Below are 72,089 nucleotides of genomic sequence, written 5' to 3'. Positions count from 1 at the left end.
ATATAAATTAAATAAATAAATAAATAAAATACCTAGCATCACCTGAGGAGGGAAGAAAGGGCAGTTGTTTACATTTCCCTCTTTGACTTGCACAAGACATGATCTATATGTTAGTACATGCAGTGTCTGTTGGACCATGATTCTTATTGTACAATGGTTAATATTGGGGGGCATTCAGACATTTAAATGACACATATTACTCATTTTTAGTGCTTGGTACTTACCCAGTAGCCACACGTTGCCAAATTCTCTAGCAGCCATCCGCCGGGCAAGAGGTGACATGCCGAATATGAAGCTGTCATGGGTACTGCCTGGGAACACTGCATGCACATTAGTGAACCTCCCACTGGCATCACAGACAGCTTGCACATTGATGGAATACCATCTGTGTCTGTTGCAGAAGATGTGTGCAATGTAGCGGGGTAGCTGAAGGGCCACATGGGTACAATTTATTGCACTCGGCACACGTGGGAATTGTGCAAGGAGATAGAAATCTCTTACTGCCCTTTGTCTCATGGCCAGTGTATGTGGCATTTGTATGTGTTAGGGGGCCCTAGCAGTGATGCATCTCAGTACCTGATGTAGGCAACGCGACTGGCTCACCTGGGAAATGCTCACATGGTCACTGGAGACACTTTGGAAATACCCAGTGGCAAAGAAATGGAGAGCAGAAAGGATCTTGAGATATGCTGGTATTGCATGTGAGCAGCAGGTCACAGAGTCAAGTTCCTGCTCCCACTTACATACCATATCCAAGATGACTTCTAGAGGGAAACAGTACCTGGCCCTTACATCTTGGCTGGACATTCCAAATAGGTTGATCCTCTGTCTTTAGATCCTCTCTGCTCTACTCCTGCTCTTCAAGTAGTTTTGCCGCATGGCAAGGGACAATGCAACAAACACATTCAGTGACATGTTGAAAGGGTTTGTGTTTGTCTGCTCTGCATTTATACATGCTGCAGGGCTAGGATTGTCTGCAGTGTGTCAGCTGATCCATGGTGGGGGATGGTAGGCACTTGGACAGGTGTTTACCCTTGGCTAAAATGATAAATGGCCACAGATCGTATATTCTTGCCCAGAATCGGAAATTCCGGCCCGGAATCGGAAATTCCGGCGCAGAGCCAGAAATTGCGGGCCAGAATCGGAAAATCCGCTGCAGAGCCGTAAATTCCGGCCCGGGAGCAGACGTAAAGTTTGTAGTCGTAAGTCTATTCTGTGAATACCAAAAGTAGTAAGTTCATTCTGTGAATACCAAAAGTAGTAAGTTCATTCTGTGAATGCCAAAAGTAGTAAGTGCATTCTGTGAATACCAAAATAGTAGTAAGTTTAGGATTTAGTCTTGAGTTCATTCTCTGAATCGGGCCCAGGAGACACTTACCAATCCACCCACACACCCATACAGCATTTATGTATCCAGTACTAACAGGGCCACTTGCACACACAGATACACACTCCAACAGTCAATTACACAGCCAGTAAGCAATCCATTCAGCCACTTACATACACATTTACAGACCCATAGAGTTACTAAGTGAGACAATCATATAGCGACATTGTTACTTACACATCCAGTGACACACCCAAAAATGATCTGAAAGAGTCACTCAGATATGTAGTTAAGTACTGACTCTCCTTGTCTTTAAACATACCTTAGGTCTACTACTGCAGAGTGTGCATATGCAGTTTTACAGTCATGTCAATTTGGCATTGAAAACACCTTGCCAGGCCTTTAACTCCCCTTTTTCTACATATAAGTCATTCCTGAGGTAGGCGGTAGGTCGACCAAAAGGCAGAGTGCTTTGCTTTGAAGTAGGCAGGTATGGGAGCCAGCTGGCAGAACCAAAAAAGAAATATATTGCACTTAGATCCATCTACAAAAGACTAAATGGCCCTACATCTGCTCTAATCCTCCAGGTGGCCCAGGCAAAGGTTATCTCAACCCTAACATATGGGTGCGAGGCTCTGGAAGGGCGGGACAGTGGACAACTAGACAAAGCAGTCGCAAATATTTTCAGAACGATATTTCAGCTTCCCTCCTACACGTCACCAGCACAAATCAGACTGGAATTTGGCATCTGCAGACAGGCACTGGCCCATTCCTAATAAGCTGCCACAAGCTTAGGGTGTCTAAGGAAGGCAGTCTGGCACACAATTTATGGATTCACTTGAACACAAGCCGCAGGTTGGCGGGTTATTGTTACCTGTCCCGAGCCCCCAGTTCTCTTGGCTTGAGCCACCTTTGGGATTTACATGTTAGCCAATATGAATTCAAGAGGTTAGCAAAAATCAGTTCCAACCAACTTTCCTAATTAGGAGACAGGGTCAGCCTCTCTCAACGGAACCAGAGTTGGATGACTCTACGCACCTATCCACAATTGAAACCCCAGAACTACCTAACGATCACTTTTAGCGAACGTACTAAGCTTCAGTTTTTAAAGCTGAGAATGGGGTTGATCCCCCTATCCTGTCACTTTCCAAAATGGAAAACAGTCTGTGCCCAGGAAATGTGTCGGCCCTGCTGCCAACACAAGGAGGACATAATACATGTGATATGCTTGTGTCCTAATCTCTTTGAAGATAGAAGGGCCCTGTTATGAAGGGGTTGGATTGCAAAAGACATAGGATCGTGCAGAGGAGTGGTCCTGGCTTGCTTTGACCCCTTGAATACTACCCTGAACTATGCCTTTGGTCAGATTAATGGTTTGCTTCACTAAGAAGCTAGAAGAGGCGCTATGTGTGCACGATGGACAGGCAGGCAATCTGTCTCCTCGCCTCACTGAATCTATCGCCTCTGGTCACGGACCAACAGACATGCTTTAGGCCCATTATTGCTGCATGGCATTAGAAGAGCTTATTTATCTGTACTGTTTTTCCTATACAACATCTCCCCTCTCATTAGGAAGATGCCAAACCCTCCTCCTCAATCCAATATAATCCACAGTGTGTCATGGAAAGTGCATCAGGTAGTAGAGGCTTCTATGTCATAATGACTCTTTTTTTAATTCCCAACTGTTTAAACTTGAACTCACTGACTTTTTAGATTAGGTTTTTACAATGCTCTTAACTTCACCGCCAAAGCCACTACCCAAGGACATAACAATGTTTTGAAACTTTATTATCAAAGCTAAGCACCTAGCAATGAATCTCTGTGTTTGTATATTGTTGCTTGGGTTTAACAAATCGTGCAATAAAGTAATTTCTTTACTTATCAAAAAAATGTACTTAAAACTAATACATGTAGTTTAAGCAGGAGTAGAGCTGAAACGTTTAATACCTTTGGAATGGAATGAAACACTGGTATAATGAATTATGTACGCATTTAGTTGCTTGAGGTATGTAATGTAATAGTATATAATGTAAAGGAAAATATATACTGTATTTTGTTTTTAGATATCTACTTGTGTGGTAAGAGAATAATTTACAATGACAAGAGAGAAGAAAGAAACAGAAAACACAGTACTTGCTGCAAAAAACTGAGATGAAAAAAGGGGTGATGTACAGAATGTAGTGAGCAAAAACACACAACTACTGGTAAGAGAACTAAGGAGTTTCTTTAAAACAGTATTAAGAAAAATGAAAAATGTGGAAAATTATGTCAATAAAAAGGGACCTTTACCAACTCAGGAATGAAAAGCAGTCAGTTGTGTTCAAAGTAGAAAATGTTCTAAAAAAACACTCATCAGACAGCAAGGCATAAAAAATTCCAGGAGATAAGAAGAAGAATGTTTAGACGTGGGGTAATTCAGAATTTGGTAAGGAATTTAAAGCAGTTTCATTGAAGGAACAAAAAGAACACATAGAAAGTATAGTAGATAAGGCATTTTCCTTGAAGCGTAAAGTATTTTTCTTAATAGTAAACAGAATGAGAACACTGGAAAAAACAGTGTAGTCTATGAAGAGAAAAAGACAGAAAAAAAGACTGGCTAATAAACCGAATTTTTGCAAAAGCTTCAGGGGGCATAAGAGCCTACATCTAATACTGAGCCTTTCTGCTTCTGTGTATAAATGAGACTGCAGTAGTATTTGTAGTGTTTGCCATGAATCAATTGCTATATTAAGAGATTTTGTAAGAACATTTCAAAGTAAGAGTGTGAAACAGAAAATTGCAATCTTGCAAGGCTTATATCCATGCAAATTGAGAAAATTAACTAATTTAGAAGGACACTCATTCACATGTCTAACCAAGAAAGTGTGCAGAAGCACCTTTCGCCATTTTCAAATATTGGCTGTTCATCATTCAAAAATGCTAAATTTAGTTAGAAGACTTTACTATGTAAAAACTCTGGCATAGTATTTAGGGCAATTAAAAAAGCAAGTGTGCATGGTACAGTGTGAGGTTGAAAAAGTCTGTGATGGTATTCAATTCAGTTTCTTTGGTCCTGAAGTCTGGAGAAAATGACGAGTTAGTATGTCCAGGTGTAGATGAACAGAACAAAACACAGATATTAGAACTGATAAGTTTGCAGTAGAAATAAGCAAGTTTAATGCTGTTTCTACAGAGATACCAAACTTTGTTTGTATATGCTGTCGACGCACTCACTACAAAAGCCATATACAAAATGTAGATTTGTTCCTAAAAACTGAGCAAGAAAACATAAACAAATGGCTAGAATTTACTGTGTATTTATTTGTGAAGGAACAATTCGATTTATCAACATGGCAAATTATCTCTAAAAATATTGGTATGACAAGTTAGAAATCAACAAAATGCTAGTGAGAGCTATACATAAGTCAGAATTGCTTCAAATTCCAGAGGAGGAACTTTGTCACCTAAATGTTTATGAAACAATACTGATTCAATATATACATCCATTGCAGGCAATAGTTAGTATGGCGCCAGAGACCAGAAACGGGCCACTGACTAAACTACAGAAAGGACTTTAACGTAGAGTTGTGTGCTTACATTTAGATTTTAAATGTAATATTGAAACTGTGGGTATAGAGAGATATATAGATGAACTGCTTATTATTCTAGCGAATAGTGTGCCCACAAAGAACAAATAAATCTGTCAAGAACTAGTGGATGTGAATAAGGTGAAGAATGCTAAATTCTACCTGAAACAAGATAATATGTATTACAAAGTGGATATTCTCACAGATCGAAGTTGCATTGAGGAAGAAATGTTACTTTCAAGTGGACAATTTGAAAAAGTGGGTAGAACTAAAACTGAAGAAATATATGAGCACTACACCATCCATCCACTGCATTCGAAATAAGTTATGAGAGATGCCATTGAACTCTACCAGATTAAACAAGTTAAAGAAGCTCCAATGAGTTTCTGGGAGAAAAATTTAGAGGCTCGCTGTTTCACGAGACGAATAGGAGTGTGTCATGTTTGGATGTATCGCGCACACAGATTCTGACTCCTATATAAAAAATAAAGAGGGGACGAACATTGGAAGAAATTAATATATTTGACGCCCAAGTTCTTGACACTACTGAATTGGGGTTAATAATATAGACTACCTATACAGTCCCTGCCAGGAGAGAAGATTTTGATCTCTCACCTCCGCTTAGTAAAGTCTACCCCTCGGGGAAGAGACCTTTGTTATCTGAATTGGTGAACCGTTGGGAACTCTAAGAGCCCCACCAGCTCCTGATACTTATACAGTAAAGGAAAGTTTGACCCCAAGAAGCGCCTGGAGCTTTAGGAGCCCCGCTTACTTTGTACACGTTTACAATAGAAAGAACAGCTACCGAAATTGACTGAATTTCAACATTTAACAATCCTTGGAGGACCTTCAGATCCTGTCTGAACTAAACGTAGGGTCATTGTTTTTTGGAACTCTTTTGAGATTCTAAGAGGAAATATTCGCTGTTGTGGGGAGAGAGCTATTTTTATACATTGTCCTGAAGAAGGTGGTACATAATAATTCATAGGCCACCGAAACGCGTCGACGCATTACAAAGTGTTACATCCAAGGAACAACACGCGTGCCGTATTGATGATATGATTAATGGATACTTGCATGAAATTATTTTGAGTTCCATGTGGAGTAACGTAAATTAGGATGTTTTTATGATTATGCACTTTCTTGTTTGTTTGCTCTCCAGTTTTTAGGATTGTCTATGTCGATATATTTGTGTATTCTTTTAATTATGTGCACTGTATAATCCGTCTTTAACGAGGATTTTTTAACTACTGCTTGATTTATATTGAATGTACCATTTTTATTAAAAGCAGATTGTGTATTTTTATAATTTAGTGGTGTTTTTGTATTGTTTCACATAATTGACTATCGGGGTCCCAAGGTATGATGAATGGTATGGTGTCGTGAAAAAAATGAAAGCAAGATTGTAGGGTTGAGACCTATAAATATTACTGACTTGAGCATGGTGTAAAACTTTCCCAGGAGAAATGTTCTTCTTACCTACCTGTGGTACCCCTTTTCTTGGGTGTGGGGTCGCTCCCATTCTTCATTTTTTCATAGTTAGTATGGCGCCAGAGACCAGAAACGGGCCACCGACTAAACTACAGAAAGGTCTTAAACGTAGAGTTGTGTACTTACATTTAGATTTTAAATGTAATATTGAAACTGTGGGTATAGAGAGAGATATAGATGAACTGCTTATTATTCTAGTGAATAGTGTGCCCACAAAGAAGAAATAAATCTGTCAAGAACTAGTGGATGTGAATAAGGTGAAGAATGCTACATTCTACCTGAAACAAGATAATATTTATTACAAAGTGGATATTCTCACAGATCGAAGTTGCATGGAGGAAGAAATGTTACTTTCAAGTGGACAATTTGAAAAAGTGGGTAGAACTAAAACTGAAGAAATATATGAGCACTACACCATCCATCCACTGCATTCGAAATAAGTTATGGGAGATGCCATTGAACTCTACCAGATGAAAAAAGCTAAAGAAGCTCCAATACGTTTCTGGCAGAAAAATTTAGAGGCTCGCAGTTTTCTTCAACTATTTCCAAAAGGAGTAGGTGGACGCTATGATGACCGCCCAGTGCAAATACCAGCAGCTAAGTATAGATAGAACAAATTATAATCTGTGGACCCTAGTTTTTGTCTGACTATTCCATACATGTTCTATCCGCTATTTCAAAACTGATTTGTCCGGACTATCGTACGCTGTCAACCATATTGCGCCTCAAGCTCACCGACCCATCTAGCAGCTTCCTCCCTTCTACTTAACCAGGCTAACAAACAGCCCACCTTATCCCCCACCTCACACAGCTTCCCCTGTGTTGTCAGAAATTCTTGTTTAAAATATACAAAAAAGTGTTTCAAGTAATGTCTGAATTAATTGAAACCATAGGTAATTACTCGGGCTGCATCCCAGTCCATTGTTATTTTGAACACCATACCACCTCAGTTGGGTCTCCGCTACATGCAAACCAGTCTTGAGACTGTTCCAGTGGGAACAGTCCAGCTGAAACGGCAAAGTAAAATCCTCACTGAATCAGAACACAAGCAACCCAAAACTAATGTCACCCTAATTAGAGCACATGAGCCAGTCATAGCTTGGTTCCATTAACACAGTGTACACGGACCCTATGTCGGGGCATAACCATCCCATTTAGGGTGACACACTGAAGTATACAAAAGTGTTATGGATGGAATGCTTGAATTAATATTAGCCACTGGTATTTCCTCTGAGATCCATCATGTGTCTTGAGCTCACCCACACACCTAGCAACTTCCTGCCTCCTACTTAGCCAGGCAAAGAAACAGCCCAACAAACCACCCACCTCTTACAGTGTCCTTTGTATTGCCAGAAGTCTTTATTTGGAAATGTCATGATAAGCCCTACCCAGGTGCAGTCGGTGTCCTGTGATCTGATCTGTTTAGGCACAGACTGCTAGATTCATCATTTGCGAGTCCTTAATAGCGATTATTAGGGAATCGCTATTAAGGACTTGCAAAACGGGATTCATGTAGGAATCGCTAAATAAATTGCGATTCCTACACATTCCTTACTTGCAATTAGCAAATTGCTAATCGCAAATAAGGAATAACTCCCCATTCATTCCTATGGGCCAAAGGCCCATGGGAATGAATGGGGAGTTATTCCTTATTTGCGATCAGCAATTTGCTAATCGCAAATAAGGATGCGATTTCAAGGGTGCCAGGGGTGTCCAAAGGACACCCTGTAGCACCCCTGAAATGTAAATTTAGACTTATGTTGCGCACACACATGTCCAAAGGACATGTGTGTGTGTAACATACAACTGAGAAAAATGCACAAAAGTGCATTTTTCTCATTTTTCGCTATTTACCACGAAGTCAGACTTCGCGGTAAATAGCGGGAAAAAATAGCGAAATCGCAATTTTTTAATGGTTCATGAATAGCATTTAAGGAATCTCAAATTGAGATTCCTTAAATGCGATCGCAATTTGAAAAACCACAATTTTTTGCGATTTTTCAAATTGCGAGTTCATGACCCATTGTTGAATTCCAAATTCCATTTTTGCGGGCGCAAACAGCCGAATTCTGCGATTCGCACCGTTTGCGCCCGCAAAAATGCTTCATGAATCTAGCTGAGAGTTCCAAGGAGGCGAGGCAGGGATGGGCAGGAAGCAGAGGTTTTTCTTTTCCTCTGCTCAGGGTCTATCAGAGGGGCTAGCCACTCCGCACTCCCCTAGTCCAGAATCCCTCCCCACCCTGGTGTCTAATGGCATTGGGTCCTCTTCTCTAATAAGATTACTGCCTCTTGAACTTCCACGGCAGAGTTGCTGGTGTTCCTCCGCTCTATACTGGCTTCACTGTACTACAGACTGTATCTGTCACTTCAGTCATAGCCCATGGACCTCCACTAACTCTACTCCAGGTGGCAGGCGGGGACCAGGTTGCAGAGGCACCACTGCTCCACTCCTCCATACAGCCCAGGCAATGCCCCAGCTGAGGGGTCCTTAAAACACTCCTCAACCAGGGTGCCAAAGATCACCCCGCTCACGAGTCCCGGTTTATATAAAAAAACAGTATCTCAAGCTGTGTCTGGCCTGGGGACACCCTCTTCGCGCTGTGACTTTGAGGGTCAGCACTGTTGAGCCATGATCAGCTTGCCACTCTGTGTTGTGAAACAGGCTCAGGAAAGGCATCAGGGGTCCAGTTTTTCTGAAGGTCCTCAGCCAGCAATGGTCTCCCTTCACCAGGTCTGATTCCACCCAGGGGCATGCCCCATATGTCCCTGCTGCCAAAGGCCCAGGGCCAGCCTCCAACTTCCAGGCATTTGCACGGTGTCTGAGGCCAAGTGTTCCTTCACAGGTGCATCTTATCCTGCCTCATCTCCCTTCTACTGAAGGGGCACAGACGGCAGAGCCTAGCTCAGAGGGGTTCCCCCCCCTGTGGTGCCACTCCGCAGCCAGGCCCAGACCCTTTTGACTTGCACCCTATGCTTTAATTGCATCAGCAGTACAAGCCTGGGACCAAGCCGCATCTCCGGCTCCCCAGTTTGCCCCTGTTCACGATCTTGAACCTGCTGGAATGGCACTGGTGGTCAGGTTGGGATCGATGAGGAAGATCCCGTAGGATGAAAACAGATATTGGATTCTTGGTGGGAGTGCTAAAGAAACTTGACCGCCATCTTCGGCGGCTCGGTTACGCCCCTGGAGGATGTCATTGTATGCATATATCTTTTACAGGAATCAAGGAAGCCCAGTTTTTGTGCTGTCGCTCTTCTTTCCAAACACTACATTGTGCAATTTCTCATTCACGCAGTAGGCACTGTGTGAAAAAGCAAAAAGTAATGAACTGCATTTTGAATCAATTTTTGATCACTATAAAAGCACCTTTCAGATGGCCAGGGGGCAAGCAGAGGTTACTGGGTCTAATCGTGGAGGCCTTTTACTCCTGATGTCTAGGGCCCAACCTACTATGGATTCTGAGCAAATGGGCCAAGTATCTCTTACTTGACCCTTAATAGTAATGTGGTGAAGCAGTCCAAGGCTCCCTGAGGGTGGAGGTGTGGATACAGGGAAGTGAGCACAGGCTCATAACTCAAAATGCAAGCAGGAGCAGCAATAGATCATTGTCCAGCCAACCTTTTCACTTTTATGAAAAAGGGGATGCATTTAAATTCTACTGCTACCATTACAAAGGAAAAATACGATATTCACAAACAACTACACAAACCCCCAGAGGTCAGGCCTCCAGTCTTTTGTTTGTGATTCCCCGGGTCCCACTCACTCCTCGCTTCTATGGGCAGTGGTTACTCCCCATTCACTATAGGCAACATCCAGGGTAAGCTCCACTAGTTGGCTGAATCTCAAGATTCTACAATGACTCTATTTTAATGTCAACAGTGTTCCAGTTCCAGAGCGCTAACTAGCAGCAAGTTTCCTGGGGACGATTGGCCCAAACTCAGTCTTGTCCGCATGTCGCAGGATTGGAGTGACCGGAGTTCCTGAGCGCCCTCCTTCTGTGGGCACTGAATGGAGTGGTAGCAGTTGATTCAGGTGAGTCCGCTGTACATGAACCAAAATGGTTGCACTTAACGGTCATAGAGTCCTCACACGCGGTAATGCCTTCACAGTTACTGGGGTGCACATCCTTCATCCCACGCAGGTAAGCAGGGTCCCACAGCGGTGGACATCTCCAACCATGTCACATGTCTTGCTGATCCTGGTTATCCCCTCTGACATATTGGGTCACCATATCCTCAAGGTACCCAAGCTCCATGGTATATGTGGTCGCTGGCCAATTCTGTACATGGGCTATGCCCTTCACCGCAGTCTTCCCACAGTGGCTCCCCCTGGCATACAGGGTTGATGGCTTCCCACTACGCACGGGCTCTGACCTGATCAGTGCAGCGATGCACATGGCTCAGTTCAAGGAGGTCCTCCTGTGGCATATACGTGGGTCGCTGACTTGGTCCTGCATAGAAGTAATGACCCGATCGGTGCAGCAGCCATCTTCTCACACCTGACAAAGGGAGTCCAGGCGATAGGGCTCCACACTGGACCTTGCTCTCTCCAACGCTCTCCTATTCCTCGAAGGGTGCACTCGTTTTGACAAGCAGGCAGGTGCTGGTGATCCAGGTTTCAGTGCAGGTGGTCTTGGATTCCCTGGGTGATGCCCTTTCGCCCAACAGGGCGACTAGCAGGCCTTGACCCCCAATCCTGGTCAAAGGCAGAAGTCTTGCAGAGGTTCCTCTTCTCACGCATTCCATCCGGCTTCTTGGCAGATGACAATTTTTGGGGCTCAAACCTCCCTTTTTATGACCTCCCTGTTTACTAATACTGATCACTAGGCAGTACACTGCCAACACCGTACTCATGCTGCTTAACTGCAGCTTAACTCCTGGTGAAGGTAGTAGCCTACTGCCACAATGAGGGTAGCACTTTGTGTGCCCCTCCCTGTTCAACAAGAATGCAATCCATGAAACAGACCTATGTCATAGGTCATGGTGCACACACATGATCCGTGTTTGTCTATGACAGCAAAAATTAGCTTTAGGATCCAAACATCAGTATAGTTGGGCACTCAGGCAAGGGGTACATGTCCATCACCAAGTGGAAGAATTTTCCATTCCACCAATCACCTAAAAGGCTATTTGAGACAGACAAATCATATTGTTAATTTTAAATATCTATCTTGTTTCCATGTTCTTTTGTGATTGTGGAGAGTTTCTTGTTATAACTGAAATTATTTGTGTACATATGCTGTAAGGTAAAATGACTAAAACAAAAAGTAATAAAAAAAGATTATTAACACTATTAACCTTTGAAATTTCAGAACTTGGCTTTTCTGATATAAAGTTTCTGACCCAGGCTCTTGTTTGGTTGCATTTGGGCACTCCATGCCCCAGGACCCATCATGCTAGGAGGTGCCTGCACAGCTGACAGGGAGAGGAGCCCGTGACTGCTACATAGCACTGTTATTCATCCAGTTGTCAGGGCTCTTGTTTGGCAGCATTTGGGGACTCCATGCCCCAGGACCCATTGTACTAGGAGCTGCTTGTTCAGCTGAGAGGGGGAGGAGCCCCACTGCACTGCAAGTGCAATTGATCATCCCGCTGCTTGGGGCTCTTCTTTGTTAGCATTTGGGGACTCCATGCTCCAGGACCCATTGCCCTAGGAGACCCTCTGTGCTACATAACGATGTTGATCATTCCCCTACTCTGGGCTCTTGTTTGGTAGCATTGGGAACTCCATGCCTTGAGATCCATGCTACTCAAATCCTTCTCCAATGGTCCCCCTCAGGTCTTGGAAAACATGAGGATACCAAGCAAAGAGGGGGAATTGTCCAGTTTAGTTACAGCCAATTTACCTCCCACTTGTTGTCCTTGTGTGGTAGTAATGACTAATGTCCCTTCAGAGCCCCCGGGTTCAATCAGATCACCTGCCCAGTTAAGGAACAAAGTCCTTCACTGGCTCTAATCCAAGTTGTTTTCCCAGTTTCTAAAGCTGACCAGATTTTGCTGAAAAGAAGGGTTGTGTGGATTGGTCCAACTAAATTTTAAGTGGGACCTGGTTATCATTAACTTTAAACAACCTAGGTTTGCAGAAGAGTCCTTGGCTAGGTTTTCATCTCATACCCCAAATTCAGAAAATATATTACACTTCTTCCTCTGAGTTATTTTCATCTCAACCTGCGCCAAGTCCCACAAGTGTATAACGGTCCATTACTCAACCAGTTCACTCCTGCTGATTGCCCACCCTGCACCTTTTAATCAAAAAGGTTTTGAGTGATCTGCAGAAGATAGAGTGGCTTCCTACCGCTGAGGAATCTCCCTTATCAATCTGTTCGGATGATCCAACTATCCAGGCTACTTGCCCCCTTAGCCCCGATTTAGAGCTCATAGCTGTATCCAACATTTCTATTTCTATTAATCCCCTCTCACCATTCATGAATGTCCAAAGTAGTTAATCTAGTCTCCCTGTTTTATCTCCAACATCAATATACCCTGGCTAAGAAGGGATTTGCCATTTCATTTCATGGAACATTTTTGGGCTTCAAAATGAATAACTTCCCCAGATTGGTATGACATTACTTCCACTTTGGACTTCAGGACAATTGGCATGTGGAAATAACCTCTGTAGAAGTGGTTTCCTCCATTATTACTGCAGCCATCTATACCTGGCAGGGCTAGCTAAAGGTGGTCTGCAGATTCTGATTTCTAACTTGGTAATTGAAGGATGGTTATTGTTGCAACTTATTGTCAGTTTGTTTGGTTATCATTTAGAGGTGGATATGATTTGGTGGTAGTCAATGTTTACAAGAATGTGTTTGACTCCTCCAGTAGTGATGCCGTCTTTGCCCTTAATGCAGACTTGGATGCATTCTTGTTCCCAGTTCACTGTAATTGCTCCATTCTTTGAGTGGGCGATTTTAACACACCAAAATGTCCTTTTTCAGAGGAGCACATATGTGGTTTAACTGATTCAGTGGGTGTGGGGATCTCACATTTCCCACACAACGCTTATGGGAAACCACTAAAATCTTTCATTTTCAAATATGATCTTTTACTATTCGAGAGTGATAATGTAAAGGGTAACAAACAGACCTCTGTATTTGTTGGTAGAGGAGCCCATATAACCATTGACCATATTTTTTGATATCCTCCACTGCCAGTAACCTTGCTCTCAACTTTAGAGCCATCCCAACCACTGTGTGTGACCATAACCTGCTAGCTCTATCCATGGCCAGTCAGGCAGAAGTCCTAGAGAAAATCAACTTGTTGCAAATGTAATTCCAGTTAGGCCTAATGGTTTCCATATCAAATGGACGGGGGTCGACCCTCTCTGCATGTTGCAGAAGTTGCTAACTATAAGAGCAGGCAAGTTTAACTATTGTCTGCATTTTGAGGTGGACAAGGACAGGTTGTTGCAGGCTTTAAAAAAAATTACCAGGTCCCTTGATGTCCTTCTTATGCAATCCCTCAGACCATGATCTACAAAGAGACATGGTCGGTTTAATCATTCATGTACCCACTCATCTAAGCTCCTATGGATTCCCATGCATATTTCCCCTAGGGACTACCTTGTTATTAAGCATTTAAGGAAGAATTATAACCTGGTATTTGCTACCAGGAAAAGGGTGCTCAGGGAAGAGGCTTGGTTAAACTTGGCCCAGGAAGCTGAGACTTACCGCTGACCGGGTGGCACAGTTGACCCTAGAGAGTTGGTGGCTAACCCCCCACGTGGGCAGCAAACAAAGGGCACAGCAGCAACAGGACATGAAACGCAACAGCGAGAAGTCCAGTGCTTGACCAGGAAGTTGGCTTTCAAAGGACCCAATCAGGAAAGAAGGGCTTGGTCACAAGCATGGCCTAAAAGGCTACTGGGACAGGCAATCACCAGCTTTGTCGACAGAGAAAGTTATTGGAGGTCACCATCACCTTGAAGGCCAGCACAGGAAGAACATAATGTGTTACCTCTGGAGATGATCTAAGGGGCAGAAGAATGGCATGCTCTGCAACAAGTTAGGGTAACACCTGGCAGCCTACTGAACGAAGCCTGATGTCCGTGGGTGGTGACTAGCAAAGGATCAGGAGTTCAAACTTACCAGCACCTGCAACCAGAACGGGAGTGCTCGGGAGAAGATGGCAACAGGCTCTACAGGCAGGCTCCACCGGGGCATCTGGAGCCAACATAACAGTGTGTAGGGGGCAGCCCAGCCAGGGTGCAGGATGGTGTGAGCGGTTCCCCCTGCGGTACCTTAAGATGGTCAGCTGCTGCACTGTGGGTCGGTGTGGGCGGTGGTGCACCTGAAACGGTTGATGATGTCACGTGGAGGTAAGCTCAACAGAATGGGTGCAGCATAGCCTCGGATTAATGCTGCAGCACACCAAGCAGAATTGGGTGGGCGCGGGTAAGATGTGGGTAGAGCACAAGATTTTGGCAAGAAACTCCAGGGTTTGAATCCCCGCGAATCCAGCATGGCAGTGTTAGGCCTCAAAGCGGATAAAGTGGATTCCTCTGTAACCTGCCCCATTTGCTAGGATGGAGTGAATTGAGGTGTTGTAGAAGAGGCAAGGGGTGCTGGCGGGGAGGTGGTGAGCATGATCGGGACGTATCAGCAACTGGAGCCAGGATAGCAGCACGCCTAGGGAAAGGGCCGGAGGTCGGGTTCTTTGCAGGGGCACCGCGAGCCTTCACCGCGGTGCTGGTCGGAGGCAACACAGCCAGGGCATGAGTTGTATAACTGAGTGACCAGCCGGCCAAGTCGCGGACCATGGAGAGGGTCGGAGCGGGCGGTGGAGATTCGATATTGGTGCAAAGATGAGGTGAGCCCGGGTTTGAGTCAGGTAATGTTGAGACCATCATTCCCCTACCACAGATTTGCAATGTGTGGTTCACGTCTGAATGTAGAAGTTGCAGGCGTGCATCTGGAACCTTATATTTTGGTAGGAAGTAGTTGGCAAAGCGCTTTATGTCCGTCGCTGCTTTAAAGCCGAGAGCTCGATCCCAAAGTGAAAGGCTAACTAGGTGAAGAGATAAGATCACCTGCTGCTAATTGTTGAACCGGCTTCAACAGGAACCCCTCCCCACCCCCACCCCCCGTGTCAGAAATCTCCTACGATCAAGGTCTGGAAGCAGGAAGCTGTGGGCAGTGGTTTTTACCCCAGAGTGGCTAGGACATTCCTGGCTCAGTTCACAGAGAGTACCCCGAGGAAACCGGAAGCTTTCGTGTGATTGGGAGGCAGTTATTATTACCATTAAACCATTTCTTTCGCTCCTAGTCTGCCCTTTTACCTTCTTTGCTTACTTGTTCACACACACATTTCATTAGTAAAGTGTTCCCCTGTTGTTTACAGAAGTCTAAAAATCTATAAACCTTGGCTATGGAACCTGGTAGGCCGGGGTCACGATTCCGGCCTCTCCACCTGGGCTTGTTGTGTGGTCCTGAGTAAATGAACCCTGTGCCTCCGTTACCTAAGTCAACAGTACTTTGAATACAGACTTGTCACATGTGCTGTGCTGTGTAGAACACCCAAACAGGCGAAGTATAGTCGCTAACCATCAGGAGTGACTTTTAGCCAGATAACAACCTGTATAGCATCAGCCAGTATTAACCTACATTGCCGAGGGTTGCAGGGTTACAAGTAACTGCTCGAGAATAGCACCTAGTAAGTTTAGAAACAACTGGAGGTTATAAACTAAGATAATTCGGAGAAACAGAAGCGAGGGTATCTATCCTATTACTATTTTATATTCACTGTGCTCCAGACTCCCACAAGTAACTATGCTTCAATGCATGCGCCTTGAAGCATTTCTATATGAATGTGCATTTCAACTATGCTTCAACTGTGCTTTATTGGCTTAATCGTGGTGGTTAGACTTTGTTCCTTGAGATGAATGATTGGTAATGTATGCCCATGGATCCCTATAAGGTGTGTTGCTGTTGCCTTTGCGAAGCCTGTAGCAAAAGGGTATGCAGTTCCTAGAGTGGGAGGGGGAGGGAGAAAGACAGGTTTTTTTAATGATGCCCTCACACACCCCGAGAGGTGTCACGCTTCTTCATTGGGCTTTGCTCCTCATCGGTCCAGCGCTGCAATGCCTGACAGGCTCACCATAAACGGGGCTCTTTGCCGGAGATCTTTTTAGAAGAAGCCGTAAGGTGCGTGTGGGTAAGCGGACAGGGAAGGTGTGGTGCACATGAAGTGAAATATAAAATAAGTCTGCATCATTCTTATTCACAAGAATTTTAATGATTTTGGTAGATACAGCCTAAGTAAAATCGAATGGACGCCCTGTAGGAATATAATGTTCCTAACCGGCAGTCACAGTGTGTGGGGTCGCCATGTTTTGTGTATAAGGAGTCGTGTGGCACTTCTTCAGGACCTACGTGATAGTGTGGTGCACAACTAATTGCAGGCTCCTAATGTTTAGATGGTAGCCTGACGTGGGGCCCTGAACTGTGCGTTTGCAGACCTGTGGCATTGAAGAAGACAAAAAAAGGGAGAAAAACGGGTGTTATTTAAGACAATATGTAGAATGGAGTTGGGTACTGTTGAGGAAGTTGTATGACAGCATCCTTTTTAAAAAAAACTAGTATGGAGGTGTTTGAAGCCTGTGGGAGGGCCGTGCGGCGAAGTGAGTGGTCAACAGATGGAAACTGTGTTGAAAATTGGGAAGTGAAGTGGTTATGTCAGGTTCAACAGCAGTAGAACCCTCTATAACCGTTAACAGGGGAGCAATAGTGCAGTCACAACGTGGTGAGCTTACTTTACTCTCCTAGGGTCGTTATACATGCATGGCCAATTTTCCTAGTACCAGCCTGTCACTGGTAGGTCAGGGTGTGCTGGCGTGCCGGTGTAGATGACAGCATTGTGAGCCCCAATCGTGTTAAGGAGCCATGATCTAGTCATAGGTTAGCAGACATACTTGTAGCGAGAGATGAGGTCGGAACCTGTAGGGGAATGAGGCAGGGTCCGGTCAAAGTGAGGCGTGGTAGGCCAAGATGCGGCATGCATTACAGTGAAGTCTGCATATGTAAAAAACACTATCTAGAACGCTGTCTGTTAGCAGACATACAATTATAAAAAGGCTGTTGTCTGCCTGGTTAATGGGCACAATGCGGCAAGCACAGAAAAAGACAGCGAAGATGTGCGAGGTAGCATATACATGTGCAATTTGGCAAAACCAAGTTTGCCGTAAGGCGACTCACCCGCAGTACGAGAACTACAGGCTGACAGAGGTGTAAGAGAGCACGGTGTTGCTCCAAACCTTACAAAACACAAACAAGAGAAAGCCGGTTTTGAGACAGGCACACACATCGCAATATTCCTGAGGCTTACCAGAATTCTGAAGTCATCGTTTTTTGGGGATGCATACTCACGGCTGGGTGGATAGTAACTTGCTTGGTTCCTACCCTCGCTCTGTGTCCCCATAAAGAGCCTACGTTAATGAATGGGTCTTGTGTGGAGGGGTTCTTCAATTAAGAGAGTTAATTTATTTTGTTATTTTGGAATCCCTTTTCCAACAATGGTTCATGGTCCCAACATATACAAAGTGCCTAATCGGAAACTAGTAGAATTTGTGAGGGAGTCTTTAGGTTCTCCCACAAAGTTGGCAGCAGCCCTGTTAACGAAATGATCAATATATACAAGGCGAGAACTTTGTTGGTTGCCATGTATGGTGGAAGCCTCTGGGGCTATACAACCTGCTGGCCTTTTCAGGTTGAGGAGAACATTTTCATTAGGCATCTGCTGTGTACTCTGTGCCATCTTTTATTGTTCACAAGGAGGTTGGTCCAGCACACTTGTAGGACCTTCCTGTGTTGAAGCGTATATTACTTTGGCATGACGACAAGGAAGGCCAGCACGAGGATAGTGGAGCACAGAAGCAATATAAGATGCAAAAGGAACACCACAAAAATGACATCTCATTTTATTGAAAAGAACCATACACCTAACAACATGAAATGGGTAATTCTAGAACATCTAAATGGGCAGGACAACCTGGAACAACGCCTTCTGGAGAAGGAACAGCGCTGGGTGTACAAACTAAAGACTGATACCCATGGACTGAATGATACCATTCCATGGAGCCTTTTGGCTAGACAATCATAAGTCAACATTACCTTAAATCACTAACCTTTAATTCTCTTATAACAATTAGTCCCAACCTACCACACTGGGAATAGTATTAGTGACAACACCTCACATTAAACCATCATGGGCAATTAACTGTAACAATTACCATTTTTTGCAATTATTTAATGATGAAGAACTCACCAAACATTCTGTAAATAAATATATCTGTGTCCCACTGTGTTTATGTTGTTTGCTTTTCTGGTGTCTAGTGACTCTTATAGTCTAAAATACACAAGTATTTTTTCGCGAGTATTCAAAGATGGACGCTGGTTTGTCCCAAGCAGGGCGACCATTTTGGTGTTTTACCCGCGGTCTAGTCTCCCACTGGAAACTGGGCAGTAACTCGAAAAGCTTCATATCGAGCACCCGAGACGGAGACGGCACCCGCCGGTCTCGAGGTATTCCGATTAGGTGTAACAGATAGGAAGAGCTCCGTAACAAGTAAGACCCTCCCTGTTTTGAAAACCGCACGGACACAATGGGGCGCCCGTGTTTGAGACACACGGCACGCCCGGGCTGAACCAGTAAGATCCTCGCAAAACTAACTTTCGACCATTTAACCTTACAGATGGTTCAGTGGACTTCCTCAATTTCCCTCGTATGTCCCAGAGGCCCATTAGGGCCTTAAAAAACGTATGTTAACCCCTGTTGTACGTCTGTCTTTTATGTTGTCCATAGGCACTGCACTTTTTGGTGGCCATTGTGTATATTTGTATATATTTCTTTTCCGCACTCGAGCTCCTAAATTACAGGAAAACACGAGGGTTTTAGCGGTGCATGTAAAAACAGTGTTTTTAACATTTATTTCCCTCTAGGGACATCATGCTCATATTCACTAGCGCCACATAATTGAGAAAATAGGCACTTCTAACCAGGCCATTTTCAGTTTACAGTAAATCAAGACGAGACCTGGAATTTTTTCAGGAGTCTACACGCTAACATTGATCTTTTTCCTACAGATACGCCACTGAATCACAGAAGAGTCGTATATATAAATATTAGTACATGCTCATTGGTAGGCATATGATTCACTTTTTTGGAGTGGTACTCACAGGGCTCGACCCTGTGACGTCCTGAAGAAGAGCTGATGGGTGCAGCTCGAAACTAGTTGGCTTTCTACTAGGGTTCTGGTCTCATAATTGTACCAACTCACCTAGAGAACCACCCCGCTTTTAATATATCCACTAGGAGCACAAATAAAGTTTTTCTCCCGCCCACTAGTAGGATATTTTTAATTCACACCTCTCCACGCACTTCCATTTTTTCACATGACACCACACATAGTCCTCATTTAAAAAGTGCTCCTACGTAGTGGCGCAAGTCATAGCACGCCTCTACCCGCAGCGGGTTGGGAAGCCCCTATGATGAAGCATGTCACCGTGAGGAAACTCCGGTGAGTAAGGGGACTAAAGAAAAAGGATATTCCTCCCCTTTTTCGCTTTCCTTCGTGTGAGCCACATCCAATGCTGAAAGTGACTCTTCTTGATAGCTAGGTTTTATGATCTGATATTTCGGATTGTTTTATGGCGTATAATACTTTGGCATTCCATCTGGGCAAAAGCTGAAACAGCTTTTGCAACCTCAATCATTTTGACTGTCTAGCACTAGACCATGCTTTTAATAGCCTCTGGCTTTCTTACATCTATGAATTTTTTAAATCATTATTTGATTTACCTGTGCCACATGACCCACACAGCATGCTTGATTTGCATAAGAGTGAGGATATGGCCTTTTTTCCAAGTAGCAACATTAGGGGGTGGGCTACACACCATATTTCATCAAGTCTGTCCTCTATGTCCATATATCATAAAGCGTGCTCAATTGTAACATGCCCAACTTATAGGCACTTGTAAACATTAAGTCACTGTGAAGGGGCACAAAGTCGGTGCCCCAGACCATGGCACTGTCGCAAGTGCTAATGCATCCTTTTAACTTTTTATCTTCCACTTAAATCCTTTATATTTCATTATTTCATTACTTCAACCAACAGTTATCAAGATTCATCCACGGGCAAGGGAATGCCAATTTACTTAGGTTTCTCATATCCTTGATGGGCCATCCAAGCCTCTTCATTCAAAAATATGTACTGGAGGCGTGTTTCATCATAAGCAGTTTATTAAAAACCCAATGCATTTCGGGCCTCCAGGGGCCCTTTGTCAGGGGTAACTGTGAAATTAAATAAACACTTATTAACATACAATGCGCTACTTCATAGACTAAACAATTATCACATTATCACGGTTAACTTTATTAAAAGCAACAAACATGTAATTCATGGGCGGTACATAACCTTTCTAAAAAATATGATTTTACCCTTATATCAGTTGCCTGGTATATTCTAATTATCATTACATGCAATCACATAGTCGCCTGTAAGCTGAAGTGTTCTCATAGTATATCTTCCCATGTCTTCCCACCTCTCTTTCCCTTGATTTCTATACCAATCTTCAAGGATTCCTGCTGCTCTGTTATTAAGGTAAATAACCAAACAACTCAACCCCCCGTGATTGACAAAACCCGTGCATCCTGCCTTGTTCATTTCGTATCCCTGATACAAACAGTTGGTGTCGTTTGTTCATTCTTCCTATTATTTACTTAACAGTCTTATTCTACTGGTTACCGTACCTGAGTGAAAAGTTCGGCGCAACATGGTTAACAAAACGGCTAAAGACCCATAAATCATTCCCTCCCTCCGCTGCTCGGAGGAATGAACAAATGACACCAACTGTTTGTATCAGGGATACGAAATGAACAAGGCGGGATGCGCGGGTTTTGTTAATCACGGGGGTTTGAGTTGTTTAGTTATTTACCTTAATAACAGAGCAGCAGGAATCCTTTAAGAATGGTATAGAAATCAAGGGAAAGAGAGGTGGGAAGACATGGGATGATATACTATGAGAACACTTCAGCTTACAGGCGACTATGTGATTGCATGTAATGATAATTAGAATATACCAGGCAACTGATATAAGGGTAAAATCATATTTTTTAGAAAGGTTATATAACGCCCATGAATTACATGTTTGTTGCTTTTAACAAAGTTAACCGTGATAATGTGATAATTGTTTAGTCTATGAAGTAGCGCATTATGATGAAACACGCCTCCAGTACGTATTTTTGAATGAAGAGGCTCGGATGCCCCATCAAGGATATGAGAAACCTAAGTAAATTGGCATTCCCTTGCCCGTGGATGAATCTTGATAACTGTTGGTTGAAGTAATGAAATAATGAAATATAAAGGATTTAAGTGGAAGATAAAAAGTTAAAAGGATGCATTAGCACTTGCGACAGTGCCATGGTCTGGGGCACCGACTTCGTTCCCCTTCACAGTGACTTAATGTTTACACGTGCCTAGGAGCTGGGCATGTTACCATTGAGCACGCTTTATGATATATGGACATAAAGGACAAACTTGATGAAATATGGTGTGCAGCCCACCCCTAATGTTGTTTCAATGAACCGGCTCCATGGGGCTAGCACCCGCTAAAAGTTGGAGGAAAATGATTTCATAAAAGAGCGAATCTTTTAAAACCACAAGCAATGCGCAACATCTGTTCATTCGGCATGTTTATTTTTTTAGAAGCGTCAGAAGTTCTTTGAAATTGGACCATTTAACATACGATAACAAAGTTTCGGGCACGAGCGCTTTGAATTGACTAAATATTGTTTTGTATACGGATGTACGAGGATGTTTGTTTAAAGCACAGTCACCATGTTGTGTTTAAAGGTCACGGGAGGAGCATGGTAGTTTATGAAGTAACTTGGGAGTTGTAGTTCGAGAGAGAGTTCCGGTTGTTTGCAGTCTCACACCTGTTAATTAGGTCGCGTTAATGGGAAGTCTGAGGTGGGAGGAGGGTTAGAGGAGGTGTTTAAAAGCAAGGCACGCAGCGCATTAGGGGTTAGTCTTACTACGGTCAGGTTAAGAAGTCGATAGCTTTGAAGCAGGTATGTGACTTGGGAAAGTGTGGTGAGCAGCGGAGGGAGGGAATGATTTATGGGTCTTTAGCCGTTTTGTTAACCATATTGCGCCGAACTTTTCACTCAGGTACGGTAACCAGTAGAATAAGAATGTTAAGTAAATAATAGGAAGAATGAACAAACGACACCAACTGTTTGTATCAGGGATACGAAATGAACAAGGTGGGACGCGCGGGTTTTGTTAATCACGGGGGTTTGAGTTGTTTGGTTATTTACCTTAATAACAGAGCAGCAGGAATCCTTGAAGATTGGTATAGAAATCAAGGGAAAGAGAGGTGGGAAGACATGGGAAGATATACTATGAGAACACTTCAGCTTACAGGCGACTATGTGATTGCATGTAATGATAATTAGAATATACTAGCCAACTGATATAAGGGTAAAATCATATTTTTTAGAAAGGTTATATAACGCCCATGAATTACAAGTTTGTTGCTTTTAACAAAGTTAACCGTGATAATGTGATAATTGTTTAGTCTATGAAGTAGCGCATTGTATGTTAATAAGTGTTTAATTAATTTCACAGTTACCCCTGACGAAGGGCCCCTGGAGGCCCGAAATGCATTGGGTTTTTAATAAACTGCTTATGATGAAACACGCCTCCAGTACGTATTTTTGAATGAAGAGGCTCGGATGGCCCATCAAGGATATGAGAAACCTAAGTAAATTGGCATTCCCTTGCCCGTGGATGAATCTTGATAACTGTTGGTTGAAGTAATGAAATAATGAAATATAAAGGATTTAAGTGGAAGATAAAAAGTTAAAAGGATGCATTAGCACTTGCGACAGTGCCATGGTCTGGGGCACCGACTTTGTGCCCCTTCACAGTGACTTTTTTCTTTTATAACATTTTTATTTAGTTTTCCTTGAGCATGAATGAAAGAGGGAGGAGAGACAAGTAGGAAAGAAAGAAGGAAAAAAAAAGAAAAGTACAGGCGACAAGCCACAAATAACCCCACACAGGGGTGCTGGAGAACGCTTTCACAAAAGAGGCAAGGGGAGGCAGCATATATGAACGGTAAAGGCAGGTACAAGAGTCAATGTTCGCCAGATGCAGAAGGAGAATTAGGCTCAAACCCCTCTGCAAGTGGTCAATCGTCTGTAAACTTGCTGCGAGAGGTGACGACCCCGACTGGGGGACAAAGCTGCATAAGATGCCAACATAGTCCGTCTCCACAGGTTAAGTAGTGTCGCAACAGAGAGGAACTAACAATCCCAACAGTAACCCCCCCCCCCCACTCCCCCCTTTCCCCCCCACCCCCCTCCCCGGCGGTGGCGACCATCACTCATTCACATTAGGCTCTCATAGAAGCCAGCTGTTTAAATCTGGAAGAGGTGAAGAGCACAAAGTGCGGAGGGACAGACCGCAGACGGGAGACCTCGAGACAAAAACTGGACCAGAGGACCCCAACGGAACATGAAATTTTTTTAATTGCCCAAAAATATATCTGACATTCTCTCCATGCTCAGCAGTCGCCATAGCCTCGCGTGCCACAGTGAAATAGCCGGAGCAGTCGGTTTCTTCCAGGCTGCCGCTAGTGTTAACTTGGCTGCTCCCAGACACAGCCATATAATACGTTTGTCTGCCTTAGTTTGGTGCGCCAACATCGGGTCACGAAGCCCCAACCGGACAAAATCCATGGATTCCGGAATCGGATAACCCATGACATCCTTGATGTGGGCCAAAATCTCAGACCAGAACGGGCGGATGGTAGGAGCATCCCACCAGATATGGGGGAAGTCTCCCAACAGACCGCAGCCCCTCCAGCACCTGTTTGAGGTGGCTGGGAATATCCGATGCAGCTTGGACGGGTAGAGGTACCAATCGTACATGAGCTTCAAGTGAGCCTCTCTAAGGTCCAACGAGTGATTATGCGCCGCCATGTCCCGCCAGAGGCTCTTCCATTCGCAGTCAGAAATGTCTCTACCTAGGAGGGCCTCCCAGTGTTCCATATAGCGGGGACGTGGGGATACCACGGTGTCTAGCAGCAACCCATAGAGGAAGGTGATCGTCCCTTTCATAGTGGACGTGCGGAGAATAAAGGCCTCAAATGTTGTCAATGGTCTTTTGGCGGCGTCCACCACTCCGGCCGATGTCGCCCAATGCAGGAGCTGAATGTGGCGGAAGCGTTCAGTGGGTGGAACACCATAATCTCGCATACAATTATGAAAGGTGAGAGGCGCCGTACCATGGAACAAATGGGTAAGGGCTCTACAGCCTCCCTCTCTCCACAGCTCAAAGGGTCCCTGTCTCAGAGCCGGAGGGAATGCCGGGTTAAAGTGAATGGGCGTAAACGGGGACGGAAACGTGGTCCAGCGGTCATCGCCACTGGCCGTGTCCCAGACTTTTAGAACTGTGCTGGTGGGAGTGCTGATATACGCATTCCTGGGTCGGTCAACCTTAGGCTTCCAGGCCAAATCCCAGATGGATCTCCCGGCCACACTCCGATCCATATGTAGCCAGTGTTTCTCTGAGAGCTGCTGGGACCATTCCACCAGTACCCGCAACTGCGCGGCTTTGTAATACAGGTGCCTGTCCGGGAACCCCACTCCTCCCTCCCTCCGCGGTCGCCTCAGCGTTGCAAACGAGAGTCGCGCCCGGCCTCCCTGCCACACAAACTTCAGCATCAAAGTTTTGAGGCGGCGAAAAAAATCCAATTCCACCGGTATACGTAGAGCCTGGAAAAGATACAGGAACTTAGGAAGTAGGACCATCTTGATAGCGTGGATCCTACCTAGCCAAGAGATGTACTTCGGCTTCCATCGCTCCAGCTCAGCGCGCACTGCCGTCAGCATTGGGGGGAAGTTAGCTGAGAATAATGAGCCTAGGTTAGACGTTAGTCGGATGCCCAGATACAACAGAGAGGCAGACGACCATGATAGGGGCGTAAGCGCGTACACCCGGTCTACCTAGCGGGGGAAAAGTCAGGTTCAGTATGTACGATTTGTCAAAGTTGACCCTGAACCCTGCCACCGCTTCAAAGTCAGAGAGCACCGTTTGAATATGAGGTAGCGATTGGGCCGGATCCCCCACTGACAACAACACATTGTCCGCGAATAGGGAGATTTTGTGCTGCTCACCCGTAAAGGGAAGACCCTTGATTTGCTCCTTCTCCCGTATTGCGAGGGCCAAAGGCTCGATACTTAAAGCAAAGAGGAGAGGGGAGAGAGGACACCCCTGTCTCGTCCCGCGCGAGTGAGGGAAGCAGGCTGATCTATGCCCATTGACCATCACCCTAGATGTGGGGCTGCTGTAATTAGCACTGATCATTTTTATGAAATGGGGAGAGAAGCCGAAAGCTTCCAAGGTTCGATACAAGAATCCCCAGTCGACGCGGTCAAAGGCTTTTTCGGCGTCGAGCCCCACCAGCACCGCCGGAATACGAAACCTGTTGGCCTTTTCTATCAGATGGATCACCCGTCTCAGGTTGTCGTGAGTTTGTCGCCCCTTTATGAATCCAGACTGGTCCAGATGTATGAGGGCCGGCATCAAGTCCTGGAGCCTACTCGCGATGATAGAGGAATATAGTTTAGCATCCAAATTGAGAAGAGCTATCGGGCGATACGACGAGCACTTGGTGAGATCTTTCCCCGGTTTGGGGAGAATGGTAATCATGGCCTCAGCCATGGTCCCAGAGGTCAGCCCGGTGACTGCCATCTCATTAAAGAGGGAGACCAGACAGTCGCACAGCTCCGTCGCAAACGTTTTATAAAACAGGGCAGTGTAGCCTCCTGACCCGGAGCTTTGTGGAGCTTCAGAGCCTTGATAGCGTCCAGCACCTCCTCCCTGGAGATAGGGGCAGATAGCAACTCATTCCATTCCTTGGAGACCTGTGGTATAGGGAGGCCGTCCAAGAACTCAGATTGGGCATCCCGGTCTAGGGCGTCTCCCCTATAAAGATCAGCATAAAAGCGGCCAAAGATATTCGCCTTGTCCGCATCTCGGTGCTGCACGGACCCCGTCGGATCCTGAATCCTCCCAATGTAGTCCCTCTCCCTCTTATCCCGGAGTTGCCGGGCTAAGTGCCGCCCCACCTTGTTCCCTTGTGCATAGGAAACCCGCCGCAAGCGCAAGAGAGTGAATTCAGCCCGGTTATTGTAGTGGGCCCTCAGCTTCCCCCGCACCGCAGTCAGAGGTCGAAGCGTCACCCTAGACGGATTCGATTTGTGCGCTTGTTCCAATACAGCGAGTTCCGCCTCCAGGCCCTCACGCTCCTTCCTCCTTAATTTGTTAAGATTCGCATTGAGGCCTAGGCAGGTGCCCCTTAACGAGGCCTTACAGGCGTCCCAAGTGTTGTACACCGAGGTGTCCGACGGTGGGTTAAGAGCCATGAACTTCCTATTGGCCTTCCGCAGCTCCCTGCAGGAGACATCATCCCGTGTCAGTGCTGCCGGAAAGTACCACTTCCGCCACCCGTCTCCCCCCACCGACCACTGCAGCCCGAGAACCACCAGGCTATGATCCGACACGGAGAGTGGATAGACGCTGGAGACACGGATATCACCTCTAAGGGCCTGGCTCACGAAGATATGGTCCAAGCGAGAGTAGGAATGATGGACGTGGGAGAAGAAGGTGTAATCCCTAGTCTGGGGGTGCAGGAAGCGCCAGCTATCAATCAACCCCAGTTCACCCACCTGTCGCTGCGTTTCATCGGCCCTCTGTGCACACGAGCTATCCAAATCTTTGTCCCACACCATGTTAAAGTCCCCCAAGAGGAGCAAGTGCCTTTCCACAAAGTCCCCCACCTTATCCAATAGGTCCTGTAGAAAGCTATTCTGTCTAGCATTGGGAGCATACACCACCACAAAGGTACACAATCGACCATACAACGACCCCTTCACCATTAACCAACGGCCCTCCTTATCGCTGCTCACCCCCACAGGCTGAAAGTGAAGGGACGCCCGGAAAAGGAGAGCCACCCCTCTGTGCTTGGTGGATGCAGAAGCCCTATAGATGAGAGGGAAGTGTCTGTGCCGGAGCCTGAGTTCATCTTTCCTAGCCGGATGAGTCTCCTGGAGGCCCACCACATCAAGATGATGGCCCGACAGGTACTTCCAGAGCTTCTGGCGTTTCTGCGGGGAGTTGAGACCTTTCACATTCCAAGTGCCAATACTAACAGGCATAATGAGTCATGAAGCCCCAATGCTGTGCACTTGACATGGTGACCTGTTCCCGTCCCCTGTCTCCCCCCAACGTCCAGGCCCCCTCCCGGGGTACAGTCCCATCCCCGAGTACCCCCGCCCGACTCCCATTCCCTCTCTCTCACCACAGGCCCCAATCTCCAAGGGCCCCCAAAGACCAGTCATACGGCAGGAAGCATAGGATCCCTATCAGAGCAAGGGTCAGTGATAACGCCTGCACAGAAGCACCGTCACCAAAGGCCCATTCAGCAGTCCTCCAGAGGGAACAACACTCACCACAAGCACCCATTGGTCGCCACCACCCCCTGCCCACCCCCCCGAGCCCCAACTTCCCCCCGCGCAGTCCACCCCCAAGTCACCCCACCCCCCTTCAAACAGAAGAACAAGAGAAAGTAATACAATGCACTGAACCTGAACATTGTACTTAGCAGTTCCAGTAGGTCGTAGTCCGTAAGGGCCTCCCTGGACTGGGGTCAAGGCACCATCTTAGTGTCCTCCAGGGCCACGGTCCGGGGTGTCTTCTCCAAAAGTACAACCAAACCCACGAGACCTGAGAACCTGTGCCCCTCCGGCACCAAACCACCAGCGGCTCAAGGATCATGCCGCCCCAGAGCTTTGCTGGGAGCCTGCCAACGTTGCTGAGGCCACCGATGCCACCGCAGCGCCCATCTCCTGCAGGCTAGCAGTACGATCTGGCCTTCCCTGGTCCGGGGTCGGACCCACTCTGTGCCAGGAGGAGGATCGCCGATGATGCCTCCGTGATGGTGAGATGCTTGCCTCCTGCGATGGAGCGGCGTCGTCCAGGCCCAAAAGATCCTTCGCCACCTGAAGAGAGCGAATTTGCGCCAGTCTGTTTTGCCATCGAAAGATGATGCAGAAAGGATGACCCCACGAGTAGGAGATGTTGCGTTCCCGCAGGAAGGAGGTCACCGGACGGAACTCCCGCCTCTTCTGGAGTGTCGATGCTGCCAGGTCCTGGTAAAGCTGCGGACGGTGCTCCCTGAACTGCAAAGATGGGATGGCTCTAGCCTTCCGCAAGATGCGTTTCTTTAGCTGGAAGTCGTGCACACAGACGAGAATGTCCGGAGGGGGCCCCCCTCCCCGCCTGGGCAGCCCGACTCTATGGACTCTATCCATTATGATGTCCTGAACATCCTCCTCGTCCAGAATCTGCAGGAAAAGAGCCTGGACATATCCGCGCAGGTCCCCCGCCTCTCCGTCCCATGGCACCACGCGAATGCGGATGTTGTTCCGCCGGGAACGATTCTCCAGGTCTTCTGAGTGAGCCTGGAGGTCCAAATTTTGTTCCGTGAGCCGAATGATATCTTGCTGTAACTGGTGGACATCGTTCGCCATGCTCAAGTCATGATTCTCCAGCGTCGCCACCCGTTCTCCAATGCCATCTACATCTCTCCGCACTTCCCGGAGGTCCGACGCCAATTGAGCGCGAAGCTCAGAGATGTCCCCCTTGATGGATGCGAAGAGTTCCGTCATAAAGGCCTTGGTAGCAGGGGCCTCATCATCCGATTGCTTGGGCGACGCACTGGCTCCGGGGGAAGCCGGTTGTTGAGAGGATTTTGATGCGCCATCGATAGTAGAGTGGTGTGGCTCACTGGTTAGAGGCGGCAGACCCGGAAGCAGAGAACGGCCTGGGACCAGGGTTCAATTCCCGACGCGGCAGGGTCCTGGACCAGGGTCAGCAGACTCGATAATTCTCGCCTCGGTGCCTACTCTAACCAGGGATCACACTCAGCAACTCTGGGTATTAGCTTGCCTCATCTCTACAACGGCCCCCCACATTCGCCGGGGATGCCTGGTTTCACCTTGGAGATACCCAGTAGGGACCATCTCACAGGGATAGCCAGGACGGGTTCCCCAGCGGTCTACAGCGCCACGACGCCTCAGGGCAGCAGTGCGCTTTACAAGACACATTACATTACATTACATTACATTACATCCTTCCCAGGCCTCCCTTTGCGCAGCGTGTTGGACATCGTGAGATTCCCGCGTCGGCGAGAAGGCAGGGCGACCGTGCACGTTCCAGTGGCCAAAAGGCCGTCACTGCGGCCGCCCACACCCCGCTGTTGTTGTTGAAATAGCAGCCCGTATAGCACCCCCACCAGCCAGCCCAGCCAGGGGTCAAGTCACCTTCCTCTCCTCCAGAGATCACCGCTAGGACCTGCACCCCAGTAGACACCTATGTTACGCCTCCGTCCAGCCGCCTGCTGCTCCTAAGTGGGGGGTCGCCTGCTGTGGACATCCAGGTTCAGTTCAGGCAGGGAGGCCTGGGAGTACCCCCCGGTCCCAGGACGCCGCCGTGATGCCAGGCTGCCCAAACCGCCCGGTCAGGTCAGAGACTGGAGGGGATGAAGTGAGCAAGTGCTGTGCTTGCTGGCTCCCGCCGTTCTATGTTGTAGCCACCAAGCTTCCAGTCGTGGCGGAGCCGCAGCGGTGGCCCCACGACAAGGAGGGCGCTCTCCGACAGTACAGAGTGCAAGAGCCCTGTCCGCCGTGGTCCTTCTCCAGCGGGTCCTCACTGCCTCTTCGGAGCAAGGAGCCCGGGCCCCTCCGTTACCACAGGCCGGGGATCCCTAGGCCGCGGACCGCCAAATCACCGCTGCTCCCTCCAGCCGGCCAGAGGGGATCGCCAACCCAACCACGCTGTGCAGGGGCCCACGACAGGACCTTGTTGAGTGCATTTGCTTGGCTGGGCGGCCCTGCTCAAGAGGACAAGTCAGAGGCGGCGGGGGGGCAGCACCGCGGCCGCCGTGCTTGTTAGTCCCAGCCGGCCTACCTTACCAGCACTTGTCCGCCGACTGCTGTGGGGCTCCCAAGGTACCCGCTTCTCCCCAGGGGCGTGTGCAGTGTCCGGCAAGCGGCGGGACGGGAGCCGAGAGCTCCGAGTCCGTCGCGGCTCTCCGCCTGTATCGTTTCCGCTCCGCCGCGGAGCAGGAAGTCCGGCCTCTCTCCTACGCGAGGTCCAGACTTGCAGGGCCGCAGTCCGCCGCTACACCCAGGACCGCCTCCAGGCAACTTCTGCACTCGCTCGCAGCACCGGACCCTACCCCTCCTTTACGGGGTCCACCGCTGGTCTCAGAGAGTCGAACAGCACGCCGCTAAGTAGGCTGTGCAAGGCTAAGCTGGGTTCGGCGCCAGAGGGACTCAAAAGAGCGTCTCACTCCGTCGCCATCTTGGCCACGCCCCAGTGACTTTTTTCTAAGTGCCACATATGAAAACAAGCTCTTGCTGAGTCAAAGAAATCTCCAGTTGTCTCTGAAATGTCAAATGCTTTTTAGGACAGTTACCAACCATATTTGCCTCTGCTGACTAATAGTCAACACCGCTATGTTTTAACTAGGTTGCGTCTGGGCATAGTACACTTTCTTGTCGCCTTCCCTACCATTAGGTAACAACCCTCAGAAATGGTCCCATGCAATAGTATCACAAAGCAGAGCACTCCGTACTTTATTTTATTCTGCAGCCTTTTTTATGACGTAAGGAAATACTACCTGAAACCGATTCTCCTTGCAAAGAATATGAAGGATTATAATGCTGCGTTACCATATCTGTGTGCACTGGAGGAACCCTTTTTGTTATGTCTTAGCATCGTTTTTTAGGGTGAGCCTGGGCAGCGCATGCGCTGCTCTGCAAGCCATCCTGTACTGGAGTATTCTCCGTCCATATTTGTCATTGGCTTGTGTCACTGTCCTTCCTAAATGCTGGCTTCTGATTCGTTAATAGGCTTGTTAGTCCCTCCTTAGTACCGCCTTGTTTTCATTTGTAACCTCCCATGAGGACTGGCCCCTTTCATTTGGTTGTTACACTGTCCATCTTATTTAATCTGTAAACACTATTTTCTTTAACGGTTTCTCCTATTGCAGGCACTGCATGCCTTCCTGCAACATTTAGCGCGCCATGCGCGCTTTCACAGGGCACTTTCATGAAACAACAATTTGGAATGCAATAGGTTTCGCATTTCCAAGAGTTAAGCGATTAGCATTTTAAATTACAATGCCTTACATTTATGTTTTAAAAACAAAAACATAAATAAAAGCCATTGTCATTTACAATGCCAATAGCTCAAACTGACCTACATGCAAGACCTATTGCATTGCAAATGCTTGTTATATTTGGGGCGCAAAGTGAATTAGAAAACTTATTCTATTTGAATTTATAGTATGAGGATGGAGATGGGGATTCTTAACTGTATTGTTTTTAACATTCCATATCGTATATGTCTTTTTTAAAAATGTTTTATCATTATCTAGTGCTGTATTTTATTCTTGTACTTTTATGGCCTACTTTAAATGTGCCAAATAAAGATTTTGAATTCATTAACTGAGGCAACATTGAAAACATTATTTCCTGGTACCAATGCATAGAAACATAGGTCTATTTAATAAGGCTTTTGCTAGCGCACTTTAAAATAGCTGCTATGTACAGTGCTGCTATGTCTGCTAACCAGCCAGTGCCCAGCTGGTTTGGTTAAGCTGCATGTGGAGTGTCTTGGGCCCTATAACTTCTGTAACAGATCATTAAGTGGTTGGCGAAGCCTCTTCACGTCGTACATTTACCAAGCACTCATTCCTAATAGCTATAATGGAGTCACAGTTGAACTTAGCAGCAATAAGGAGGCATTGGTGAGGTGAAATGACAGGCACATTGCTGTTCAAAAGCAGGACTGTGGGTAGGCTAATGAAATCCAACTTTTCCACGGAACAGACCCCTGTTAACAAAGAGCCGGAAAATAAACGCGATGAGAAAAAAGAACTGGGATCTCCATAAAATCAGATTGGTTTTAATGTTGTGTGATTAAGACATAAATAAGAATACTTATTGTAAATAAAATGAGAACAACTTGGGGACTTGGTCCAACCAGTTGTTGGACCGTTTTATTGCCCCCCTCCTCCTTTTCATTGCAAATAAAGGTTTAAAATGTCCGAGTAGAGGTTTTACTTTCAAACTGGAGTTCTTATTTTTTTTTATAAATAAAAAGATACCCCTAATCATATAATTGGCCAGCTGGTAATCTTAGCCTATGTGTGACACGCCAGTTGGCAGGTACAGTGCACCGTCCCCCCCACCCCTCATCCCCTGGGACTGCCTCAAAGCTCCCCTGTCTCATCTCTCCTGGGGACCGTCCCCAAACATTTTGAAGTTCTTTTTGAAAAAGGGCGGCCAGCTGTCTGAGCTAATGACTGTCGGCGGACATGCAGATGGAGCGGGCGGGGGTGGCCAACCCAAGAGCACACCTGAAATATGGCTTTCCATTCAGCAGCTGTCTTGCTCGCCCCAGTGCCCATCTCTGTCTGACTTGCCCCGTGGCCCAAACCGGGCCTTTTTAATTATCCAAGCGTAGGTGTGGCTTCCCTTTTTAGACATGAATAATGGCAACTCCGCCAAGCAATTCTCCATCGAAGCATGAAATGAAAGGTACCTAAAATGCCCTAGGAAATCCCCCCTGTGCCTTCATTGTTTTATTTCGATATATTTTCGTTTCTTCTTTCCTTGCTCGCAGCGTTTCCGGCAGCTCTGACTGAAATGTGACATGCGAAATGACGGACAAACCTTAGGCCCTGTTTGGAAAAAGAGCTTGTGAGAAAGGGAGAGAAAAAAATATACGTGCGTTCCGAGCCGGTGTCTGCTGAGCCGCTGCCAAATCCAGACTGTTCCATTCAAAGAGCTGGGGGGATCAATGAGAACCGCGTCCTTGGAGACCCAGAGATATCGGTTTACTCTGAAAACGCTCGGTCTGACAAAGGCTGCGAGTCACAAGGTAAATGAAAATGGCTGGGAGGGACTTTGATGGCGGGAGCGCTGTAACAGTAGAAGGCTTGAAAGGAAAAGTCATTTTTTTCGAAAAAAGAAAGGAAAGAGGGTGGGATGAAAACCTTTGAACTGAAAAGCTACTTAAAGGGAAAGTGTCTCTTCAAAATAATAAGAAAAAGGCAGCCTGCGACTCTTTATAATCATTGTGTTTCGCACAAATGTTACCAAAGGAACCCAAATGGACTTAGCAACAACAGGGGTGGGTCTTCCTGTCCGCCTCCTTCTTTCTTTTCTACAAAATATTGTGACACGTTCATTACACCTTCCCACAAGGACGTTCGAGATCAATTCCTAACAAAATATACGCCATAAAGGATGTCATGTGACCTCCTCTCTGGCAGTGGTGCTTTACATTATTGACACTTGCTTCTTTTGATAGTTGCATTTAAAGTAAGTCATTTTAGATTTCAGAATCCGAAAGGTAGCATCCGTGTTCACGGTTCTTCTAGCAAACGCTCATGTGTGAAAACACACTCAAAAGTGAGGAGAATGAAAGAACTGTGGGGCATATTATCAACAATAGCGATATTTATCGCTATGTAGGCTTAGCGGCAATCTTTTTATCGGCGCGCATCACTGGATTTTATCGCTGAGATTACGCGCTATTAGCAACGTTTATCTCAAAAGCGATAAAATTCCAGGCGATAGCGGCAAAATCCGTGAATATCGCTGAGAATACAGCGATATTCACGCATTACTGCTAACAGGGTCTTAGCCATTATATCCACCTCCCATTGGATATAATGGCTAAGAACTGGTCTGAGCAGGAGATTTGGAGATATTCACGCTTAGCGCGAAACTTTCCAACGCTACGCCTGTGTTGGTAATAGGCGATAGCGATGTTAGCGACTTCTTTCAGTCGCTAACAGGTTGGGAACGCCCACTTTGCATGTCATTAGCGATAAATATCGCTGACATGCAAAGCGGGCCCCAAACCCCTCGCTATCGCCTACAAGCTGTCGCTAACTTCTGTTAACGACAGCTTGCTAATAGGGCGATAGAATTATCGTCGCTTAGCGGCCGAAAATGGCCGCTAAAGCGGCGATAATTCACTATCGCCACCCTTGATAATATGCCCCTGTGTTCTATAAAAAAAGTTGGAGGCCAGATGGAAAGTCACCTTGGCTAAATCTGTGAAGGGGGAAGTGTTGAGGGCCGCAGTTGGAATACCAGCAGGCCCAAAGCGCATAACGGCCGTCCAGAAAGTGAACGCTCTGATTAAGAGCCAGGACTTCTTTTTATATCTTGCACCTGCAGAGAAGTATTTATAGAACCTCTTAAATTGTCAGCAAAAACACAAGTTTGAAAATGCATTCATGTGTGAAAGATCGAAGAAAGTACAGCAGAGAAAAACATGCGGCCTCACCGTCTATCCCTCCACTATCCTTCTCAATCCTAATAACTGACTAACATATCCACCACTCAAATTGCTTTTATATTTTCACTATACTAATTCACCATTAATCCTTTCTGGGTTCCGAAGTAGCATGCTACTCGCCGAAAAAGTGCTTCAACACCACATTAAAGGTAGCACGCGCTATATAAATGCAAACCTTTTTCCCTCTTCTATCCCTCCATTATCCTTCTCAATCCAAATAACTGACTAACATATCCACCACTCAAATTACTTTCATATTTTCACTATTCTAATTCACCACTAATTCTTTATGGGTTCCGGTGTAGCGTGCTACTCGCCGAAAAGCGATTTGACGTCTCGTCAGGGGTACTAAGTGATACATAAATGCAATCACAATACAATACAATACACAAGACACAGTGCTTGGTAAACCTATCTTGCAGCTTCTACTAATGGCATACAATATAACATATATTTAATCAAAAGGAGACTAGCTCATCAACTACTAAGTTAAAGGACACAAATATGTTTTGTCAGGGGGTAGGAACACCTTGTAGGTGTGTTCATGAAGCCCTCACCCACCAACCTAGTTGGTGGCATGCTTCATCATCTTCATGAACACACCTACAAGGTGTTCCTACCCCCTGACAAAACATATTTGAGTCCTTTAACTTAGTAGTTGATGAGCTAGTCTCCTTTTGATTAAATATATATAAACCACGGGGATACGGACTAGCTATCTGGTCCTCTCTCTCTCTTGATACGCATATACAATATAACATGACATGATGTAAAGTTACATGAAATGGTATATCATAATATACCTTACCATAGCATGACATAGCTTAATACAGCATAGCAGTGCACAACAACATGCAACAAAATACAAGGTTAATTTTCTTACTAGTGACTAAAATTAAATGATATCTAACTAATTGTATTCTTCAGTTATAGCTGAAGAATGTTTCAAGCAAAAATTAGATTGTGAAAAGCATAGTCTATAAGGAATAGTGTTTAAGTTGCACACATACACACACATACACAAACACACACCCGCACACACACACACCCACATACCCACACACACACACCCACATACCCCCACACACACACACACACACACACACACACACACCCACCCACACACACACATGAAGATGATATACTTTGCGGGTGAGCAAAGGGGATTCTTCAGGCACAACTGTTAGGTCTCTTCCCATTTATATTGGAACACAAAAAGCGTCAGTCATATCTTAGTCTGGGTGAGCATCATCAGGGTTGTGCGTCATTACTAGAGCATTATCAGTGGCACCGGGAACTACGGTATGAACAAATGGTCATACCTGTGACATGTAGCGTCTCGCCAAGAAGGCGAATGATATGAAGGATGAAATGCTTGAATTAACCTCTGTCAATGGCTTGCTACCCCTGGCCCTCTGGCCAAATGCTTCTACAGACGTGTGGTACATGGCTTTTAGCATAATCAAAAAGAAACAAATCAAAAGAGGCACCAGATTTGCCATGGCACATAGATTTGTGACGTTATAGATCCCAATTTAGGCATTATTTGTTTTAGGAATCTGAGGTACCAGCCTGAGAGAAAAACACATAAGGAGAAAGTAATGTATAAGCATAGCAGACATTGCAGGAGACAGCTCTCTAACTGTCTCCTGGATTACTGTAAGAAGGTGCCAGGCCACAGCCAAGACCACTAAGTTTATTTTTTCACGTTACAGAGGTCAGCTGAGGTAACATAGATTCTAGATGGGGAGAAGAGTAAGAGAGTGATTAAAAGAAGCAAGAAACATGTAATCTTCTAATGTGAGTGGTATGATTATTTTTTATAACATTCTTTATTCGGTTTTCTAAGGGCATCACTTGTCAATCAAACAAGTTATACAATAAATAATTGTCACAGTGAGTACTCAATCTCAATGACTATAGATACATGACATTGTAGTAATTAAACTTCTCAGAGCTCATTGCATGCACAATAACTCTGCCAATTTTCCCAAACTTTACCACGATTTCCTGGACTTAAACACATATTGCACTACTTCCGTAGAATAGTCCATGCCCTCGGACCTTTCAGCTCTTGAACTGTTTTGGCTATTTTAAGTTTTTCACCCAATATTGAATTCACATATTGTAATCAGAATACTGAAGCCATGTTGTCAATTACAGCAATCAAAATATTTTCAGGGGACCGAAAGAAAAACTTATTTCAAAGTTAATGTCTTATCTTAAGAAGAGAGAGAGGGAGGTACATTTTATCGCAAATATTTAACACTAGAGACCAAGAAAATAAGCTTTTATCACCAAGCAAATTATTGTTTTTCATATGAGTTCCCTCCATCAACACCTCACCATAATAATGTTGTTAGACCTGTGAGCCCTAGGGTGGTCTTCCCCTCAACGCTGTGCCTTCCTCCTCCATTTTTGTGCTGATCCCCTTTTTGCTGGCCTTAAGATTCTGTGCACCTTACCACTGCTAAACAGTGCTAAAGTGCTTGTGCTCTTTCCTTTAAACGTGATAATATACCTGGGAATTTGAATGGGAAACCTCTAGAAGCATGTCTGCCACTTCAAAGGCACGCCTGGGTATACATACTGGACTTCGGACACCAATTCTTCAGTACTCTTCTGGACCTGTAAATACTCTACCAGGAAGAAGGACTGCTGTGCTGCTGAAAGCACTGCCACTCTGCTGTACTACTGCTCTAAAAGGCTTGCTACCCTGCTGTGTTGACCTGCTGTCCTCTTGCCTGAAGAAGAAGAACTGGACCTGCAACTTCATCTTGAAACCGGAACCTGAGAGTGACTCAATGAGCTAGTCTCCTGGCCTCCTGATCTGAGCCTCAGAGACATAAAAACCCTCCCTAACCAGCTCCTGACCCAGCTGCAGAGAGTTCCTGACCCCCAAGTGGTGCATCTCAGGTCCTGGACCTGCTGGCACTGAAGGTCAGAACGAGCCATCGCCCACCTGCTTCTTTTCACAGCAAGTATCGATCACCCATTAAGGATTGCCACCATGAAGCAGCAGCCTGCCCACAATGCCTAGCTTGCTCTTTGCATCACACTGCCCACTGCCCACAATGTTCTCCATGCTTCCTTCAACCCTCTCCAACGTGAATGGGACTTGTGGCTAACAACTTGAAAAGGAAAGCCTTCAGCGGTTGGTCTAAACTTTTGACGTTGACCCGGTCCAGGGTGACCAGATATCTGCAGGTGGCGCTTTATGCTTTTAAGCGCTATTTTACAGTTTATTCTTTAGAAATTCATAACTTCTCTTCCACTGCTATGATCTTTGTCATTTTGGTCTTGTTTTATTTATTAAATTCAGCTCTCTTTCACCTACCGTATGCAGTGTATGACCTTTGCTTGTGCGCAGCTCAGTGTTGGATACTAGCCAAGCCCTGTGTCAAACCCTATACTGGTGCCCAAATTCCCACTGTTCACAGCTTTTGACTATGCATGGAATGGAGTTGGCAGCAGTGCTTGGCCTAATGCCAGAGTCTGTGCCAGTACCAAACTGGCACCCATCACCCCACTGCCCATGGCTTTTGGTCATTCGTGGAGCAGTGTAGGGCACTTTTTGCAGCCCCAACAGCATTAGAAAAATGGTTGGTGGTACCCCTGCACCTTCTAATGGCACTCCCAGGCTCAAAGAAATTTAAGTAAAAAGCTCTCACAGAACATTATGGGGCACCCCTTCCCTGCACCAGTGAATATTAAATGAGCAGTTCCTGACGTTCCTTTATTATTTCTTTATTCCTTTATATTATTTTGGTCACCCGGTGCCCATCTGGGGCACCCACACCTTTTTTAATTTTTTGAGCTGAGGGGGTAACTCTAAGGCCTCCATAGCCCCATGCCAGCTCCACACCAGAACCCATACTGCTGCTGGCAGAAGCAAGCATTTTTTCCCTTGTTTTAGAAAAATTGGGGGCACCCATATCAGATTGAAAACAGTTGGGGCCATAGGGGTAGCCCCAAGGTCCCCGTGGCACTAGCTTGTTCCCCACCAGCACCATACTGAGTGCTGGAGGGAGCGGGCTCCGTAAAATTGCTCCTTCCTGGGCCAGAGTAGCATTTGTTTAGGGCGTGCCTGCACTCTCCCAAGCATGAAACTTCAGTGCGTTGGGGTGGGGCCCCCGGGACACTGCTTGACCAGACTTTGTGGGATATGGTCCTTGTGACTGTTTTTCGGCTCAGGGAGGGGAGCTCAATGCCCCATTCCCCAAAATCAACTGGCCTCAGGGAATGGGGTGTCCACTGTGGCTAAGGAAGGGGGCGCATGCTTCTCCTCCCTTCTGTTTTTACATACAGACCCAGATGACGAGGTTCACAGGGCCTCTCAGAGGCTCGGGAATGGGGGGCACATGCCACTCTCCTTTAGTTTAGATATGCTCGGGGGATGGGGTTCCAAGGCCTTCTGGAGGCTCAGGGAGGGTGGGTCGCATGCTTCTGTCCCCTTTTTAGGTCGAGTTTACTCGAACCTATTGCTGTCCATCCAAAAGCTGACTTTTTGCGATGCGGATTTTCAAAAGTTCACGTGAAATCACGTGACTACAAGCTCCTTCGTGCACAAGCTTGCATTTCCCCACAGGCTTCCCCCTGCCAGCCGCATTTGCCACATCAAAGGCTTCCCCCGCCGTCACTTATTCACGGCCGCAGGCCGTGTCTTCAAAGGGTTCCGCTGCCCCGCCCCCTGCTTCACGGCCATCTGTTCCCCAGCACCTCCCCTCTCTCTCCCCTAATTATTCACTGCTGGCCGGCCGGCACATCTAGTTTTCCACGGCTTTCGTTTTCCGCTTGATTGGTTGCTTTGCTAATGCTTGTTGCTGTCGGGGTTGCATGTTATTAAGCTTTGATAACCATGGGGGGATGTCATAACTCGTCTCTATTTCATGACACATGTCTCCCACATGTTCAGACGGCCACAAACAAACGGTGTCCTCTTGCAGCCTTTAGTATCGAGTTTTGTCACGGAGCAGCGGAACTAACACAACATCAGAACAATCCGTTAGTGTCTTCGGCATGACCGTGAGATGCTGTCCATGCAGATTATGCATCAACACTGGTGCAGATGCAACCCTTTCCCTAAATAACATTTTCCTAGAATTGGTGCACGATTTGACTCTCCAGCCTTTAATCCTTTACCCCCACATTTAATTGTTTGGAGTACGATATGCGATCACGCACATAAATGAGGCGCACCCTGCAAGCTAATGGCGCAATTGCGCCACCTACAGGACACGGGGAAAGTAGTTGTGAATGTTCCACAGTTCAATTATATCGACATTTGTACTTGGGTATGACTTCGTCGCTTTGTAATGGGCCCTTAATGGTACGAATTTTAGCAATAATTAAAAGCTGCGGGGGGACACCAAGATTCGAGCCAGAGTCTTGCAGGTTGCACACAGACCTTAGAAGCAATGCCCATACATGAAAGCACATGTGAAGTAGCGTAAATCTAGCTGTAAAGCAAAACAACTCCCTACACAAGCCGCATCAAGTGGATCTGCAATGTCCTCAAATGTCCTGCATTAATGCCGTAACAGCAGGGAGAGCAGCTCGTCCATCCCTCTCGGTCTCAAGGGGTCTGTTAAAAACTTTGTAATGAGCCCTTAATGGTACGAATTTTAGCAATAATTAAAAGCTGCGGGGGGACACCAAGATTCGAGCCAGAGTCTTGCAGGTTGCACACAGCCCTTAGAAGCAATGCCCATACATGAAAGCACGTGTGAAGTAGCATAAATCTAGCTGTAAAGCAAAACAACTCCCTACACAAGCCGCATCAAGTGGATCTGCAATGTCCTCAAATGTCCTGCATTAATGCCGTAACAGCAGGGAGAGCAGCTCGTCCATCCCTCTCGGTCTCAAAGGGGGGTGTTAAAAAGTTTGTAATGAGCCCTTAATGGTACGAATTTTAGCAATAATTAAAAGCTGCGGGTGGACACCAAGATTCGAGCCAGAGTCTTGCAGGTTGCACACAGACCTTATAAGCAATGCCCATACATGAAAGCACGTGTGAAGTAGCGTAAATCTAGCTGTAAAGCAAAACAAATCCCTACACAAGCCGCATCAAGTGGATCTGCAATGTCCTCAAATGTCCTGCATTAATGCCGTAATTGCTCCCATTTACAATGATATTAAAAATTCTGACCCGCTCTGAAGTCGCGGTTGATCTATCCCATCTGCTTTTTATTCTCTTTAACTGTGAATATATGAAATTATTTGATATTAATTTGACTGATTATATTGTTTTACAGACCTTTTGCTCTAACATCGATGATTTGTAAGAGGAGCGCTCGCTGCTCTTATATGTGCATGACTTGCGCGCCACAACTTTAAATCTTAACAGGACCGACCCAGCCTCTCATCTTTCCGAGGTCTACTAATCGGTAATAAGTAACAGGTGCGATTTTCAGCTCTTGGGAACAGCAAAACTGCGGGCACCCCCCCCCCCTTCCCCCACCCCCTCTCCCCTCCGCGAACACACAAGCAGACACACTCTCTCTATACATGCCCAGGCACACAACACACACAATTCCTTGCTCCTTCCTATACCTCAGCTATGTGCCTTTCTTGCACCCCACTCACTACTGTTTTGCATGCCTGTGTTCTATTTGGATGCAATCTAAGGCACTTCAACTTCCCCTGAGGGAAGTAAGCGCTATATAGATGCAATTACAATCACAATAGAATCAGCAAGAACCCTTTGTCCCGCCCTCTCTACAGCCAAGGTGGCAACACAGCAAGCAGTCCAAGGGTAACTGCTTGCGTGCTCACAACAGAGGTGAATACTTCACACGTTAATGGTGCTGTTTTACTATAAGAAAGCCAGGCCCGGGCTCATCTTAACTCTCCTAAGAGGCATGTAAAACAATTTAAGAGAGAGGAAATGATACAAGTACTGTTCGATCTTGAGAAAGGGGACATTCATGCTTAAGCTCGTTAGGAATTGCAGAATTGGCTGATATTCCACATTGTCACCAACATGTGGAATAATAAAGCTCTTTCGGGTGTAATTTACATTCATCGTGACTGTGACTGCAATTTAGAGGAAAAAAAGCAGGGGGTTGAAACAGAATGCTCTCGTATTCCTGTATATTTTATTTAGAAGCGGTTTCATAGCAGCAAAGTGGCATCATCATATTGTCATTCTTGTCACCTTTAGACAGTTTTCGTGTTTTTTAGGCCACAGAAGGCTGCACTCTGGCACGTGTAGTAAAAACATTTTAACACTGAAAACGCCAGTCTTTCAAGGAGCTGCTAACTAAAAATACAGGGACTAGTTAATGGCAGTTTTCAGTCAAAACAGATTACACGTTTTGCAGGAACACAAGAAGACATTTCCACTAGGTAAATCCTGAAAAAAAAATGTGTGCGTGGAAAAGCAGCCACGTATTTATGGAACACACTGTGGAGAGTTGTGTGCAGAATCACCGATTGTCGTTCATATCTCAATTGCGAACATTACAAGAAAAAGCGCCTCACCGGTAAATCTTGGCAGATCAAATCTGCCAATAATTTTCAGGTAGAAACTTCTGTTTAAATACAGGGGCATGCGGATTTTGGAGTGGTCAGTGCCAAAAGCTGCATGTTATTTACAATTTTCAGTGAAACATTTTAATTGGGTGCTATTTATTGCTCCTGATAAATTCCCACTCTGCAGAGTCAGATTGTGTCTGCTGCTATAAAGATCGCGCCTTTACCTCCACGTTCTTCTTCCTGGCTCTAGTCCTTATTACAAAATGTTAGATTTTTACGTTGCTGCACTCTCCTGCTCTCTAGAGATGTGGCCTAACGACCAGAGCTGCCATCTGAGTCACGTAAATACAAAACATGTTGCATTCCAAATGCTATAGGTGTCACATTCGCGAAAGTTATAACTATTGGCATTGTAAATGACAAAGCTATCAATTTAGCTATTTTAAAAACCAGCAAATAAATAAAATATTTGTCATTTGCAAGACCAATAGCTCCAACTTTTCTAATGCGAGACCTATTGCATTTCCAATGCTTGTTTTAAAATATGTCCGTGCGAGATTGGGTTCCAAGAGCCTCAAAGAGGCTTGGGGAGAGTGTCCTCTTGCCCACCTCTTTAAAAAATATTAGTATGCTGCCGCCGGACCCTGGCCCACTTAGGGTTTAAAAAAAAAAAGGTGGGAGACCATCATCTTTTAATCAGAGGTGCAGATACATGGATCCTCTGCAGATCTGCAGCACCAATAGAAAAAACTGATATATTATTCTGATGGCAGTAATGATAGTATATTTATAGTTAGGGCAGACCTTCCAAAGGAAGCCTTTTTTTGTTTGCTTAATAACTTTGCTACGGTTTGAGGTAATGTGCACAAAAACTCCCCCCCCCCCCCCGAAAGTTAATCTACTTTGGCTCCATCTTGTAAAGTTTCACGCTGATCCATCTAGCAAGGGCTATGAAAAAGAGGCAGGCGTCTAAAATCATTGGCTTCTCAGAAAAAACTGTTGCACAGAAGTAATCTTCATTTGCCAGAAAGTTAGAAATGTATCAAGAAAGCATACGTTGTGTTATTTGGTGTGAATCCATTCAGCAGTGTTTGAGATAACAGTCTTGAAAATGTGCTTTTGTGAGCATGAAGGTATTAACCACCTGAAAAACTAAGGGATACTTGGACCGTTTGTGTCCAGATATTTTTTGATTTGTCAATTTGAAGGTGATGAGCCAATTCAAATTAGCTGGCTACAGCACAAACAAGATGTTGTGGCAGTCATTACAGGTTTCAGGGTCATTGGACCTAAGCATGGGCGAATTTTGCGAATCTCGCGTTCGCGAATTTTGCGGATTTGCGAACTCGCAATCCGCAAAATCCGAGAATTCTCGCGAATTTGCGGATTTTTTTTTTTTGTGTTTGCGCGGGTTTCTGCCAGTTCGCGAGGGTTTTGTACAATTTCGCAAATTGCGAACTTACCTGTCGGGTCGCAAGTTTCGCGAACTTGTTGTTTCTACGTGTCCAGCCTGTTTGGGACACTCTTCTTCATCACTGCCACTCTCTGTCACCACTGCCACTCTCTGACTACTCATGCCACCCTCTGGCCCACCCATGCCACCCTCTGTTTCATCACAGCACCTTCTGGTTGTCCAGTCAGTGTACATTATTGTGGCAACGCAAGCACACCTTCCCTGCCTCAAGTGACCTGAATTAATTTGGGGCTGATTAATGTGTCACAGAATATTTTTTTAGCTGGCACCTGCTTCCTTAGTGCTTCCTGATTAGTGATCTTTTGCACTTGCTAAGTGCTTTCATTGTTGCAAAATTAGTTACAACACCTGCCCTGCCCCAACTGACAATAATGAATTAGGGGCTGATTAATGGATTTGAACTTCCAGCCTGGCTCCTGCTTGTCTCCCTTAGCTGTAATTCAGGACCTTTGTGGCATATGTGTAACTATTCTGAGGTTCAGAGCAGGGTCACATAATAGTTGCAACTGGCAACTAAACTCTGGAGGGGCCCCTCAGGAAGCACTACAGGAAATGGCTACTAATGATGAGCCTGAACTTTTGAACCTGGTAAGTAGTTTCAGTTTTGCTAAGATCGTATTTCTGCAATTTTGCACTTATTCGCGGGGCGCGAAGTTGTACTGGGAAGCCGCGAACTCACGCGAACAGTGCGAGCAAAATCCGCTGCTCGCGGATTTGCGGATTTTGCGGGAGATTCGCGAATCTCGCGGATTGCGAATTTACAGAAAATCCGCAAAATCCGCGAGCGAAACGGATTTTCCGCCCATGCTTAATTGGACCTGCGTCCTTAAAATGAATAAAAACACTATATGTGGTAGGTTGAGCTCATAACATATTGTGACAGCCATTACAGGACTCGGGGACATGGTCCTCATTAAAATACAATGTAGTGAATGCCTGGTTTTAGAGTCACAAAAAGGTGCATATTTAAAGGCTAGGGGCCAGATGTATCAAGGCTTTTGCAAGTCGCAAAGGCTGAAATTCACAGAATTTCGGCCTTTGCGACTCGGCAAACGGCCTTTTTGCATTTTTCCTTATGTATGAAAAAATCGCAATTTAAGGAATCGCAATAATTTGCGATTCCTTATTTTGCCATAGCATTTAAGGAATCGCAAATTTTGCGATTCCTTAAATGATATGCATAAAACATTTTTAAATTGCGAATTTGTGTTAAGAAATCGCAATTTACCACCAACTTGTAGTTGGTGGTAATTTGCGATTTCTTTTAAAAATGCCCTATTTGGCATTTGTGAGGGAGGCATGTGACACACATACATACCCATAGGGCATGTATATGTGCCACATGCACACACATATAGAATTCAGGGGTGCAGCAGGGTATCTTTGAGACACCCCTGCACCCTTGAAATAATTCTCAAATTGCGATTAGCAAATTGCGAATTCACAATTTGAGAGTTATTGCACTATCATTCTGTGGGCCTCCTGGCCCTTAGGAATGCATTGGAAATTATTCTTTATTTGCGAATTCGAAAATTGTGAATTCGCAAATAAAGAATAATAAGGAATCACTAAAAAATAGCGATTTTGTACATGCATACCGTTTTGCGAATTCTAAATAGCGATTCGCAAAAAATCGCTATTTAGGATTCGCAAAACGGAATCTTGATACATCTGGCCCTAAGTTCAGTCACAATATAACTCATTTACTGGTGGTGTTCTACTCGCTTTAGGAATTCTGGTTAGTTCACAGGTTATTTTGTCGAGTGACATTTTTTAAGCCCCAGTAGAGATTTGATGTACCAACACTTTTCTCTCATAATTTTCTCATAGAGGTTACGGAAGGTGATCCAGAAGCTGAAGTGAGTATACATTTCACGTACATCCACATAATCATTTTCAGTCATGTCAGAAAAAACACAATAATCTGAGTAAAACATTATTTATGAACAACAGCAGCAACATGTTATTGAATGCCCCAGTGTTCTATTGCAGCTTCACCACTGTGTCCGATTGAGCAACTAGAGAGCTAAGATTCTGTATTCATAACAAAAGTATTGAACACCTGAACACCATCTTGAGAAGGTCAAAACCGTAAAACTGAAACTCAATTTCTACTTGGAATACTGCAGTAAATGCCATCATTGGTGCTCTATAAAGCAAAAATGAGGACTCATTTTCGTGAGATCTCAAACGTCTTCCTTATCTATTTCAGTAAAACATTCTGACATGCAAAGTGACACATGTACTTCCAATATATGCATCAGTCAGTCAGTCATTTAATTCTCTAGTACTCAGCAGATGCATCACACATAGTTCTAATGAACAACTAGAGTGCTAACATGACAAAAGTGAAGCACTCCTGAATAGCTTTTTGTTGGAATAGGAGCTTTTTAATTTTAAGGTTTTCCTGAGGAGAAGGCTTTAGTAAATGTGAATTAGTATTTTAATGTAGACATGACACCAGCTGTTTAAAAAGTGTGGCAAGGTATGAGTTTTTAGTAATTTGAGGCGTATTGCACTTCTAAAGTGGGTAAAAATTGTTATAGAGAGAGACGTCTGCATTAGTACAGCAGTCACTGTCTACACCTGTTTACTCATCCTGCCCATCCTCTCAGTCGCTTAACGGCGCCCTAAATTTAAAATACTCTTATAGCTACTATAAGTAGATTTCAGACGTCATCAGTGATGTAACATGTGACATCATAAGCAGTACCTCATAGCGGTACAAGTTATACTAGTTCTATTATGTATAACTGGTGAATGTCACAGTTTTGGTGTGGTTTTTATACATTATTTTTTTATATTATTAAAAGAACTACAAATAACTCCACATTAACCGTTGATCTTTTCAGTGACTTTTTAAGTTTTTTTTAACTAAAGTTGATATTGTGCTGTCTTACATATAACTCCACTTTAACCTTTGGTTTCTTTCAGTGAATTTCTATGTGTTTTTAACATAAAGTAAGACCTTATAACCAAATATCTGCGGCCAACTTCCCACAACACACATCATTGAGCCATGCAGAGATTGGGATTGAGTACAGGCCTGGCCTGCAGCCAGGCTCTGTACCCAAGGTACTGCCCGCTGGGAGGCAATACCCCATGAGCAACAAACCGGCTACAGATACTCACACCATTTTTTCCTTTTGTTTCGAATTTTGTTTGGACCTGTGGGACTCCTGTGAGAGCACAATGGTCTGTGCTGACTCCTTTAAGACTACACAGGAGCCTCGTTATCAAAAGCTCCTACAAGAGTACGGTGGCCCCCCAAAATGTCCAGGGTACCCGTTGCCTGTCTCCTTATAGATTAATTATTAGATTTTTCTGAATACAGGGACCAAGTCCCCATGTTCTGTAATGCTAGCAGCAACATTTTTCTTCATGTTGCAGCCAGACAGTCGGATTTCTGACCCAGCAGCGGTACCAATTAGGCCAATGGGCAAAAATCCCTCACAACCAATCAGATAGCTTTATTTTTTTAATTTGCAGTCCTGCAGGAGTTCTGCTGCTTTGTTATTTAACCTTAATTTCTCAAAATCAGCTAAAAAGATTTACACCAAAAAACAAAACCCCAATTTCTAGGTTAAGATCTATCTTTTCTGCATCAATGTCGGAAACTCCTTCTAGAAATTCCATGCAAAAAAAGTGTTATAGGACCCTCTTTTTCTCAGCCCATATCACTCTGAAACTCTCCAGGAAGGAAGACGTGGTCGCCACTGGGTAGTATTAGTTAGAGCACTTTGCCATAGAAATTTATTTTTGGTTTCCTTACATCTTTGGCACAGTTTTACAATTGTTTATGAAAATTTCCCCAAAAAAGTCTTACTCCCCTCAACTTCTTGCTGGAAAGTTTCAGAGTGATCAATGAAGCGGAGATTGAGAAAAAGAGGGGTTCCAAAAACGAGTTTAACATAAGCAATTTCCTATATGAATTTTAGATACAGCTATAGCCAAAACAGCTGAATGAAGCAGAAATCTAAATCTTCAACCAGAAAGAGTGCTTTTATGATGTGGTGTAAATTTGTTAAGTGGTTTTCAAAACATTTTTTTAAGAGTAGGCAGGAAATTCTGCCCCCTTCCTGAGACATTTCTGGACTTGGGGAGCCCTTCCACTATGACCAAAAGTCTTATTTAGAAAGAAATGGCATGGGGCACCCCTCCCGGGTCATAGTGGGCCAAGGGACCTCATCCCTGGTTACCATAGATAGTCAGTGTCTGCCGAACTCCATCCCTAAACACACAACCACGGCAAGCTCACATCCTATTTCCTCAGCTTCCTGCAACTGCTGACATACCTGCTGACATACATGTTTCTCTTTGCCAGCACAGCTGCAGACTGTGCAATGACAATATTGGTTGTTGGAAAAAGTAATCACAAAGGCATTCGGTTTGCTCACTCTTGAAGATGCACACTTTCCTGTCAGTGGATAGAAAAAATGAAAAGAAGATGCTTTTGGAGTAGCATAATTTTGGCTCCATCGTTCTACATTTGGCTAGGCCACATATATATGTATTTTCACTTGGCCTTATGTACTTGTGTGACACAATCCCGCTAAAAAGATGTGGTGCACTGAAGGTACAGAAGTGCATTTAATGTATGTTTTGATATACATGTGTGTGAGTAATAACTATTTCCTTTTCTCAAACATCTGGACTGATGATATTAATCTTTTATTTGTCTAGATTGTAAGGCGGTGCACCGAAATGCATTTAATGCAGCGCATTCGCCAGGGATTTGTTAGAATGAATTATGTGTGTTTTTAGTGCTTTCCTTATAAATTGTGATCAGCTGTATTTTTTGCTTAATAAAAAGTATTAGTTATTGTGCCACATATAAGACTATTGTACGACATAGCTTGATTTATTATTAAAGATTTATGCCCACATGCATCATTGAGAATTGCATTCGCAAACTGTGCGAATCGCAATTTTCGGCCGTTTGCGAATGCAATTCTCAAATTTGGGATGCATCATGCTTTTCGCAATTTTAGGAATCGCAACCATGTTGCGATTTCTAAAATTGCGATTGCATTTAAGAAATCGCAATTTGAGATTTCTTAAATGCAATGCATGAACATTTTTAATTTGCGAATTTGCAAATAGGAAGGGGTAAATTAGCATGAAGTTGACCTTCATGCTAATTTGCAAAATCTTTCAAAAATGCACAAAAGTGCATTTTTTAAAGTTTCATGTTACACACACACACATGTCCTTGGGACATGTGTGTGTGAAACTTGCACTTAAAGTTGCATTTCAGGGGTGCAGGGGGGACCTTGGAACACCCCCCTGCACCCTTGAAAATGCATTCACAAATTGCGATTCGCAAAATGCTAATCGCAATTTGTGAATGCCTTCCCATTCATTCCTATGGGCCTCATGGCCCATAGGAATCAATGGGAAGGGATTCCTTATTTGCGATTCACAAATTGTGAATCGCGATTAAGGACTTTTTAGAAATCGCAAATAAAAATGCGATTTTTTGATGCATAGCAATTTGCGATTTCTTAATTGCGATTCCTTAATTTTTGCAATTAAGAAATCGCAAATGCTAACTTTGATGCATGTGGCCGTTAATTCATTGGATTATAAGTGGGTTGTAGAATAAATGTGTTTTAAAGATAAGTAAGTTAGCGTGATTGTGGGCCCTAAGCTTACAGTCAAGACAGTTAATACTAACATGAAAGTTATTTATTTTTCTCATATTTTTCTCCTTTTCAGTTGCTGACCAAAGGCATTCATTAGTTAGTTTAAAGCACATTGTATTTCAGAGATAGAAAGGTCAGTGTAGTATGTTGCATTATAACTTTGTCTCTCTTTTCAATTTATAGGAGGGAGATGTTGTAGTATGTTGCATTATAACTTGCCTATAATATGATGCTCAGCATTGTGGTTGTAGTTTGGAATGTTAGTATTTAGAACGTTAGTGAGAGTGTTAGGACAGTTGCTAATGGGCTGAGCATGATACAGGCTGCTCCTGGTGGGGGTCGTAATTTATATTCTTAATTACCTAATAAACATCTTGGAAACATCTTCTACTGGATTTCACTCGTTTGTCCGTCATACTACATTTGGTACCAGGAGTGGGGTAAACCTCCACGTTAATTTCAAAGACTTTCAAAAGGGAAAAAAAACGAAACTGAATGAGAAGAAGGAAACTTAAAAGATAAGGACTTAAACAAAGAAGAAAACCATTTACTAAGCAGTTCAAGTATTGGCACTGAGAACCCCACTAGTGACTGACCATATGTCGCCCTTTACTTTTATGTGCCAGTTGCTGTTTGTTTTTCTTTCTACCTTTGACTGCTGTTGACCGGTGAGTGTGACACATTCCTGTGACAGAGCAGATTACACATAACTCGCCCTTCATTTCTCGAGCGGTTGTGTTTCTTTGGCCTTCATGCTGGTCTGCCTTCATCCGTCTTCCGTGGCGTAGGTCGCCCAGAACTACGGATCTGTCGGCTGCATCGTGTGACAGCCGCCTTCCCTGCTCTTCAAGGTACTCGGCCCTTCATTTTCAAATTGCCGGCAGGGGAACATTTTGTTCTTTACAGACAATCGGAAATCGGAGAAATTAATTTTTTGAACAGGTGATCTGTAACTCTCTACTTGAGGACAAGAGATCGTTTTCTACTTTCTTCCCGTTTTGACTGCCATAAGTGACTTTCTCTGTCTCATGTGTGGAGAGGTTTTACAGTCAGCTCTTCAGTCACCTCAACGGCAGTATATCAAACGTTTCACGTGAGCATTTTCTCAATTTTAAGAATGTACATTTTACTATATTAATATTAAATAGTCTTGAGCATATAGATACTGCTCGTGCTCTTACCGTTATAGATTTGAACCTTTCAAATTCAGCGCGAGGCACCTTCATGCATCTAGCTTTCTTTACTTGGCTTCCCACTATGACGACGTTTTACAGCGTCACTACAGCTGTCCAGCAATTTGAGGAGCATTGTACAGCCATGAGCCACCCGGTTCATCTAAGAGACGTGCCTCCATTTTAAATGTGTGTTATTTCTTCACTCCAATGATAATTCCCTGCAAACTATGTTTTGTGCCAATCGCTATGTTTTGTATTTATAATGGATTTCAGCATTTTCATCAAAGCGATAGGCACGCTTTATTTTTCAGCTGTTTATTTCACTACGTTTCTCCAACAGCGATGGGCATGCTTTACTTTGTATTTGCCTATCACAGTTCAGTGTTATTTTTTTTTTTACAATGATAGGCACATTTTCCACTGTTCTCCGCTGTACCTATATTTTGATTTTGACCCAAGGACCTTGCTGTCCTTCGCTGTGCCTATCTGTCTCCTTGGAGCTTTTGACATTTTTGACAACTGTGCTATCTGCACCATCTAATGGTTATTTTAATCGTTTCCACTTCAATAAGGAATGATAGTGACTTAAAATGCAGATTTTTATACCTATGATTTCAACAAGTGTTTATTTTTGTTCCATCAGCATATGTTTTCTATTTTGCAGATGTAATGAGTTTTAAAGTCATAATTATTCTTGCATGTTTTTTCCTACTGTAATTTGAATTATTTTATTTGTCATATTTCAAAAAGAATATGTATTTTATATATTAGGGGGCATTTCAATGTGTGCTTTTACTCTTCTAGGTAGTCATTCTTCAAATTTGTTCATAATTTTCAAGCATGTTTTGAGGAGCATCTTATTATTTTATGTGGTCATTCTCCAAATTTGTTCACTATTTTCTTTCCAACATGTTTGAGGATAATCTTAATGTTTCGTTTGGTCGTTCTCCACACCCAAGTGGTCTTTCTCCACTTCACAGTTTTACTGTTCTATGTGGTCGTCCTACACACCCAAGTGGTCTTTCTCCACTTCACAGTTTACTGTTCTATGTGGTCGTTCTCCACACTCAAGTGGTCTTTCTCCACTTCACAATTTTACTGTTTTATGTGGTCATTATCCACATCTATGTGGTCTTTCTCCACATCTATTACTGTTGCATGTGGGTTGTCCCACATTCGTGTGGACATCTGTGTACACATCTGTTCACAGTCTCATGTCGTACACTGTTGTACACTGTGTCATGTGTCTTAGCATTTTTTTTCCTCAAAATCTCAGTACCTATTTTGTTGTTCATTTTCTCTTCTTTCTGCACTATTTACACTATTCGTGTCAGCCTGGCCAGTTTTCATGGACTGAGTATTTAGTTTTTTTGTTGTTGTTGTTGAAGTAAGGGAGTGTGTGTATACTCTTTTGTGTGAGATAGTTGATGCAAGAGTGTATTGTCTTTTGTGCTTTCTGTCTGCCCTGTTGTTATATTTTCTCTACTGTCATTCTATTTCTCTTGACGCTTTCACTTGTTTCCAATTTTCATTGTACCTTGCCTAGCATGTTTTCTCTTTTCAATTTATAGGAGGGAGATGTTGTAGTATGTTGCATTATAACTTTGTCTCTCTTTTTAATTTATAGGAGGGAGATGTTGTAGTATGTTGCATTATAACTTGCCTATAATATGATGCTCAGCATTGTGGTTGTAGTTTGGAATGTTAGTATTTAGAACGTTAGTGAGAGTATTAGGACAGTTGCTAATGGGCTGAGCATGATACAGGCTGCTCCTGGTGGGGTTCGTAATTTATATTCTTAATTACCTAATAAACATCTTGGAAACATCTTCTACTGGATTTCACTCGTTTGTCCGTCATACTACAGACAGGAAGAGCTGGCAAGGCAAAATGATTTTAATAAAGAACAAAAGGAGTGTTATCAGTTGGTACAATTAGACAAAGGGAGGCACCAAGGGCTCTTTGGAAGCGGAGACTGGAATACGGGAATAGTGTTTCAGGTGCAAAGTTATTTTCTGGGAACTAGATATCATATTATGATCTGTATGAGGTCATGTTTTCGTTGTGTATTTTAATTAGTTAACCCTCCTTGGGTTTAGCCAGATTCCCTTTAGACTTGGAGAGGTACAGACCTCTCTTGACAGTTCTGATCGAGTGGCTTCATGATATACATAACTCTCTACTTTTTGAACTTCTAGAGAGGTTCTGATGCTGACATCTTTCTTCCTACCTTGCTTCAATAGGGCTTCCCCTATTCTTAGGTTAGTGTAGGGTTTAATAGATGCTGTAAATCTTTTCCATGTATAAGGGAGAAGGATGAAAGCCATTTGACAAGTCACTAAATTCTTTTTTCCGGGTCACAGCTACTGAGAAACTAATATATTCTTTACTGTTGAGGACCAATATTGTAAGATAATTTGGTCTCCCTTTGGTTATGCTATACATTTATACTATTTACTTGAGATTGATTTATAGTAGTCTGGATTTTAGTTTGTAATACACATTTGTAACAACAAGTTACTGATTCAGACTTTTATGATGTGGTCTTAATAGGCATACTGTACCTTAAGATTTAAATTGTTGTTAACCCCTGTTCCTCTCAGGCTACTACAAATGTCTATTGACCAGAGCTGAATTGGAAGAAATGGCCAGGAGCATTCTCAAATTGTAGCATACAGAGGATGGTTAGTACCTGAAGTAGAGGGGTTAGAAGACAGTTACTTTAGATTACTGTAGGTCTAGTTTCAGCTCCTAATGCCCCTATTTCGACTTGTAGAATCATTGTCAGTGATGTTACAGTGGTTCTAGAGCGAGTTGTAACAGCGGAGGAGTAATAATAGGGGTGTGAGTAAAAGGCTTTTGCTTAGCTTGCAGTATTTGTGGCAATGTTGTGGTGTTTAGCTGAGTTTGCATGATATGATGTGGTAAGTTTTAGATGATTGTGTGACTGTAATGCTTATTGTGGAGAAGTTGTTATGGGGTCTGTCTTGGCCTAAGACGGTGGGATGATATTAAAATGTGTAGGAGACCCTGTATTGTAATTATCTGCTAAGGTTTTGTTTCGCAGACAGCCCAATTGAGATAGGGATGTTTATTTTTGTGTGAAAGTGACACACAATCAGTGTGGCAGGCCTTTGTGCAGAGGAAAGCTACACTGATTATAGAGACACCTCGCAGGACAAGGTTTCTTTTGAATGTGTGTTTGTATTATTTTGTACGATTGATTTCGGTCCATCCTGTAGTAAAGTAGACAATTGTAATTTGTTATTATTGCATTGTATTTAATTGCAAGTGTGTTGTCGAAAAGAGTGTGTGTGAAAATTGTAAAGAAGAGGTTTGAGCTGCTGCGAAGAGTGAGACTGTTGTTCCAGTGTGCAGGACTGGGATAGGTTGGTTGGTGTGAAGTTGCGCTGTTATTAGCTGTCCACATCATGAAGTGTTGTGCTGTTATTGGTTGATGATTTGGAACGAGATTTTAAGCACAATATAGATTTTTGTTTCAAAATGAACACATTTTGAATGAAATTGGATGTTTTATTATCCGGGTGGGTTGAGCTCGCTTAGTTTCCCTCTGTGGAATTCCACAGAGTTACCAAAAACTCAACGGAATTCCTGCGAGTTTCGCTAGCAGGCGGAATTAGAAGAATTACCATATATTACAGAAGGTGTTCAATTTCAGGAATAGATAATAGTGCAGCTTGAAAAAATAGCCACCAAGTGGCAATAAAATGGCACAAATAATACAAGATTGACTTTGTGAATCGTTACCATACTACATTATTATTAACCCAATGTAATTATTAATTATTTATTTGCCAGCCTGGCCTAGCTCGGATGAAAAATCACTGTTATCGTTGGAAGCTGTACTCATGTACTCATGTACTCATGTATCATTCATGATTCTTTGAGGCCACCAATGAAGACAGTGCCCTTCATAAAGAGGTATAACAAAAGTTAAAAGTTATTAGATTACTAACAGGCCATCGAGCTGGAGGAATCTGGATTCTGGACTGCTAGAACTCTGGCTGTACTCTGCTGCTTTTCTTTCTTCAAAGAAGTCTGACATTCCTGGTCACTGTGACACACTCCCACAAAAGGCTTCACTCCATCCACAAGAGCCGGCACATCTCTTCTAGTGTGGTGGAGGCTTGGTCTGAAAGTCCAGGTAGAACATGACCACCACCAAACACAGCCTGTAATTTATTTCACTTGATTTCCCCTCAGATCTTGTCTGGAGGCTGTTCGGGATTAGGGAGGAGAACTAATGCCAGAGAAAGAATGCAATTTTAAAGCGGTTTTGTGCGTCGGGTATGGCCCCCTTAATTAAAAAAAGGCTCAATGGTTTCTTGCACACCTTCCCTGTCTCACGCTTAAAGTGCAACACCTCTGCGAAACAAGTAATTTTGCCGACGGTGCTGGAGGCACCATCAGGCCAGACCTGCAAAATTTCTATTAAAAACTAAGGGGCAGATTTACAAGGTCCTTGCACCACTTTTGCGTCACTTATCCCATGTTAAAAGTGACGCAAAAGTGGCGCAAGGGGCTTGTAAATCTGCCCCCAAGCCTTTTGACTTTTCAGCCTGACAGTCAGTCCATGTGACACACTGTGAGAAGTGTATTCTGGGCTGGCTCTGCACTAGATTGCAATTGCCTGATAAAGTAGCCATTACCAGCTTAGCCAGAGGCAAAGAGCCTCCGTGAGAATTTACTCACAGCATTCCTTGTGGCGCCGCTTGCATGTGTGCCACCATTTGAGGAAGAGCCACAAATACAGGGCTGGGCCATGAGTACATGCTGGAATGGGAGTGCACTGCAGGGACCACTGTGGCAACGATTACTTAGTCTCTATTTCCGGGATGGGGTGGGAGCAGAGGTGCTTAGAGGAGGGGCAACGTAGGTGATGTGTTCAGACATAGGTACAGTTTGAGTGGCTCACTGCAGTCATTAGCGGTGCCTATGGTGGTGTGTAGGGTAAACTCTGCTACGTGGTGGAAGCCAGAGTTTTGCTTAACTCCGCGATTGAAGAAGCGCGCGCAGTAGCAAAACTCTGCGTGCTCTGCTAGATAAGCGTAGTTTACTGCACACCTCTATTTTAAAGTTGTACGAGATTTGTTTAGAGGAGATGTTCACATACCTCTTAGAATGGAGGAAGAAGCCCAGTCTGAATATACTGCAGGTCATTATGTGGCGATAAATGCAGGATTACACATGTATTAAGCTAGAACTATGCCACAAGATCACTGAGAAAGAATGTGCACTGGCATTTCCACATTATGGAACATTTAATTTGAGAATTATTGAAAGTTTGAGGAGAATTTTATATGGGATGAAACCACAACCTAGACCTAGTTCCTGGGAGCTCCAGTGGTTGTGCAGTCCCAGATGCCCTTACAGTTCCTGTTACCATTGGATCAGTGGTTTCTATATATAAACTGGTTGAGAGAGAAGCAGGATTCAAAATTCAGCTCAACAACAGGCATCAGAAATCATCCCCATGAGTCGGAAGTTTGTAGAATTTGTTACTTTAATGCCGATTTAAGCAAGTTCTCCTTGAGGTGCAAGTGTGGATCCATCTGTGTATCAAACTGGATTTAGACCTTTAAGATCTGGGTTCTCTCACCTGGGAACCCCTTTAAATATGCCTAGCAGTATACCTGAAGTAAAGGCAGTATCTAAAGCTTCTAAGGTAAATCCTGTCCTTAATGTCCAGGAATTTCAGGACATCGAATGAGAGTGGGAGTACCGAAGTGAGTCAGGGTACTCATCAGTCCACTTTGAAAGTACACTTGGTGCATGTGAGAAAATTGATGTTGGAATTGGTTGAAATGATAAGTGGTTGTTTTGCATTGGTTCGCATAGCAACGTATCAGCAGAGTGAACTTTTGTTCATGAGTAAGAATGTCACTAGGAGTGTGACACAAGCCCATCACAAATTATCTGCTTAGCTCAGTAATATGAGGTATATCTGGAGCGGACAAAAGCTTTACAGAAGAGCCACTGACGCGCTTTTACTGATCAGGATATAGAACATATGAGAATACCAGAGATGAAGAGGAAAATTTGGGAATAAATACACAGCATCCGGATTTGGAGTGAACTAGATAAATAGGAAGTTAAATGTAAAAAAGAATGACTCCCAAGAAAACAACTGGAAAACCGCCTCCTCTTGGAGGGGGAAGGACAAGAGTTACAAATTTCTATTTACGGGAGGTACCGAGTGGAGGTTACATGTATGTGCCATGGAGTAGGAGTGATCTTGCGTCATTTACAAATGAATTCCCTAAATTAAGAGAAAAGCCCGTGGAGTGGTACAAGTGAGTTGAGTGGTTTGTGAAAATGTCAAATGTTTTGTGGGCTGACCTGAATGCCTTGTTTGACACTGTAGTATCAAGTGATTTGTGAGTGGCATGTAAAATAGCAACAGAGGGGCCAGAGAGAGGGTCAACGTGAGACTCTGTGACTAATGGTCCTTCAGCTATAGTGATGAGGAAGCATGATCAAGTGATGACATTGTTGAAGTCTAAGGAGTCAGCTCAAGATATTGACTGAGTCAAGATTGATCGACGGACCCAAGAACTGAAGGAGACGATTCATGCATACTATGAGAGATTGTTACAGGCATTTAAATAGTGGAATGGAAACACTGGAGCCAAAATATACAGGACATTTTGTGTACAGATTTGTGCAAGGCTTGAGGTCTGAGGTTAGTATGATGATTCAACAGCATATGAGATTTGTTGGCAGAATAATCTGGTTGATGAGATTTTGCAATATGCCAAATACTTTACAGGCAGAATAAGTTGTAGGAAAAGTTAATGGTGGTACAAATGAAAGCTGCTCAGAGAGGAATTCAGAATCCACTGTTTGTAGGGAATGTCCCTCTGATACAGGGAGTGTCTGGTGCAGCACAGCAGGGAGCTCTGGTGATGCAGGGTTGAGGTGGATTTCAGTCACAAGGTAGGGGTCGGGTTGTTCCTATTGATCTGAGTAATGAAATTGATGTAGCAAAATTGAAGAAGTCTAATCCATGCTACTTCTGCAATAGTTTGGGGTCATTGGAAGCAAGAATGTTGTCTTAATCTCACAAATCAGGGCTAAAATCCAGGGTTTGTACCACCTCACAACAGTAATTCCATGCAGCAACAAAATGTACCCAGACCTAGATCTCAGAATTTCAATGTGCCACAATCCCCAGGGATGCCGGTTCCCCAAACGCCAATGCCACACTAGCTGCAAATGTTCCCACATTTTCTTCAAACAAGGTCCAGAATTTGAATCAGAATACTTTTCAGAATAATAATCCTTACCAACAATTTCCTATGTTTGAAAAAAGTGAAAATCTTGGCATCAATCGGTCCTCCAAAGCGGAATGGAAACTGTCAACTAAAATCATCGCTGCAGGTGAGCAGGAGGCCTCAGGCAAATGTCCGGGAGTGCAGCGTTGCTCAATTAATATAACCTGTCTAACAGGGATCAACCAAGGCAAAGGAGAACTGTCCAGTATCCTGAATCCTCGAAGCATACCTCAATAGGGGCCTGCGAAGGTTCCAGAGACTTGTCTTGTGTTTATTACATGCACTTTATTTCTTTAACTGAGAAGCAGATCTCAGTTACAGTCTTTGCATACTTCTTTACCTATCATCTACCTCTGTGTTAGACTTGAAATCCCCCTTTCCCGTAATGCGCTTGTTATGCTATAATAGGTTAGCAAAATGAAGCTAAATAGACGTCATTTTTATTCATGTTATGCAACCCACTGAGTTACCCTCGCAGCATGTAAGCTTTAGTTAGCTCGTGTGACTCCATTTAGTATTTCACAATCTACAATCCTTCCTTCACTATTTAGCACAATATTCCTCTAAAATAAGCAGAACTACGAATTCCGATTTACTCACCTGTTATCAGGAGAGACCTCAGTGCTGCATCTTTCAGCCCACTACTGATCCTGAAAAGTAATTCTACCCATACTTACAGCAACTTGAATTTCCTTCCATAGGCTATCATTGACTGGTTTCACTTGGAAATTCTTCTAAGTGTGGAGTTTTGGAACTTAAAAAAATTCCTCAAAAATCAGCCGAACTACGAATTCCGATTTACTCACGTGTTATCAGGAGAGACCTCAGGGCTGCATCTTTCAGCCCACTACTGATCCTGAAAAGTAATTCTAATCGTAGTTACAGTAACTTGAATTTCCTTTCTAAACTAACATTGACTGGTATCACTTGGAAACTTTTCCAAGTGTGGAGTTTTGGAAATTTAAAAAATTCCTCAAAAATCTGCCGAACTACGAATTCGAATTTACTCACCTATTATCAGTAGAGACCTCAGTGCTGCATTTTTCAGCCCACTACTGATCCTGAAAAGTAATTCTAATCTTAGTTACAGTAACTTGAATTTCCTTCCATGGGCTAACATTGACTGGTTCCACTTGGAAATTCTTCTAAGTGTAGAGTTTTGGAACTTTAAAAAATTCTTCTAAAATCAGCTGAACTACGAATTCCGATTTACTCACCTGTTATCAGGAGAGACCTCAGTGCTGCATCTTTCAGCCTACTACTGATCCTGAAAAGTAATTCTAACCATACTTACAGTAACTTGAATTTCCTTCCATAGGCTAACATTGACTGGTTTCATTTAGAAATTCTTCGAAGTGTGGAGTTTTGGAACTTTAAAAAATTCCTCTAAAAGCAGCCGAACTACGAATTCCGATTTACTCACCTGTTATCAGGAGAGACCTCAGTGCTGCATCTTTGAGCTCAGTACTGATCCTGAAAAGTAATTCTAGCCATACTTACCAGTAACTTGAATTTCCTTCCATAGGAATTCATTGTCTGGTTTTCACCAGAAACGTTTCTGTGTCTATTTTCACAAACTAAAAATATTCCTAAAAAACCGCCTGTATGACTTAAACACATTCTTTGAACTGTTTACAGGAGATGCACCAGGATCCACCACTGAGTAAGAAAAAGTAGTGATAACACTAATTACATGCTAAGTGAATTTCCTCTTATAGGATAACATTGGTGATTCTATGTGAAAACATTTCTAAGTGTCAACTTTTAAAATACAATAATATTCCTTAAAAATCACTACAGTAACTAAAACACTTTTACTCAACCGTTTACATGATATGTCCAAGGACTGAATCTAGGAGGCAATCCTGTGGTTAGAAAAGTAATCCATAAAGTAACTAATTGCATTTAGCTAGAAAAACACATTGAGGTCAATGTTGCATTGTGTTTAAAATTGTGTTGCCCATTGCAACAACTGTAACTAATGTACTCAAAAGTCTATTGCCTATTTGCAAAGTATTTAAACTAAAGTAATTCATTCTGAGAAAGTATATTTTGTAATGTAATGTATAATGTAATTACAACGTAATTTCAAAAATAAAATATGTAAAAATAAATAGTTTAAAAGATGTAGTAAATCAGTATAAAAAAATATGACAATTAATACATTTAAAAATTGTCATTTACAAAACCTTCGAAATTCACTGAAAAAAACAAAGGTTTCAGGCCTGATATAGTTAGGAATTAGCATTTAAAAAACCTTTGAAATTCACTGACTAAACCATAGGTTTCAGGCCTGATATAGTTAGGAATTAGCATTTAAAAAACCTTTGAAATTCACTGAAAAAACATAGGTTTCATGCCTGATATAGTTAGGAATTAGCATTTAAAAAACCGTAGAAATTCACTGAAAAAACTGTAGGTTTGAGGGGTGTTATAGTTAGCTGAACATTTCACTCGTACAAAACCATTGAAATTCCTCCAATATAGTTAGTTGTACTAACTATATCTCGCGCGCCCGCAATCCACTGCTGATGATGTTACATATTACATCATTCATGACATGGTCAGTGACATCAGTGATGACATCTCAAATGACATCACTGATGACATCACTGATGACATCATCCACGTGACGATACACCTCATCATACACTAGTATAACCTTTCATTACTCACAGTAAAATACAGAGTACCATATTTGAATCCATTGACACACCAATACAAGTTTCTTAAAACCCACTCAGTGATTCCTAGATCTATACACACATCTAATCACTTACCTACAGATTCACTCATACATGCAGTCAATGATCAATAGAACACTATCAAATATACTTATACACCTATATCAACATTATACACCAGCACACATCCTATTCACTTATAAAGTCATCCTATTCACTTATGCAAACTGGAGAACTGGGCTTTATGAGCCTGGCGGCGCAGGGCACGCCTTAAATCCCCGAGTTCACCTGCCTTGTCGAACAGAGACACGAGACACTCTGTTGGGCGTAGAAAACCAGGTCTATTAGCTGCAGCTAAGCACAGTTGTCCCAGAAGTACAGTGTATATTCTCAGGAGACTGCCACTTTAGTCCGTGGCGCACAATCTTTTATAGCACACATATTTACAACGTATACTCCCAGTATATACAAAGCAAGCCAATAGGAAAAGTTGGAAAACAAACTATCAGGTGTCCCAAATACGCCCCTCTTTCAAACCCTGTGTGTCACTCCTCCCCACAAATTAATCAGTGCTAGTACCGACAATCCAATTTGCAGTTGGCAGGATGTATTTGTGTGCCTCAAAGGATAGTTGTGTAACAAGAGAATTCAAGGACAGAATAGCGAAGGCCAGTCGGATAAGATAATGTAAGGAAAGAATAGGAGAAGCAAATCCTCAGTCGAGACAGGGATCAATCAACCCAGACATGGATTAGTGAACTCGGCCAGACCCTGACATCGGTTTTGTAAACAAGGGCAGGGGGTTACTTTTTAACAGAAGAGACACGTAGCAGCTGGGAAAAGCAAAAACACTCAGTTCGTCGTGCTGCCTGTGTGAGGGCAACACAAAATGGCGACAAGACACAAAATGGTGGCTAAATACGGGACGAAGTCGGAAACCGAAGAACCTCAGACCCTCCTTTTGCCATTACTCAGGCAAAACACAAAGGACTCAAGTTAATCTGAGTCAATGTCAATGGCCATGAGGTCGTCGAGCTGTTGCTGCAACATCATTTTAATGTTCTCTGTTTTCTGCGACACAGGCCTTGGGACACACATGGTGGCACAAAGACCGCAGATGGCAGGGCCACACTGTAATCAAAGACAACAAGAGAAAATGATGGCCAAAACCATTCCAAGGAAGGTTAGTATCTTCCATCCCCAAGTGGACAGTAGTCCCTAAAACCATCCTATCACAGTCCAATCTCCTGTGTCCTGGTGTATAGACTCGGAAATTATATGCAATTTTGAGATGGCTTGGTATACCGTAGGGGCATTATCAGGAATATAAATGCAGCAACTAGACCTGATCAACTTACAGACTCCTCCACGATCTGTAAGGACAATGTCTAGAACCATCCGGTTCTGCAAAGTCATAAGGCGGTCCGCCTGAAGTTCGGCTGTCAGATTACTCAAGGCTCCAGAAGTTACCTTTATGGTAGCCTCAACAACGCAAACTAACTGTCTGATGTCTCTGATGTTGGCCATTGGGCCCCAGAAAGGAAGTAACCCTTTAATAAATTCACCTCCTTCTTGTACTGCTGTGTCTTTAGAATCAATAACCCCTCTGCCATGTCTTTTTCTATGATGACCTGAAGGAGCGGTATATGTCGGAGGGAGAAGAAAAGCCACATAACAAGTTCCTGAAAAGTAGGTAGGAAGCCACGTATAGGCTCTGTCATGACAGACAAAATATGTGCCTTGTGATGGCACTAACAGTGAAGAAATCTGAGGTGAATAGATGTACGTATGGGAACAAACACTCTTTTCCTGTTGGTTTTTTAACTTTGGCCATTTATCTGCAGAGAGAAATTACCTCGATGGGGTACGGTCCAAATTGGTGGGGATCTCCTTCGTCTAGCCTTATCTGTAAGGCTAGTAACATAACGAGTTCAAAATAATGGGGTAACTCTGTGTCCCTCAGAACCTGGGTAATATAGACGTTTCAAGAAAAAGCGGTTCTGTCGGGTACATCTATTATTCCTTCAAAATACAATATATGAGATATTATTATTCCTTCAAAATACAATATATGAAATACTGAGAAATAATGATACTCTCAACACACACAAGGAGAAAAAACAAAACTAGTACTCTTTAAATCTGTGCTCAATCTTTATCAAAATTACTTCATTCCATTATGAGCTGTTTGTTTGTATCAAAATGAAAACAAGTCATGTAGAAAATACTGTTTAGTGACATTTGTGCATAGTGAAAAAGTGACACAGTGCGCAATATATACAATATTAACGGGATATTAAAGCTAAAATTGTTTCTGTAGGGGAGGCCAGAGTTCTATTTGAAACCACAGTTTCATCCTTGTTGTGGAAACCGGGTCATACTGGACGTAGAGATTACGTTGACGTTTTGACCCTTCTGTGCCCCTGTTGGTGGTCACGGCGGGTCTTTATCAAGACGGAGAAGCGGAGATTATAGATGCACTGTCTAAAAATGAATGAACAAGGTGTGTGTGAGAGAAGCTGCTAAAAAGAATCAAATCAATTCTAAAGCAGGGCTGGAGCGTCACTCACCCTATCAGGCATGGGGATTCTATGCCTGGATTACAATGGCAGAAAGGATCAATATGATTTAGTCCAATGACGCTGAAAAGAGAGGGAAATTCTGTTAGGAATTGCCCTTAGATGTAATCCCAAGTAGTTAACGCAAAGACTTGATGTCTGTGTTTCTACAGGACTGGTTAACTGTGCTAGTGCAGTACAAAGTGCACACACAAGAGCATATAGTCGGCTCTGTGTAGTACTGGATAAGTCCATGTTAATAATACGAAATGAATGAGGTGGTATGCACACCATGTTTTTCACTATTTTTCTCAATCAGTCTTTCACAAACTTAACTTGTCGCGTGCTGAATGAGCTGTGCTATGCCCAGAATGCACCAAGTAAATACAAACATATGGGGAGAGCCTCAACGACTCCCCACACCCAGACGCACTGCGTTATATGGATGCCAGATCCAGTCGTATTTTCTCCATTTTACCAATGTTCAAATTAATCCGATTTAAATCCAAATTTTTATCAAACTTTAGTCAGTTCTTCTCCTCCACGTTATGCCATATTATGTTTTAGGAAAACTTCTCATATTTTCGTATGTCCATCCGGACCTTTTCGGAAATACGATCCCAAACCAAACAAGTGTTCAAAGCAGCATTTCTTTATTTTGAAAAACCCAATGCATTTCGGGCTTATTACGAGCCCTTCGTCAGGGGTAACTGTAAGGCAGCAATTTCAAAAGAATACATTGTTACTGGGTTTGTTGGGTGCGTAATTAAATCAATAATTCATTATGCGCATGCAACATTATTAAAAAACACATATAAATTAGGAATAACATTTTATAACACTTAAGTTGGACGTAATATGAAATCCCTATACCCTGTAGAAAATTATTTATCACCACCCATTGTTCTAAAATATAAACAGCGACAGATAATATCAAATATTTATCAGACTTTCTTTCCTTTCCCGCCCATTTACTTCATCCTATTAAATTGTGCAATCGTGCTGTGTTGACGAACCTTTGAAGCAAAGTGCATGTTCTTTAAATTTTTCAAATATACAATGCTTCAACGCTTTCTGTTTCATACTTGCATAAAATTCAAGTCAAGTATATTTAACATGCCCACATTAAACATCAAGTATATTTAACATGCCCTAATCAAAGGAAAAACCCCGCTGCACGCGTACCTGCTCGCTACTTTATCTCCTAGCAGTCAAAAACCGCTTTCATCTCCAGTGAACCGGAGCCTTCTTTGTGGCGCGCATTTAAACTACCGGAGCTCCACCCTCTACCCATTACGAGGTAATTCATTACCTAGTCACCTGTGTAAACTAAAAAACTTCAAAACTTCAATCCCCATAATCCATTGTATCAAATTTAAAAATAAAACATGTATTCCATTAACTCTAAAACGTTGCAAACTCATATTTATAACGCAGCCAAAGTCCCATTGCCATCGTCCTTGAATGTTGCTGAGAACCGAAGTACGTGGAGTTTTCAAACGTGTATCTATTTTGCTTAAATCTTCTTCTACTTAACGGGTGCAAAAACCAACGGGGGGCATGAAAGTTACAAAATGAATGAGGTGGTATGCACACCATGTTTTTCACTATTTTTCTCAATCAGTCTTTCACAAACTTAACTTGTCGCGTGCTGAATGAGCTGTGCTATGCCCAGAATGCACCAAGTAAATACAAACATATGGGGAGAGCCTCAACGACTCCCCACACCCAGACGCACTGCGTTATATGGATGCCAGATCCAGTCGTATTTTCTCCATTTTACCAATGTTCAAATTAATCCGATTTAAATCCAAATTTTTATCAAACTTTAGTCAGTTCTTCTCCTCCACGTTATGCCATATTATGTTTTAGGAAAACTTCTCATATTTTCGTATGTCCATCCGGACCTTTTCGGAAATACGATCCCAAACCAAACAAGTGTTCAAAGCAGCATTTCTTTATTTTGAAAAACCCAATGCATTTCGGGCTTATTACGAGCCCTTCGTCAGGGGTAACTGTAAGGCAGCAATTTCAAAAGAATACATTGTTACTGGGTTTGTTGGGTGCGTAATTAAATCAATAATTCATTATGCGCATGCAACATTATTAAAAAACACATATAAATTAGGAATAACATTTTATAACACTTAAGTTGGACGTAATATGAAATCCCTATACCCTGTAGAAAATTATTTATCACCACCCATTGTTCTAAAATATAATCAGCGTTCATGTTAATAATACAGCATGCACAACCAAGAGAATGTGATAGGTTCTGTGCATACCCAATAACGTAAGCAAGATCACATGGTTAAAGCTGTTGGTTAAACATGGTAGGACGCCACGTCGTTACCGAGCAACTCCGACGTTCCCTTACGTAGGGGCGTCCTTGAGGTTTCATTAGCTGTTTCCCTTTAAGTTTGCAATCATTTATATTTGATGATGTATTCTTTTGTCAATAATTAGATCGCAAACCTATGCACTGAGAAGAGTTTTTACATGAATTGTGAATTGCGTTACGTTCGTAACCGTGTTGCCGTGGGCGCAACTATACATAGTGATTTAGTTTACTTTTAGGAAGTGAACACATGATACGCTTTATGCGGGAAACATGGTAGGATGCCACGTCTTCACCTAGCAACCCCGACGTTCCCTTACGTAGGGGCGTCCTCGAGGTTTCATTAGCCGTTTCCATATGAGTCTGCAATCACGTTTGGAACTGCTTGACAAGACTCTGTTCCGTGGCTTCATTTCAAGGTCGAACGGTAAGCTCCCCGCTGTTACGAGTGCTTAGCACAATGCTCCGTGTTTCATTTGGGTGTTTTGAGATATTAATATAATTTTCACCGCGTAGTTAGTCCAATGTTGAACGGTAAGAATCCCGCTGTTACGAGTGTTTAGCATTTTGCCCCGCGATTCACTCTGGGTAGTTTTAGACATTATCTTCACTGCGCAGGAACCTTCACTCATCTATTCAACCAGGGGGTTTCTATGATTAATTGGCTTTACTAACAACAGATACTTACCACAAGGTGGTAGATAGTCGCAGTCTCTATAATAGCCCCCACCTTGCCTTTGCCATCCATTGATCGCGCTCCCATGTAATGGGGTATACACAGAGCCCTGTTGGAGCACTGATTATTTGACCAACAGCTTTAACCATGTGATCTCGCTTACGTTATTGGGTATGCACAGAACCTATCACATTCTCTTGGTTGTGCATGCTGTATTATTTACATGGACTTATCCAGTACTACACAGAGCTGACTATAGGCTCTTGTGTGTGCACTTTGTACTGCACTAGCACAGTTAACCAGTCCTGTAGAAACACATCCATCAAGTCTTTGCGTTAACTACTTGGGATTACACCTAAGGGCAATTCCTAACAGAATTTCCCTCTCTTTTCAGCGGCATTGGACTAAATCATATTGATCCTTTCTGCCATTGTAATCCAGGCATAGAATCCCCATCCCTGATAGGGTGAGTAACGCTCCAGCCCTGCGTTAGAATTGATTTGATTCTTTTTAGCAGCTTCTCTCACACACACCTTGTTCATTCATTTTTAGACAGTGCATCTATAATCTCCGCTTCTCCATCTTGATAAAGACCAGCCGTGACCACCCACAGGGGCACAGAAGGGTTGAAACATCGACGTAATCTCTAGGTCCAGTATGACCCGGTTTTCCACAACAAGGATGAAACTGTGGTTTCAAATAGAACTCTGGCCTCCCCTACAGAAATAATTTTAGATTTAATATCCTGTTAATATTGTATATATTGCACACTGTGTCACTTTTTCATTATGCACAAATGTCACTAAACAGTATTTTGTACATGACTTGTTTTCATTTTGATACAAACAAACAGCTCATAATGGAATGAAGTAATTCTGATAAAGATTGAGCACGGATTTAAAGAGGACTAGTTTTGTTTTTTCTCCTTGTGTGTGTTGAGGGTATCATAATTTCTCAGTATTTCATATATTGTATTTTGAAGGAATAATAATATCTCATATATTGTATTTTGAAGGAATAATAGATCTACCCAACAGAACCGCTTTTTCTTGAAACGTAGTAACATAACGAGTCACGTTCCAGCCATCATATACTCGTTTCTCATCAACGGGAATCTTACTAATTTCAACAATTCTCGCCATGGCCACTATTCCCTTTATCAAAGAACTGTGACTAAAATCTGCTCCACCACCATATGGACTACCAGGAGGATATCGAAGTTGGTTCTGATGTACATTAGAAAACATGGCCAAAGAGGCCCAAGCGGAGCCTTCGTAGGAAAATGGAAGGACTAAATATGGCATCCCTCTCTGTATGTTATGGGGCATGAGCCCACAAACCCAACAGTCAGTAGTATTGACTACCAGTTGATGCTGATGCAACAACTGAATAAATGAATTGTTGAATTATTCTGTTCTTCAAATTTGCTCATGTTCCGGGAGTGTATGAAACTGATGTGGGGAGGCAGCAGTAGGAAAAGACAAGGCAGCAGAAGTTAGAACAGGTGCTTGCTGCATAGTGTGAACAACCCAACCCATACAAGCCAATAGAATACATGAACATATTAAAATGCACAAGGTTACGCCACATGGACTAAACAACAGTTTCTTATATTTACTATTCATTTCTTACTTTTTATCATTCTTTTCCAATGTGATATCCATTCTCTAAAGCGTTGCTCACGGTAATCTTCCTAGATCACTCTGTTGGGATTATTAGCCGTCCTATGACACTGCAAGTCCTGCAGACCTACTGTCACTACTCAGGTCACAGCCTAAGACTCCTACCGTTACCCTGCAACTTGATGGATAGTGGAAAAGAAATGTCTCTCAAAAAGTGTGACCAGAAAAAGAAAAAGGAAAAAGAAAGTTCAATTGTCTTTCATCAATCTGGGTCTTAAATTGTACCGAGTCTTATTAGGTACCGTTTGTTCTCGAAACAATGTCTCTGAATTTACTGTGTTCAATCGCAGATGTGATGGTACAGCTTCTTGCAACACGTCGTCGTCTTCTTTTTCAGAGTTCGTTCGATCCAGGCGTGCACTACTGAAAGGTACAAATCGAGAGACCCTTTCGCCTTCACTGTCACTTATACCCTTACTGACCCACTGGTTGAAAGGCAAAGGCAAAAGTACCCTCTTGCAGTGCACGCCATGGACCCTATTCTTCTTCCCCACGACTTTTACTGCTGTACGTGTTGCTAGCAGAACTTGCCGAGGCGGGCCCCAACGAATTTTCAAATTCTTTTTCCTCTGGAAATTTTTCAGACAGACCCAGTCTCCGGATTGAATGGAATTACCTGGATCTGCAGAGGCCTCCGGCAAAGCTTTTTGAACCTGTTGGTGAAGAACACGCAATTTAGTGGTGAGGTTATGTAAATAGTCAATAAACATTGGATACGGGATGTCAGAGTACTTTTTAGGTCGAGGGACTCCCCAGACGTTAGCTGGGTGCCCAAAAACGACTTCATATGGCCTGAGACGTAAACGAGAATGTACAGTAGTTCTCGTGGATAAAAGTGCCAAAGGTAATGCGTCAGGCCAAGCAAGACCTGTGCTGGCCTGAATCTTCACCAGATTAAGCTTGAGAGTGCCATTATAGCACTCTACCAAACCTGCTGACTGAGGGTGGTTTGCTGCATGGTATTATTGCCTAATACCAAGACCCGCACACACCTTCTGCATAATTTGGCCTACTAATTCACTCCCAGTGTCACTCCAGACAATTCGAGGCAAAGCAAACCTCAGGAAAAATTCCTTCAAAAGGATTTTGGCAGTAGACAAAGCAGTATTGTCCTTTAGGGGGTAGGCATCTATCCATCTGAAAAAGGCACACACCACCATCTGAACATACTTGAGGTTATTACAACATTCCATATGAATGTAATCAATTTGTAATACCTCAAAAGGGTATGTACGGGGAGCAAAATGACCTGCTGGAGTTGGGGTTCCCTTTCCTGGATTATGCATTAAACAAACGATACAATGTTTCACCACATTCTCCACACATTTAGGAATCCCTTCATTCTACCATACTGGAGCCAGAAGTTTGCATATTCCTTTTGCACTGATGTGGGCTGGACCATGCGCCATAGTAACTACAGGCAGTACATAGGCGACTGGTAACAGCCAATGCTGATGTTCTGACAATTCCGTCCAACACCCTGTCGCATCCAACATTCCCGTACTTTCTCTCCACTTACTCAATTCCTTTTCAGTAGCCTCTTCTTGAATCATTCTCACACTTTCTATTGTGTCTTCACACATTCCTCCCTCTCTGACCCATCTTGCGGGGCCTGCAACACACATGCGACCTGTAGCATCTCTTGCTGTTTCTTTTGCTACTTCATCAGCAAAAGCATTCCCCTGACCCACATCATCAATGACCTTCTTATGAGCACTACTCTTCACTATCGCTATTTCGGTAGGCAAAGCAAGTGATTCGAGAAGGTCAGTTACCAACTGACTATGCTGTATCTTAGTCCCATGGGAAGTAAAGAATCCTCTTTCCTTCCACAAATGACCGAAACTATGAGCCACGCCAAAGGAGTATTGGCTATCCGGGTAAACATTCACTCTCTTTCCCTTAGCCAACACACGCTCTCATCAAGGCAATTAGTTCAGCTGCTTGGGCTGAATTCTGTGCAATGCGTGCTGTCTCCACTACCGTATACAAGGTGGGAACAGCATAGGCCGCAGTCGTCTCGCCATTAGGAAGTTTGAAACAAGACCCATCCACCCATAGGATCCCATCCGGGTCCACAAGTGGTGGTCTTTTAGGTCTATTCTGCCTTTCGTTTCCTCCTCTGTTCGGAGAAAACAATCATGCTGTTCTTGAGTGTCCTTCTCTTCCGGAATGGGTAACAATGTTGCTGGGTTCAAAGTATTACACCGCTTGATGTGTATATGACTAGCCAAGAGCGTCAGCTCATATCCAGACAAGCGGGCACTCGTAAGATGTTGTGTTTTTGTTCTGTTCAAAAGAGTATCTACTGCATGTGGTACCATAACAACAAGAGTGTTATCTAGTACCAATCCAGCAGATTGACGAATGGAAATCGCTGCTGCTGCTGTAGCTCTGAGACAACTAGGCAATGCCTTGGCTACTGGATCCAATGTAGCCGAAAAATAGGCACATGGCCGTTGTTTGTCTCCAAATTGTTGCGTTAAAACTGACAACGGGCAACCTTCTCTTTCATGAACGTAAAGTGTGAAAGGCTTACTGTAATCTGGAGTACCTAACACAGGGGCAGAACACAAGGCAGTACGTAAGTCAGAAAAACTCTTCTGATATTCGTCAGTCTAAGGAAGAGGTTGGGGTGTATCTTTCAGAGTAAGTGCCAACAAAGGTTTAGCCTGTAGTGTAGTTCCTATTTTCCCTGTAGGCCCTGCGCATTGGAATAACATAAACAGCAGTGTAGACGTAGGACTGCGGTCTTCTAGGTCTCTACTGACTATATTAGACTTAATTGGGTTTGTATCAGCTAGCTCAGAGGTCACTGGAAACTTTCTAGACTGAATAGGAAGTGATCAGCTTCCTTAGCTCAGACAAGAAGGGATTCAGTTTTCCAACAACCGCATTAACATGACAACTTTGCTCCTCAGAATAAGAGTCAATCTCTAGAGTCGTGTGAAACAATAGACAGCTATTTCACTCAGTCAGTTGTGCAGAATTACTTTCACCAGTATGCAGAGAATAGAGAGACAGGCGTTTTCAATAAAAGGTATTATTTATTGAACAGTCTTCCTTCTCATGCAAGAGAAATGAATTGCCAAAATTGCAAGACTTGTTATTACAAAAAGTGCGTACAGTAAAAGGAGTATTACGAAATGATACTGTAAAAGCATTGATATGGTTTCTTAGCCATATGATAGTTAAAATGAATAAAATATATACATTCATATATACATTTGGCTAACGTCCTCAACTGGTGCTTCTAACTACGCCTACCCTAATGTACCTGACCTAAGCCTAATACGTGGGAGGGAGTAAGTAAGTAGCAGTTTAAGTTAAGTTGGTTTTGCCAAGGTTTTGCTTCAAGAATTCTCTCTAAGGGTTTAGTCAGCACCGTACCTCTGGATTAGAATGTTGGAGGTCTGGTATCTCCTCTCAGGACTCGATATTCCAATCACCCGCAAGGTAGGCTGGAAACGCCGGAGCTGGATTTTCTCGGCAGGAGAAAAGACTGCGTCTTTCTCAGCGCATCAAGGAGGAGGGGCAGCCTCCGTGGGCTTCTCGCATCTGCTGGGCTCTTTGCAAGGGACAGCTGTTCTGCTCCAGTATTCACCACCACCGTCGTGTTTGCTTAAGGCAACGTCGGTTTTATTTATACGTGAAAGGTGCCGAGTTTGACGTACGTTTTTGGACATAAGACGTCAATAAAGATGTCACTAAGAACTGGTCGTTCTTACAGTGCTCACAGGAGTTCTATTAGTAATCAAAACAAAGCAAGCGGGGCTTTCCCAGGTTTCTGGGGGGTTTGAGCTGTCAAAAGAACTCGGTGTGTTATCTAGGAATCTAAGGAAGTGGCTTCTGCTGTGTCATGTACTGTAATGAGCTGCAGAGACGAGTTACTGAAATATGGCTCAGATCGTTTATGCCATTATAGGGATTTGTATTGATTATAGCCGTATAGGGGCATAAGGTCACAATATTGATCGGGGTCCTAGATAGAACACAACACCCACTCCACGAATTTATGTCCATCAAATTACTAAAAACTAAAGCAATAAGATGCGCGTGTATTCCTACCCACCCCAAAATACATATTGCATTTGAAATGGCGTATATGAAATACATGAGAATATAGGTACTGTACATTTTTAAGCATAGTAATCATTCAAAAATGATTGCATATGTAATCAGTTGAACGATTTTGCAAAAAATTACACATGAAATGTCTCTTAATACAGAAAAGAAGGGCGAGACTATTTCATCACAT

Source organism: Lissotriton vulgaris, chromosome 6 (genome assembly GCF_964263255.1).
Source record: "Lissotriton vulgaris chromosome 6, aLisVul1.2, whole genome shotgun sequence".
In the NCBI taxonomy this organism is placed as follows: Eukaryota; Metazoa; Chordata; class Amphibia; order Caudata; family Salamandridae; genus Lissotriton; species Lissotriton vulgaris.
Note: the sequence above shows the minus strand (reverse complement) of the source record.